At 42.0% G+C, this 72,089-nt stretch overlaps 2 protein-coding genes across 2 annotated transcripts; one reads left to right on the top strand and one right to left on the bottom strand.

The window, feature by feature from the left end:
- Positions 1-33,806: 33,806 nt before the first annotated feature.
- Positions 33,807-43,471, bottom strand: ATP5PB (ATP synthase peripheral stalk-membrane subunit b). Its single transcript, XM_075264049.1, has 7 exons — positions 43,322-43,471; positions 42,683-42,719; positions 40,706-40,851; positions 40,389-40,552; positions 38,817-38,942; positions 36,271-36,450; positions 33,807-33,940 (listed from the first exon to the last, which is right to left on the bottom strand). The coding sequence occupies exons 1-7, from the start codon at positions 43,347-43,349 to the stop codon at positions 33,869-33,871; spliced, it is 753 nt and encodes a 250-aa protein (XP_075120150.1). The 5' UTR covers positions 43,350-43,471; the 3' UTR covers positions 33,807-33,868.
- Positions 43,472-43,778: 307 nt separating this feature from the next.
- On the top strand, positions 43,779-61,827 carry WDR77 (WD repeat domain 77). Its single transcript, XM_075264057.1, has 10 exons — positions 43,779-43,906; positions 46,091-46,276; positions 46,466-46,607; positions 46,681-46,730; positions 52,068-52,138; positions 52,831-52,885; positions 54,808-54,879; positions 54,990-55,098; positions 55,436-55,504; positions 60,911-61,827. The coding sequence occupies exons 1-10, from the start codon at positions 43,822-43,824 to the stop codon at positions 61,059-61,061; spliced, it is 990 nt and encodes a 329-aa protein (XP_075120158.1). The 5' UTR covers positions 43,779-43,821; the 3' UTR covers positions 61,062-61,827.
- Positions 61,828-72,089: the final 10,262 nt, after the last annotated feature.

Below are 72,089 nucleotides of genomic sequence, written 5' to 3'. Positions count from 1 at the left end.
ATTTGCCCAAACTGGGCTGTTTAGAGGCTCCCTCCACCATGAATTGGTCCAAACTGGGGTTTTTAGGGGCTCCCTCCACCATGAATTGGTCCAAACTTGGCTGTTTAGAGGCTCCCTTCACCATTAATTGGTCCAAACTGGGCTGGTTAGAGGCTCCCTCCACCATGAATTGGTCCAAACTGGGTTTTTTAGAGGCTCCCTCCACCATGAATTTGCCCAAACTGGGCTGGTTAGAGGCTCCCTCCACCATGAATTGGTCCAAACTGGGCTGGTTAGAGGCTCCCTCCACCATGAATTTCCCAAAACTTGGCTGTTTAGAGGCTCCCTCCACCATTAATTGGTCCAAACTGGGCTGGTTAGAGGCTCCCTCCACCATGAATTTGCCCAAACTGGGCTGTTTAGAGGCTCCCTCCACCATGAATTGGTCCAAACTGGGGTTTTTAGGGGCTCCCTCCACCATGAATTTCCCAAAACTTGGCTGTTTAGAGGCTCCCTCCACCATGAATTGGTCCAAACTGGGCTGGTTAGAGGCTCCCTCCACCATGAATTTCCCAAAACTTGGCTGTTTAGAGGCTCCCTCCACCATTAATTGGTCCAAACTGGGCTGGTTAGAGGCTCCCTCCACCATGAATTTGCCCAAACTGGGCTGTTTAGAGGCTCCCTCCACCATGAATTGGTCCAAACTGGGTTTTTTAGAGGCTCCCTCCACCATGAATTGGTCCAAACTGGGCTGTTTAGAGGCTCCCTCCACCATTAATTGGTCCAAACTGGGCTGGTTAGAGGCTCCCTCCACCATGAATTGGTCCAAACTGGGTTTTTTAGAGGCTCCCTCCACCATGAATTTGCCCAAACTGGGCTGGTTAGAGGCTCCCTCCACCATGAATTGGTCCAAACTGGGCTGGTTAGAGGCTCCCTCCACCATGAATTGGTCCAAACTGGGTTTTTTAGAGGCTCCCTCCACCATGAATTTGCCCAAACTGGGCTGGTTAGAGGCTCCCTCCACCATGAATTGGTCCAAACTGGGGTTTTTAGAGGCTCCCTCCACCATGAATTTGCCCAAACTGGGGTGTTTAGAGGCTCCCTCCACCATGAATTTGCCCAAACTCTGCTGGTTAGAGGCTCAATCCACCCTGATTTTCAAAACAAATGTTGGTGCCAACCTCAACTTACTACAAGGGCCAAATTCACTGCTGGTGACAAGCTCTCCTCACTGCAAGTGCCAAATACACATGTTTCAAGGTGTTTTCCTACTGTCAGAGAGGTGGTATTGAGTGTGTAAAGTGTGTAGTTGTTAGGCTGTGATGTTGGGGTAATAGAGGGTCTTTGGTGTGTTAGATGCCCCCAGACATGCTTCCCCTGCTGTCCCAGTGTCATTCCAGAGGTGTTGGCATCATTTCCTGGGGTGTCATAGTGGACTTGGTGACCCTCCAGACACAGATTTGGGTTTCCCCTTTAACGAGTATCTGTTCCCCATAGACTATAATGGGGTTCGAAACCCGTTCGAACACACGAACATTGAGCGGCTGTTCGAATCGAATTTCGAACCTCGAACATTTTAGTGTTCGCTCATCTCTATTAGTTACATCTTTCAATTTCAGCTAGCCATTATCATAACTGTAAAACTGCTATTTTGTTTCTCTTATTGAGAGCAATACGACATGTTTCAACTGGTGTGTTTTACTGTACAGTACAGTGTGTGATTTCACAAGTATCCTTGCACCATGTCAATCTTCTCAAAACTAGATCCTTGTAAGTAGCTTACACAGTTCAAGTCTTTGTAATATCGAAAGAAGATAATGTGGTTTGAAACTAAGGATAGTTGCATAAAAGTTACACAAAACTGTAACTACAAGATAAAAACAAGTTACATTCTCACCAATTCTCAAACTTTCAAGAAGCTTCTCAGTGGAAATATTAGCAACATTCTCCACTATCGGCATTACACAATTTAGTCCTGAATGTCTCAGATTTGACCACATCTTGGCCATGTGAAGATCATGACCTGACAATGGAGTCATACTGTGATCCCTTTTTCCATAGAAATAGGTTTATTCAGCATGACATAGGCATGGTGGGATATATCATACATAGCACATTTGGTCATACAAAGGTATGTACAATACATGCAAAAACTAAATCCAGCCAGTGTGGTCTGCATCATTCACATCCAGCCGCTTGTCTCAAATAGCATACCACTAATTCTATACACTGTAATACAGGGGGATTGCTCTCTATGCACAAATGGCACTTTGATGCCATTGGAATATTGGGGCAAACACTTGAAGTGCTAATATTTATGGGGTATACATTTATATTAAATAATGTTACACTTTCAATAGTTTGTTTCGATGTTCAATATCTTTATTAGGCCGAAGTCTAAAGTTGTGGTCAGTCCACAGTCTAGTGTAAATGCTGCAGTTGGTCAACCCACAGGCTAGTGTAAAGATAGAGTTGCGTGTTATATTCAAAGACTTTATTAGAATTACTTCATTAGAATTTTTCAAATTAAAAAATAAAAAAAATAAAATACTAGCCAGGTACTACTTTAACCCTAACCTGCAGCAACCAATTTTTGTATTTTCATTTTACTCCCCACCTTCCAAATGCCATAACTTTAATTTTTTTGTGGGACAATTTGTACTTTATCATGGTACCATTTAATATTCCATACAATGTACTGGGAGGCTGGAAAAAAAATTCAGAATGGGGGAGCACTTGGTCCTGCAGCAGACCCCCCCCCCTCCCCCATACACACAGTATTACACTGTCTATCAATAAGTATTTGGACACCCAATAAAGTTCGGCAGAGGCGGAGTTATGGTTTGGGGGGTATTTCTCCTGGTATGGACTGGGATCCTTGGTCCCAGTGCATGGTAAACTCAACGCTGACATCTATTGCACTATTTTAGATAACGGTGTGCTTCCTACATTATGGCGGTTCTCTGGGTTGGACCAATGTTACTTCCAGGATGACAACGCCAGCTGTCATGTAGCAAGGTCTACCATGGCTTGGTACAGTGACAATCCGGTTAACCAACTGGATTGGCCTGCCCAGAGCCCAGATTTGAACCCTATCGAGCACCTCTGGGACAAGTTGGACTACTGAACTAAGGGGTGCAGCAGCCGACCAAAATCAGTGAAAAAACTTGCCTGTCTTCTCCAAGCCGAATGGAATAAAATACCACTAGCCATCATACAAGGACTTGTGGAAAGTATGCCTCGTAGGGTTGAGGCTGTAATTGCTGCTCAGACCACAGGTGTCCAAATACTTATTGGTAGAGAGTGTGCAAGGTGCAGTATATAGAGAGCTTCAATGTAGCAGGGCACAAACCAAAGAGGGGCAAACCATAACAAGTGAACAACCCCCTGTAACAGCAGGACAGCAGTGGAAAACTAGGATTGTCCCACCAAATCCACAGACGCTTGGGAGTTATAATAAGGGGGACCATATTAAAAGGTACATTATGCTGTGTGGGGTCCAAAAAGGGACATAATACTCTGTCAGGAGGTGGGCTTGCAACATTTAACCGTACTTGTTCCTTTTTCACCTCTTTGAAAGTTGGGTGGTGTGCCAATACCACTGATAAAACTGTTCAACAAAATATTTTTACAAACGACACAAGTTGTAAAAGAAGGTTAACCTCAAATATACCCCACATTATAATGTCAGGCGGTGAATGGAATTAGGCCTAAGGAGTAGATATTACATGATACCAATATCTATATGTGCTGTGTTCTTCACTGACATTATGTTGACCCAGTCAATCCACAAGATAAAAAACAAGCATGCAGTTTTTTTTAATCCTTTTTCAGACCAAACATGCCGATTGAAGATGGTATATGAAAATCATGGACAGAACATGGATGCCATGCTTTTTCACCGACTGTTTTTAGGAGAATGAAAATGACATCTGTGCAGCTTTGTGACAATATTTAGTGGGTGCCCCAAAATAATCAATTTTTGCTTTAAGCACATGAAAAACATATGAGACATGGTGGGAAAATTGAACTGACAGCAAATTAATGAAAAAAAGATAATATCAGGGATTATAAGAACTGGTTTTTTTCATGGTCAAGAAACCGACACAGAACTGTAGATGAAGATTCTGGTCGGGCAGCACTCGACTCAAATTGTGGAGGAGTGCACGTTCAGAGTGGGGCTGACCACCTCCCTGCTAGATCAAGTCCACCCCAAGTGTGAGAAGGTGAGCTGTCTGAGATCCTTCCTCCCAACTGCGGTTGGGCTGTATAATGAACATCAAGCTAAGTGAAGATCACGCAGCACAGAGAACTAAATGATCCTGAAGTCGTCTTTTCTTTTTAGTTGCTATGACTCAAAAATTTAAAAATGTTCGAGGATTTAAGTACACTTAAAATTTAACTTTTAATAATGCTTTTAAAAGTAATAGTGTTAACAAAAAGAATTAGTAATAAAAAGTTCTTATGTAGGTGGTGTGTGTGAATAGTTAATTCCTTTTTGGTATGTGGACAATAGTATCTTTAACACCCAGGACTGTCTGAGCCAATGCTTCAGACATTATATAAATGAACACAGATGGGGAACGATTTGGTTCAAGACTGGGAAAAGGCTATAGATTTATTATCTTCCATCCCCTTGTTTGTCCATTCGAACCTATTCCCTCAAATACATATACACTGTATCCATTAATGTCAATAGCCCACTTGCATATTGGTTTAACACTAGCCTGAAATCAGCTGGCTATGGTGACTTGCTGTCTAAAAGAAAGACTTAGAGTATTTCCACCTGGCACACATCCATTGACAGATTCACAGGCTGAGCTAGGGCAGGCTAAACTCCATTATTTTTACTGACTAGGGTGGGATACTATAACTTAGTCCACATACACACACTCCACACTACATGGCACATTGGTTGCCATTCACATCATTTTGCCTGACGCGTTTCTACTGATAGGACACCACCTACATAAGAACTTTTTATTACTAATTCTTTTTGTTAACACTATTACTTTTAAAAGCATTATTAAAAGTTAAATTTTAAGTGTACTTAAATCCTCGAACATTTTCTAATTTTTGGTTAATTATTTTCAGTACACGTACCTCTAAATTATTCATTGTTTTTTCTAGTTGCTATGACTCCTAGTATCTTTTCTATCTATTATTTTGAGCTTGTATGTGTTCTTTCTTGTACCACAGTATATATCAGTATTATCAGTGCTGCTTAACACACTGAATTTCCCCTTTGTGGGATTATTTTATCCTATCTTAGTGCTGGTGTTTCACCACAAGTACACTATGAACTGCAATTTTCACTGTAATCTTTATCGGTCTTAACTATATTTAAATATACTCTCCTGATGGACTGCATAGAGAGTCTATGTATTTCAGAATCAGGGAAACCCCTGACTTAATCTCCTAGCAATCTCGATGTAGTTTGCTTAGTTCTCTACTTGTATTACTTTAGGGCTAAGAGGTATTTGTAGTCTGGCACTATAGAGTATATAGGTCCGAATACGGGGCAAGAAAATAGATGACTACATCAAGTGCCTGTTAAAGATAAATATTTATTGACCGTGGAAAGTCTCCCTTTACCAGTTTGGCCATTTCCACAGAGGTTAGGGTTCTAAAAACTATCGATCCCAAATCATACGGACCGTTGGTAGTTTTTCGTCTGTTTTCACCATTATGCACATTTTTGTACTAAGTTATACGACGCCGATATGTTTTTAATGAGTTGATCAAGGAAAGCTATGTTATTTTTGGGGGGTTTTTTCTCACCCATACCTATGGAACTTTATGAATAATCTATAATAAAAGTATAAAAAGAGAGAGAGAGTCAGAGAAAAAAAAAGGGGGCGGGGGAAAAGGGGGGGGGATTACTGGCAGAGGGGCAAAAAAAGTAACAATCTAGCTATTTGTTAACATGTGGTGAATAATCCCCTTCCCACTACCCACAGAATTCTTAGGGTGAACAGATGAGTCCTGTGGAGAATAAATGGGCAGTTAGCGCAGTTAGCATCTGTTAAAGCACACCCTGTAGGGTAATATTGGGGTGTATTCACGATTTAAAGGGGTTTTCCAGGCAAAAAAAAAATTTTTTTCAATATGGGTCTTTTAGTGCTATTAATAGGTTAATAAGAGCAACCAAATACCCTTAGCAGTGTTTTGAGTGATTTTCTGGGTTTCTCTGTGAGCTCCTGGCATCTTCTGCATTTGTTTACATGGGTGGCTTCCTGTTCTGTTTTCCTACAACAACTATGATGCCTTGCGTTTCACTCACAGATGACTCCAACCCCCTCCCTCTTTTTCCATCCCCTCCTTTTCTGACTCACTCCTCCTACCTGTTTTCTTAGCTAGCCCACCCACTACTAGCCCTTTCTAACTAACTCATTCCCCCTTCCCCACACCACCCCATCATATTTAACTGTGTTCAAGGCAAGATCTTCTCGGAACAGGAGTTCGCTTATTCTGGGCATGCTTAGTAGTTGGCACTCCAAAAAGGTGACCTCCCATGTCCAGAAGATCCAGACAGGAAGGCAGGTAAGTATGATGGAATGGGGGGAGGTTAGTATTGGTGACGTACCATTTCCAGAAATGGAACGTCATTGGAAAATGTGCCTGAGGCAGTCACATGATGGCCCTGGCAATCTAGGTAATTATAGATTTTTGGTAAACTAATTAATTTAGAAAATAGTTTAGTAGGATTTGAGAGATTATTTTATCCTGGATAACCCATTTAACCCGTGTGCATGTAGTGTATTTCGTTTGAAGAACCATTTCATATCTTTCTGTTTGAGTACATGAATTCTGTTGCCACCGTGTCTCTGGGGTGGGACTCAATCAAAGATCTGGAACTTCAATTTATAGACTCTGTGTTTTTTCTCTTTGAAATATGCTGGAATTGGGAGATCAAGATCTTGTTAGATTTGTGCTTAGAGATATGATCTTTGGCGCGCATAGTTGTATCTCCAACATAGCCTTCATTGTCACACATGAAGTGGCCACGTATATTATACCATTTACCTGATCTAGGGTGGGTGAATGAACTACCTTTTTGTACGTTTCCACATTGCACACATTATACTGCCCATTATAGTGGATTGCACAGATTTTTTTTAACTGGCCCAATATCTGCTCTTATTAAATTGTCGCAGATAGTTTTCCCCTACTACTGTATATGACATAATATGCGGATCTGTAAGGGGGTGAAAGTGACTCTTTTGAAGCATGTGCCAATGTTTATGAATGATGTTCCTTATCGTTTGGCTGTGAGAAGTGGTGTATGTGGATACACATATCAATTCTGTTCTGCTTAGATCTGGGTCGTAGTAAGTCTTTTTTTTTTTTTTTTTGGTATGTATCTCACCTTATTATCCAGTTGAAGGTCAAGTATTTTTGTAGGATATCCTCTCTCCATAAACTCTCTCCATCATCTGCTCATCCTAAGAATTCTGCAGGTGGTGGGAAGGGATTGTACTCCATATGGTAACATATAGCCAGATTGTTACCTTTTCACCCCACGGTCCCCACCTACACTAGGTGAGCCTACATGGCTCCCAGTGTTCTGGTCTCTGTGCTCGCTCCCCACACCTTTTTCCCCTTTATCCCATTTTCAATACCTCCTCTTTAATTTTTATTACTGGTCTATCAGCCCTCACAATACAGTACCAATCCCATATTCTCCCTTGTAGCCATTGCTATTAGATACATTCAGTTCTCCCCCCCCCCTCTCTCCCGCTGCCCCTTTTCTGGTCTTTATGGTCCATCATTCACCCCGCCCTTCTGTTCTGGCTTCTCTGTCACTTTCCTCTAGTTCTACCCTACTTCCTCATAGATACCTGCAGTTCCAAACCTTCCTGTTTTTGGATATTTTTTTTATACCTTTATATATATTGTAAGCTGATGGCTGGTCAGGTAATGGAGGGGGTGTACATCTCACCCAGACTACTAAGGTGGGTGAGATGAGAAAACTCCAGAAAGAATGTTTCTAAGCAGATAACTATTGTCTGCTGAGGGTTATTTCAGAGTTCCAGTTACTGGGCTAGATTTTTAGGAATGACAGGTAGGTTGGTAGTGAGACCCGTCACTCTCACATTCTGTTGAGAGTCTCCTCATCAACGAGGCTTAAGAAGCCAGGTCTAGCAGCAGACTTTGGCAGAGCTTGGCTGGAGAGTGAAAGAGAGAGGTCATATTTTTGGAGCTGTGTCCTGAATGAATCTACTGGCTTCTGGATTTCTGTTATTCTAGGTGAGGTAACCTATTCTACGTTCAGTCAGAGCCTAGCCGAGCATTTATTTATTTTTGTATTGTTTCCATTTGTTGCTTCACTATATTTTTGAGTGCAAAATAAACTCTACCTTTGTCTTGGACTAAAGAAACTGGACTTGTGTGTATATATATATATATATATATATATATATATATATATATATATATGTATATTTTACAGGCAATCCTCACCTGCTCTCATTTAGCCCAAATTTGATACGCATTTACTATTATTCATTACTTACAGAAACACCAGGTATCTTACCACTCCCAAAGGAATATCATTTGGGCACCATGCAGGAGTCACACTCAAGCTGACCACCTCCAGCAAGATTTTTTTTCAAGTATCTACGGGTATGCCTCTTGAGACATTCTGCATTCCATATTATTATTATCACCATACTCAATAATTGACATGCAAGTGTTTTTTAAAGAGGACATTTGATGGTTTGGGGCGCAGGCAGTTCTATATACTGCTGGAAAGCCAACAGTGTGCTGAAGTCAGCGCACTGTCGGCTTTCCCGATCTGTGCCCCGGGTGAAGAGCTGGCAGTCCCGGTACCGTAGCTCTTCACAGTCAGAAGGGCGTTTCTGACACTCTGCCTAGACGAGTTTATCAGGAGGGGAGGGGGCGTTCCTCCCCAGTCTCAGAGCACAGCGCTATTGGCACTGCTTGTACAGAAGGACGGTCCTGACAGAGTGTCAGAAACGCCCTTCTGACTGTGAAGCGCTACAGTATCAGGACTGCTAGCTCTTCACCCGAGGCACAGATCGGGAAAGCTGACAGTGCGCTGAATTCAGCGCACTGTTGGCTTTCCAGTGGTATATAGAGCTGCCTGTGCCCCAAACCATGAAAGGTCCTCTTTAAATCACAGCATGTTTGCTGCATACTGTTTTCTGCAATGTGTGGCTGGGATTAGCCAGAATCTCATCTATTCTGCAGGTACCGTAAAAAGAGCATTTTTTGCGCAGCATTCCACTATGGCCAAAATGCTAAGTTTTCTCAATGTGAGGCCCTAGCCTTAATGAGAATACATAATAATACCAGACAGTTTGTATGATGCACAGCTAGACTACTTACCTGGAGTTTTAGAACGTCCTGACCCCATTGTTGTACCTTGGTTTCTGGGAAAACATAAATTTGTATCAATATCAAGTACAGAATCATTTATATATGTACTTATTAAAAAAAAAAAATTTCCACAACATGGGCCCTTAGTCTAAAGGTCTACTAAATATATCTTAAAAATGTTATAGACAGTAAAATATGTCAAACTTTTTAATTTGCTTAATTCATTGCTACAATATATCACAGAAACATTGGGGCTGATATATGATTGTTGTCGCATCAGGATTCTGACCTATTTTGTGCCAGTATTAATACATTTTCCCTATGGTGTATGTAGACTTTGCAATGATTCCCTTTAGCCCGGGACACCCCATTGGGCGTAAATGCTGCGAATTGCAGTGTTTTACAGTCAGAGCAAAGTCAATAAGATTCTAGTAAATCTCATGCCCGCTTTGTGGTAAAAAACTGTGCTGCAGACACACAGCGATTTCCAAAATCGTTGCGGTTTTGGAAATCGCAGCATGTCAATTATATTTATGGAAATACCGGCAGTTTCCCCATAGGTATAATTGAAATATAAAGTCTGTAAGGGAAACCTCTGTGAGCTTTCTGTCTAAAACGCTGCAGAAGAACAGTGATGCGTTGCCGACGTGGTTTTTCCCTCAGCGTTTTTTCACTGTAAGACTTAGACTGTAAGGTATTGTATATAAGCTTGTGACTCTAAATGAGATATGGAAGTATCCCATATTGTAGAAAAAATATTGAGATGAATAGATTTCTGATGCAATCTGCCATGTGTAAACATACCCTAGAGGTATCCATATATATTAAACTCTTATCAGCCAAATCCACTGGCCAGCTAATGTTTATTGGGGTATCCTGACTATTCCTTGACAGTGTCCAAAAAGAAAGGATCAGGCATATTAAAATGACCTCTTGCTTAAATTAAGCATCTTGACATAATTGCATAAACAGGATACTTTGTCTGCAGGTATTTCAGGCGTGAACCTATTGTCCCCCTCTTTTCAACTGCACTATGTCTGAGGTGGAATATTTGAGTTATCTCCTCACTCCCAGTCTCCTGGATCCATGCACAACACAATGTCCCTATAGATACATAGAATCTATACACATTTTCTATTACACAATTTATTGTTTCCACTAGGATGTGTTTCCGCACTCATATAGTTAAAAAAAAAAACACTGAAATTCAGTTTGTCTAATGTGTCTTATACATGTAAACCTGCTAATGTAAATTTCATAACCTGAAAAAAATATGTTTCAAAATCAATAGTTATATACAGTATATGGCAGGAAAGAGTAAGCAAGAACAAGTATATCATACCTATTAGTACCTTTTCTTCTGAAACCACTTTCTGGAGATGAATCTTGATAGCTTAGAGCTCAATAAGAGATAGATATTTTCAGGAATAGAATATTACAGTGCATTAGAAGTTTCTGAAACCACCGTGTATATGAGAGCCTGTACACACACGTACTTGTTTTACTTCCCAGTTTCCCACTTCTGCTTTTCTGTTGTCATTTAGTAATAATTTGCATTCAGTTTCTTTCATAATCACCTAAACTTATAGTAACAATTTTACATATCATATGACATATCGTACTATATTACAAAGTATTTCTACAAATGCTAAATTCCCGTATCCCAACTTCTTGGTGTATATACCCTGTATCTAAAATTTGTTAATTTTATTGATTTTTTATTTTTTTTTTTAACTCAAAACAATTTAGCAAATTTACTAAAATTGTCTCACCAGTCTGGATCAACCAGAAACCATTACACACATAATCTTGCTTTGTATTTCAGTTTGTCACTTTTTTGTAATGAAAAAGGTAAAAGAGTATCTCACTTACCAATGTATATTGAATAATACATTGGGTAATACAATGATGTAGAAAATCAATTAGAGAGTAGAGACTTGGGGTTTTTTTTGTTTGTTTTGTAAGGCACTTATTTTTTCATGTTTTGCATGCAGTGATGGTAGCAAATGGTATCTCTGTTTGCAAAGGATCAGATGCCAAATTATTGCAGATGCCAGACCAGATGCTAAAACAGCAGTGTACCTATAGGAGTGGAGCAGGCAGCAATCACTACTGAGCCCTGGAGCCTGAAGGGACCAAGAGGCCTCACTACTGCTGTATATATGAAGACCCCGATATTATAGATGGCACACGAAAATCCATTTGAAACACAATTAATTTTGCATATTTTGTTCTGCAATCTTTAAATGCAGCTTTAGTGTTGCACACTTCATTTAATGTAAAGATTGAGAGTTCTCATTAGTTGATACCTTTTTTAACGGCTAACAAAAAATGATAGATTACAAGCTTTCTAGACCACTCGGTCTCATTAGGCGTGGTATAGCACAATATCTGAAGGCAAGCACATTTAGGCTAAGGCCCCACTGGGCGGAAACACAGCAGAAAACGCTGCGTTTTCTGTCGCGGAAAAAAACACGTATGTACATGTGCTTTTCATTGCGTTCTGTGCTGGGGAAATTCATATGAGGTTTCTGTTGAGATTTCATTGTGTTTTTGCTCGAGTTTCTCATATGCAATAAAGGTAATTGAAAGGCTATGTTGAAAATCCTAAGGAATTATGATCCTTTGCTATTTAGGCCGGAAACACAGCAGGAAAAATCACTGTGTTTTACAGTACTTGCAAAGTGGATGGGATTCATGTGAATCCCATACCCACTTTGCTGAGGAAATCATAGAGCGGACACGTGATTTCAAAAAATGTCGCGTTTTTGAAAATCGCAGCATGTCAATTATATCTACGGAAACAGTGGCCTTCCCATAGATATAATAGTAACAGAAAGTCTGCGGAGGAAAACTCTGTGAACTTTCTGTTCAAAGCGCTGTGGGAAGAACCGTGATGCGTTCACACCGCGGTTGTTTCCACAGCGCTTTAGCGCGGCAGTTACGGCCTGTGGGGCCTTAGCCTCAACCAAGCAAAACAGTGAGTTTTTGTCTGCAGATTTTGATACTTTTCTGTGGCGTTTCTGTGGAGTTTCCACAACACATTTATCATGCTGCATTTTTGCTGCGGTTTTCACACTTTCCATAGAAATCTATGGCGGGAAAAACTCAGCGTTTCCGCCACTATAATTGACATGCTGCATTTTTCAAAAATGCAAAGTTTTTGAAAAACGCAGCTTTTCCGCATCGTTTTTTTCCGCAGTGTGGGGCTAGGATTAGACAAAATTGCATTCACTATGCTGGTTCTGTAAAAAGCATCATTTTTTTTTCCGCTGCGTTTCCACAATGTCCAAAAACGCTGCGTTTCCGCCCAGTGGGGCCTGAGGCTTATACAGGAATAGAGTGTTTGATGCACAATTGATGGAAAGCAGTACAAGCAAATAAACACATTTGCTTTATTTGTTTGTACTGCTTTCCATCAATTGTGCATCAAACACTCTATTCCTGTATAAATGGGCTTCCCTTCAGATATTGTTATTTTTAGCCTGATGAAGGAACCTTATAGCAGTTCCGAAAGCTTGCAATGTGTCATCATTTATTGTTAGCCATTAAAAAAGGTATCAGCTACTGAGAACTCTAAATTTTTACTTTTCATATCCACTGGCTAATACAGTACAAAGATACATTTTTCTTACAATTAATTTACTACTTGATGTTATTTGGAGCATAGTTAACATTAGAGATGAGCGAACACTAAAATGTTCGAGGTTCGAAATTCGATTCGAACAGCCACTCACTGTTCGAGTGTTCAAATGGGTTTCGAACCCCATTATAGTCTATGGGGAACATATACTCGTTAAGGGGGAAACCCAAATTTGTGTCTGGAGGGTCACCAAGTCCACTATGACACCCCAGGAAATGATACCAACACCCTGGAATGACACTGGGACAGCAGGGGAAGCATGTCTGGGGGCATAAAAGTCACTTTATTTCATGGAAATCCCTGTCAGTTTGCGATTTTCACAAGCTAACTTTTCCCCATAGAAATGCATTGGCCAGTACTGATTGGCCAGAGTACGGAACTCGACCAATCAGCGCTGGCTCTGCTGGAGGAGGCGGAGTCTAAGATCGCTCCACACCAGTCTCCATTCAGGTCCGACCTTAGACTCCGCCTCCTCCGGCAGAGCCAGCGCTGATTGGCCGAAGGCTGGCCAATGCATTCCTATGCGAATGCAGAGACTTAGCAGTGCTGAGCCATTTCTGCTCAACTACACATCTGATGCACACTCGGCACTGCTACATCAGATGTAGCAATCTGATGTAGCAGAGCCGAGGGTGCACTAGAACCCCTGTGCAAACTCAGTTCACGCTAATAGAATGCATTGGCCAGCGCTGATTGGCCAGAGTACAGAACTCGACCAATCAGCGCTGGCTCTGCTGGAGGAGGCGGAGTCTAAGATCGCTCCACACCAGTCTCCATTCAGGTCCGACCTTAGACTCCTCCTCCTCCAGCAGAGCCAGCGCTGATTGGCCGAATTCCGTACTCTGGCCAATGCATTCTATTGGCGTGATGAAGCAGTGCTGAATGTGTGTGTTTAGCTCAACTACACCGGTGGAGTAGTTGAGCTAAGCACACAGATTCAGCTCTGCTTCAATCAGCACTGGCCAATGCATTCTATTAGCTTGATGAAGCAGAGTGTGCACAAGGGTTCAAGCGCACCCTCGGCTCTGATGTAGCAGAGCCGAGGCTGCACAAGGGTTCAAGCGCACCCTCGGCTCTGATGTAGCAGAGCCGAGGCTGCACAAGGGTTCAAGCGCACCCTCGGCTCTGATGTAGCAGAGCCGAGGCTGCACAAGGGTTCAAGCGCACCCTCGGCTCTGATGTAGTAGAGCCGAGGGTGCGCTTGAACCCTTGTGCACCCTTGGCTCTGCTACATCAGAGCCGAGGGTGCGCTTGAACCCTTGTGCAGCCTTGGCTCTGCTACATCAGAGCCGAGGGTGCGCTTGAACCCTTGTGCACACTCTGCTTCATCAAGCTAATAGAATGCATTGGCCAGCGCTGATTGAAGCAGAGCTGAATCTGTGTGCTTAGCTCAACTACTCCACCGGTGTAGTTGAGCTAAACACACACATTCAGCACTGCTTCATCACGCCAATAGAATGCATTGGCCAGCACTGATTGGCCAGAGTATGGAATTCGGCCAATCAGCGCTGGCCAATGCATCCCTATTAGAGATGAGCGAACAGTGTTCTATCGAACACATGTTCGATCGGATATCAGGGTGTTCGCCATGTTCGAATCGAATCGAACACCACGTGGTAAAGTGCGCCAAAATTCGATTCCCCTCCCACCTTCCCTGGCGCCTTTTTTGCACCAATAACAGCGCAGGGGAGGTGGGACAGGAACTACGACACTGGGGGCATTGAAAAAAATTGGAAAAAGTCATTGGCTGCCGAAATCAGGTGACCTCCATTTTAGACGAATAGTGGATTTCAAATCCGGGTCATATGAGAATGTGAACTTTGTGACTATGAGACAGGGATAGCTGTACAGGCAGGGATAGCTAGGGATAACCTTTATTTAGGGGGGAATGTTATTAAAAATAACTTTTTGGGGCTCTATCGGGTGTGTAATTGTGATTTTTGTGAGATAAACTTTTTCCCATAGGGATGCATTGGCCAGCGCTGATTGGCCGAATTCCGTACTCTGGCCAATCAGTGCTGGCCAATGCATTCTATTAGCTTGATGAAGCAGAGTGTGCACAAGGGTTCAAGCGCACCCTCGGCTCTGATGTAGCAGAGCCGAGGCTGCACAAGGGTTCAAGCGCACCCTCGGCTCTGATGTAGGAGAGCCGAGGGTGCACTTGAACCCTTGTGCACCCTCAGCTCTGCTACATCAGAGCCGAGGGTGCGCTTGAACCCTTGTGCACACTCTGCTTCATCAAGCTAATAGAATGCATTGGCCAGCGCTGATTGGCCAATGTATTCTATTAGCCTGATGAAGTAGAGCTGAATGTGTGTGCTAAGCACACACATTCAGCTCTACTTCATCGGGCTAATAGAATGCATTGGCCAGCGCTGATTGGCCAGAGTACGGAACTCGACCAATCAGCGCTGGCTCTGCTGGAGGAGGCGGAGTCTAAGATCGCTCCACACCAGTCTCCATTCAGGTCCGACCTTAGACTCCGCCTCCTCCGGCAGAGCCAGCGCTGATTGGCCGAAGGCTGGCCAATGCATTCCTATGCGAATGCAGAGACTTAGCAGTGCTGAGTCAGTTTTGCTCAACTACACATCTGATGCACACTCGGCACTGCTACATCAGATGTAGCAATCTGATGTAGCAGAGCCGAGGGTGCACTAGAACCCCTGTGCAAACTCAGTTCACGCTAATAGAATGCATTGGCCAGCGCTGATTGGCCAATGCATTCTATTAGCCCGATGAAGTAGAGCTGAATGTGTGTGCTAAGCACACACATTCAGCACTGCTTCATCACGCCAATACAATGCATTAGCCAGTGCTGATTGGCCAGAGTACGGAATTCGGCCAATCAGCGCTGGCTCTGCTGGAGGAGGCGGAGTCTAAGGTCGGACCTGAATGGAGACTGGTGTGGAGCGATCTTAGACTCCGCCTCCTCCAGCAGAGCCAGCGCTGATTGGTCGAGTTCCGTACTCTGGCCAATCAGCGCTGGCCAATGCATTCTATTAGCCCGATGAAGTAGAGCTGAATGTGTGTGCTTAGCACACACATTCAGCTCTACTTCATCAGGCTAATAGAATACATTGGCCAATCAGCGCTGGCCAATGCATTCTATTAGCTTGATGAAGCAGAGTGTGCACAAGGGTTCAAGCGCACCCTCGGCTCTGATGTAGCAGAGCCGAGGCTGCACAAGGGTTCAAGTGCACCCTCGGCTCTCCTACATCAGAGCCGAGGGTGCGCTTGAACCCTTGTGCAGCCTCGGCTCTGCTACATCAGAGCCGAGGGTGCGCTTGAACCCTTGTGCACACTCTGCTTCATCAAGCTAATAGAATGCATTGGCCAGCACTGATTGGCCAGAGTACGGAATTCGGCCAATCAGCGCTGGCCAATGCATTCTATTAGCCCGATGAAGTAGAGCTGAATGTGTGTGCTAAGCACACACATTCAGCACTGCTTCATCACGCCAATACAATGCATTAGCCAGTGCTGATTGGCCAGAGTACGGAATTCGGCCAATCAGCGCTGGCTCTGCTGGAGGAGGCGGAGTCTAAGATCGCTCCACACCAGTCTCCATTCAGGTCCGACCTTAGACTCCGCCTCCTCCAGCAGAGCCAGCGCTGATTGGCCGAATTCCGTACTCTGGCCAATCAGCACTGGCTAATGCATTGTATTGGCTTGATGAAGCAGTGCTGAATGTGTGTGCTTAGCACACACATTCAGCTCTACTTCATCGGGCTAATAGAATGCATTGGCCAGCGCTGGCCAATCAGCGCTGGCCAATGCATTCTATTAGCGTGAACTGAGTTTGCACAGGGGTTCTAGTGCACCCTCGGCTCTGCTACATCAGATTGCTACATCTGATGTAGCAGTGCCGAGTGTGCATCAGATGTGTAGTTGAGCAAAACTGACTCAGCACTGCTAAGTCTGCATTCGCATAGGAATGCATTGGCCAGCCTTCGGCCAATCAGCGCTGGCTCTGCCGGAGGAGGCGGAGTCTAAGGTCGGACCTGAATGGAGACTGGTGTGGAGCGATCTTAGACTCCGCCTCCTCCAGCAGAGCCAGCGCTGATTGGCCGAATTCCGTACTCTGGCCAATCAGCACTGGCTAATGCATTGTATTGGCTTGATGAAGCAGTGCTGAATGTGTGTGCTTAGCACACACATTCAGCTCTACTTCATCGGGCTAATAGAATGCATTGGCCAATCAGCGCTGGCCAATGCATTCTATTAGCGTGAACTGAGTTTGCACAGGGGTTCTAGTGCACCCTCGGCTCTGCTACATCAGATTGCTACATCTGATGTAGCAGTGCCGAGTGTGCATCAGATGTGTAGTTGAGCAAAACTGACTCAGCACTGCTAAGTCTGCATTCGCATAGGAATGCATTGGCCAGCCTTCGGCCAATCAGCGCTGGCTCTGCCGGAGGAGGCGGAGTCTAAGGTCGGACCTGAATGGAGACTGGTGTGGAGCTATCTTAGACTCCGCCTCCTCCAGCAGAGCCAGCGCTGATTGGTCGAGTTCCGTACTCTGGCCAATCAGCACTGGCCAATGCATTTCTATGGGGAAAAGTTAGCTTGCGAAAATCGCAAACTGACAGGGATTTCCATGAAATAAAGTGACTTTTATGCCCCCAGACATGCTTCCCCTGCTGTCCCAGTGTCATTCCAGGGTGTTGGTATCATTTCCTGGGGTGTCATAGTGGACTTGGTGACCCTCCAGACACGAATTTGGGTTTCCCCCTTAACGAGTTTATGTTCCCCATAGACTATAATGGGGTTCGAAACCCATTCGAACACTCGAACAGTGAGCGGCTGTTCGAATCGAATTTCGAACCTCGAACATTTTAGTGTTCGCTCATCTCTAATCCCTATGGGAAAAAGTTTATCTCACAAAAATCACAATTACACACCCGATAGAGCCCCAAAAAGTTATTTTTAATAACATTCCCCCCTAAATAAAGGTTATCCCTAGCTATCCCTGCCTGTACAGCTATCCCTGTCTCATAGTCACAAAGTTCACATTCTCATATGACCCGGATTTGAAATCCACTATTCGTCTAAAATGGAGGTCACCTGATTTCGGCAGCCAATAACTTTTTCCAATTTTTTTCAATGCCCCCGGTGTCGTAGTTCCTGTCCCACCTCCCCTGCGCTGTTATTGGTGCAAAAAAGGCGCCAGGGAAGGTGGGAGGGGAATCGAATTTTGGCGCACTTTACCACGCGGTGTTCGATTCGATTCGAACATGGCGAACACCCTGATATCCGATCGAACATGTGTTCGATAGAACACTGTTCGCTCATCTCTAGTTAACATGTATGGTCCAAAACTAGAAAAATAGCTACAGCCCTCATCCAAAGTGACATACAATTCAAAAATAGGTAAAAAACCTTGTGCACTCACTCTGTCCGTTTGCTGGTTGCTGTGAATCGTGGAACCTCTTCAAATTTGCTTCTATAGTTAACATGTATGCCTACCTCCATTCACTGTGATGTGCTTGATAATGTTGGTAAATGTTTTTTTGGTTTTTTTTCAAAGTAATATGTGTAATTTAAAGGAAGTCTATCACCAAATCATCACATAAGTAATTATAGTGTTGTGTAATAGGTTTGTATAATAGGTTTGATGTCCCTAGACGAGCTGGCATTGTGCCGAAAAGCCCTTCTTATCCACACGCCGATCAGCTTCTTGGTGCTCCCGGGACCTGATCTGTCTGTACATCTGTTTTGTGCTTTTGACACCACCAAGAATTGCCCCTATAAGATAGTTTGACTTTCCAAGGTTGGGGACATAACCACGGCTCCCTTCTCAAATCTTGCACTTGTGCTGATCATACATATGTAGACAGAATGATGGGGAAAACAGTACTGATCCATGCAAATAGAGCCTGATAACAGTGCCAAATAGATAAACATGCTTAAAGTCACCATACACTACCATTATAATAGCACTAGTCAGTGGTAAATGCATAAGCCATAGTGATTAAATTAGCAACTATAGTACCCACAAAATATAGCCATCCCATAGTGCACATAAGTATAAAAGCTATCATTTCTATACAATGGTACCTACTGAGCCAATATTAAACACCAGCATTGTGCTGTAAGGTGTATACAATGATAGGAATGGTGTGTATACTAAAGATAATGTGGACATAACTACCAATAGTCCTTCCTGTAAAACTGGACAATAGTATCTGTACAATAAAGATAAGTAAAAACAGGGAACTGTTTGTTCCCACCACAAGGCAATATTCACACAATTGTCATAGTGCCAACATTACTTTTATGGAGGGAAAACATATACGTTGTTTAATAAGCCATTTTTTCTTCAGAGCTATAGAAATAAATGAGGATGAAAATGCAATAAAAATCAACCCTTTAACGATATTGCCATAGTCACTGGCATCTACAAAGTAGAGGATAATAGATCTTATAGAAGACCTGCCACCGAGTCTGAATAGCCCAATGACATACGTCATTTTATAGGCGCTGTCACCATTACAATTTTAGCCTTGTTTATATCTTTGGAATGATTGAATGGATTTTGGATAAACAAAACCCCAAAATACTCCTGGTGACATCACCTATCAAATGATGGATGTCATTGGGCTTTTCAGACCTGGAAACAGGTCCTCTATAAAAGGAACCATTTTGGTTGGGTATTGAGAAGATGTGGTACATACACTGGTAAAGCTCTGAGCATATATATCAAACATTTCACTTGACATTCGTTTTGGTACTCACCAGATTGGTTTATGGACATATATATGTTCTATGCAGTAGCATACTGTAAAAAATCTGGGAAGTGTGTATGTTTGTAGAGTGGTATACATTGGAGGCTTCTCTTATAAGAACACTTTGGGAAGGTACAAAATTATTATCTCATATAAAGCCCGATTTTGTGATTGAAATATTGTATAGAATCAGACCCCAAATCCTGGCCCAACTGCAATTCTATCAACTGAGCCTTGGAACATTATCATAGGGCTCTAAGGAAGGTCTGTGTGAAACTGACTCACTTCTAATAGGATATCTACTGTACTTAGGGTGTGAAACATCCTGCCAAAAATCTTTATTGTTGCCTGGATTTACTCTAGAATTCACTTTTGTAACTCCCTACTAATCGTTTTTCCTTTACTAAACTCTTCTACAATCTATTCTGAATACGGCAGATAGAAATATCTATCAGTCTAAATGCTATATCAATGCCTCCAGTCTGTGACAGTCACTGCACTGGCTGACTATTCCCTATAGAATGCAATACAAACATATCACCCTCCTCAACAAAACTCTCCACAGTGCTAGGCAGCATGGTGGCTCAGTGCTTAGCCCTGGAGTCCTGGGTTCAAATCCTGCCAAGGACAACATCTGCAAGGAGTTTGTATGTTCTCCCCATGTTTGCATGGGTATCCAAAGACAAAAAAACTCTCCATAGTGCTGCACCTACCTACATTTCCTCACTCATTTCTGTCCATCACCTAACCTCCATTCACCCAATGACCTAAAATGATCAGAACCTCTCACTCCCAACTTCAAGATTTCTCTGTAGTGGGGGTGCAGGGTGTGTATGAGCTAGAGGGGGGAATGGGTGTGAGCAAGATGGGGGGGTGCAGGCTGTGTGTGAGCAAGATGGTGATATGGGGCTGCAAGGTATGTGTGAGCAAGAGAACACTGAAAATGACTTGGGGGTGCAGGCTGTGTGTGAGCTAGAGGGGGAATGGGGGATTTTGGCTCTGGGGGTGGGCACTATTAGCACATAATACTGTGTGGGGTCCACTGCGGAGCATGTAATCTGTTCCAGTATTATTTACTGGGGTGCTGCGCTGCTCACTCACCCTATTCTTGATAACTGCAGTTGTGGGTACTAAAGCTGTATCCCTTTCAAGTATCTGAGATATTGCTTCAGCGCCCATAAGTGTTACGATCAAGAATTTGCTCTAGGAAGGGGGGCCCACAAGACTTTAGTTACCCCTCTGTTTATACCTTTTATGGAACAGATTTGTAGACCCCCCCCCCCCCCCCTAAATAATGTCAATGTTAACTTGGTGATTGGGGATCAAAAAAAAAAAACAGCTAGATAGTAGTTGATGCAGTGTGTGCAGTTAATTAATATAATTGAATATAGATAATTAAAAATAGATGCCCCCCCCCCCTATTATTTTATAGAGTTGTGCCAATAAAGTATAAGGAGCTCTCAGTTCCCCTCAAACAGCATGATGCCTCATTAGTGGCCCCATTCAGTATAATGCCCACTTAGTAGCCCAACACAATAGTATGGCCTCCTCCAGTTGCCCTCAAATAGTATGATTTCCTACTTACTGGCGCGACACAGTATAATGCCCTCTTAATGGCCCCAAACAATTTTAATTGGAAGCTGGATTGTCTATAAACCCATTGGTGTTTTAATGATGCTTCACTTTTGTAGCTACAGTCAGTGGTGTAACCACTGGGGTAGTGGCTGCCACAAGGCCGAGACATTGGCCCCTAATATGTTTTTCTTTTTTTAACAAGTCATTACCTACTGAGGTAACCCCAGCAAGTAACAGGCCTTATTTACTTACCTATCCCTACTCCTGCTCATGGCCGCCTGCGCTTTCCCTTCTGCGGATGCGACTGTGAGCAGGAGCGGGGATCAGTAAGTGAGGCCAAGGGTCTGCGAACCCCACAAACACTGCAATCATTATACTCTGGTGTCTTTTCAGACCTCAGAGAATTATGCTTGGAGGCCCAGGGAAGGTGAGGGAACACACACTCTAATAGCCTTTAGGCGTGTGTGGTGACGTCCTAGACGTCATGTGGACCTGCGTCATTATGCATCGCGAGATAGTACTGTACATAAATGTACTGACCAAGAAGCCCCATCCAGGGATGTAACTTGAGGGGGTGCAGAGGGTGCCCGGAAGTCTTATGCTGTATTCACACATCAGTATGCCATCCGTCCATTTGAATTCAGTTTGACACTTCCAAACGGACTGATGCACATACTGATTGAGTCAGACACCTTTTTATGCTGATAGCAAACGCTGTGCGTCCCCTAGAGGACAGATAAGGGGATTAAAAGTAGCAATTGTAAACAAAGTAAAGATAAGGAGACATAATAAATGTCCTTATGTCCTCCTTATCTCTACTCTGTTTACAATTGCTACTTTTAATCCCCTTATTTGTCCTCTAGGGGATGGACAGCATTTGCTATCAGTATAAAAAGGTGTCAGTACTCAATCAGTATGTGCATCAGTCCGTTTTGAAGTGTCAAACTGAATTCAAACGGATTAATGGCATATTGATGTGTGAACATACCCTAAGTTTCATTAAAGGGGTATTCCCTCCTCACATACTCAACAGTCTTTACTGCTGTAAAATCTTCTTTCTTCCATAATGAACACAATTGAATTTAGCTAGCCTGATAACTGGGAGAACAGAAGAAAGGAAAGCAGCTCCTCTCCTCTATCTGAGTGCAGGGAGCTAGGTCACGTGCTGTAGACACAGGAATAGCTAGATACACAGGCTCGCTCCCTGCACTTAGCCCCTTCTCCCTCCCCCCTGAGAGCAGCAGATACATCACTTGACTCATGAGCAGCTAAGTCAGGGCTGTGGCCACAAAGAATTGAATAAAGTAAGATAGTGGACAAACAAAGCAGCTTTGCTGAAGCAGTGTATTTAGGAAAAGTCTTACATCCACATTAACAAGCAGTATAGATAGGATCCTTGTGATGGGACAACCCCTTTAACTCCTTAGCTCTGGTAACCATCACTATCAAGAATTTGCTGTAGGAATGAAGCAGTGGGCCCTGGACAATAGATTGCACCAGGGCCACAAAACTTTAGTTACACCACTGGCCCCATCCCACTATAATGCTTTCAGGGCCTCAGAATCACATGTCTCTATATCACAGTCCTGTGGGAGCATTCACAATAAATGTTTATATCATCATATTTTGTGATTGGCTGTATCGATCAGTGTCATTGCTCTGTCATTACTTCAGTGATGTAAACCAATTGGTGAGGGACCATGGAGAACTGTGGTATGTAAAATGTAGATTTTTTTTCTCCATAAGCTGCTGATAAATTTTTATACCCCATAGTAGAGCTAAATGGACACACACACACACACACACCAAACCCATTCACATCGTAATAAGTCCCCTCCCTACAAATCATGTCAGTTTTTTAAAGACATATTTCTACAATTGACTCATACTTAAAATGGCTGGTAGAAATTAAAGATTGACAATGGCCTCCAAACTGTAATATTTTTGGACTGGAGATTAACCTCTGTAGTGGCAACTTTACATGGACCCCAACCAATGTAATATATGATATCTACCCTGTGGATTGTTGATAAATAATTCTTGATGGAATATTCCTGCAGGTCAAGCTAAGATATAAATTAATGGAGGGGAAAGTAAAAGACCAGGTAGATTTGATGAGGACTGATGCATCTAGAATAGATTTAGATAAACAGTTCAGAGACTAGACCCAAATCTGACAAGTCAGTTTATACTTCTTGTAAGGGACTACAAATGATAAAATGTTAACAGTTTCATGTATCCCTGACTACAACTACAAATGTGAGGTTCTTAGCGCACAGTTTTGTGAATTGTGCGAGCCCATCTGCCACGTCACGGCGACCTCATTCAGATGGGTCCCTACACTAAGACTTTATAAGAAATGTTATACTCCCCCCCTATAGATGAGACCCCAGAGATCAAGATCGTACAGACTGCATTGTAACAGTGAATATATTAGAATGTGATATCTTGCCCTATGTATAAAGTGTTAGTGTAGGGACCCATCGTAATAAGACCAGTAAGTACATGATGGGCTCAAAAATGGCATGTAAAAATTGTGCCATAACTTTTTTTTATAACTATTACTAAAACATCTCTCTATCTATATATACAGTGCCTACAAGTAGTATTCAACCCCTTGCAGATTTAGCAGGTTTACACATTCTGAAGTAACTTGGCATTGTGACATTTGGACTGTAGATCAGCCTGGAAGTGTGAAATGCTCTGCAGCAAAAAAGAATGTTATTTCTTTGTTTCATTTTTTTTTAAATTGTGAAAAGTTTATTCAGAGGGTCATTTATTATTCAACCCCTCAAACCACCAATTCTGTTTGGTTCCCCTACAGTAGTAAGAAGTAGTTCAGGCACAAAGAACAATGAGCTTCACATGTTTGGATTAATTCTCTCTTTTTACAGCCTTTTCTGACTATTTCAGACCCTCCCCAAACTTGTGAACAGCACTCATACATGGTCAACATGGGAAAGACAAAGGAGCATTCCAAGGCCATCAGAGACAAGATCGTGGAGGGTCACAAGGCTGGCAAGGGGTACAAAACCCTTTCCAAGGAGTTGGGCCTACCTGTCTCCACTGTTGGGAGCATCATCCGGAAGTGGAAGGCTTATGGAACTACTGTTAGCCTTCCACGGCCTGGACAGCCTTTGAAAGTTTCCTCCCGTGCTGAGGCCAGGCTTGTCCGAAGAGTCAAGGCTAACCCAAGGACAACAAGGAAGGAGCTCCGGGAAGATCTCATGGCAGGGGGGACATTGGTTTCAGTCAATACCATAAGTAACGTACTCCACCGCAATGGTCTCCGTTCCAGACAAGTCCATAAGGTACCTTTACTTTCAAAGCGTCATGTCAAGGCTCGTCTACAGTTTGCTCATGATCACTTGGAGGACTCTGAGACAGACTGGTTCAAGGTTCTCTGGTCTGATGAGACCAAGATCGAGATCTTTGGTGCCAACCACACATGTGACGTTTGGAGACTGGATGGCACTGCATACGACCCCAAGAATACCATCCCTACAGTCAAGCATGGTGGTGGCAGCATCATGCTGTGGGGCTGCTTCTCAGCCAAGGGGCCTGGCCATCTGGTCCGCATCCATGGGAAGATGGATAGCACGGCCTACCTGGAGATTTTGGCCAAGAACCTCCGCTCCTCCATCAAGGATCTTAAGATGGGTCGTCATTTCATCTTCCAACAAGACAACGACCCAAAGCACACAGCCAAGAAAACCAAGGCCTGGTTCAAGAGGGAAAAAATCAAGGTGTTGCAGTGGCCTAGTCAGTCTCCTGACCTTAACCCAATTGAAAACTTGTGGAAGGAGCTCAAGATTAAAGTCCACATGAGACACCCAAAGAACCTAGATAACTTGGAGAAGATCTGCATGGAGGAGTGGGCCAAGATAACTCCAGAGACCTGTGCCGGCCTGATCAGGTCTTATAAAAGACGATTATTAGCTGGAATTGCAAACAAGGGTTATTCCACAAAATATTAAACCTAGGGGTTGAATAATAATTGACCCACACTTTTATGTTTAACATTTATTAAAATTTAACTGAGCAACATAACTTTTTGGTTTGTAAGATTTATGCATCTGTTACTAAATTCTGCTCTTGTTTGAAGTTTGAAGGCTCTAACTTATTTGCATCTTATCAAACCTGCTAAATCTGCAGGGGGTTGAATACTACTTGTAGGCACTGTATATACATATATACAAAGATAAATACACACACATCATACATAGAAATTATAAAGTTGAACTGTCAACAGTATTAATATGATTATAAATGTATATTTTCATATATAAATTTACCCTACGGGCAGCATACATTCATATATTTATATATACTTACTATATCTGCAGCACACACTCATGTATACAATTATATTAGATATATACAATTATGAACTGCACACATCCATATTTACATTTCATTTATATGCTGCAAAATTTCATGCATACGCTTTAATATATCCATTTACTCCAAGTTCGATGCACATTCATATATACTCTTACCCTACATGCTGAACACCTAAAAGCACTAAACTTATGTGTTGGACATACTCACATACCTAATGATAAATACACTTACACTAAGTGCAGCAGATACACATATACACTTATCCTATGTGCTGCACACACTAATATATACATTTACACAATGTGCTGCACATTTCGCCGCCCGAGGCGAAGTACAGAAAGCAGCCCCCCGTCGGGAGGAGGGGGGGAGCGGGGGTGTGGCTTAGCGGAGGGGGCGTGATGACTCTAAGGGGGCGGGGCTTAGCACCGTTCGCCGGCAGAGAGCAGGCCCGGAGACTGCGTGAGGGGAGGCTGCTGGAGCAGTGCTGCTCCAGTGGCCTTCCCAAACCACCGCTCCGTGCTAAGCCAGTCCAGGACAGCTTGTCCTGGACTGGCTTAGGTTAGCAAAAATGCCGCCCTCCCTGAGGCCCTGGCATAGCGCCGCCGGAAGCGCTCGCTTCAGGTCGCCTCATGGGAGGTGCGGCACTGGGCCGCCTGCACACGCTTATATATACACTTAGCGTTTGTGTTGCACAGTCATACATATGATTTCCCTGCACAGACACAAACACTTAATTTGTGTTGCACTTACTAAAAGATTCTCTTACAGAATATGAAGCAAATAATGATACATACACTTAGTCTATGTGCAGCACAAATTCATAAATACACTTACCCTATGTGCTGAACACATGAAAAACCACTTATGTGCTGCACACACTCATAGATACGCTTACACCATGTGACACACACAATGATTTATACACTTATTCTAGCTACAGCAGATACTCATATATACACTTACTCTATGTGTATTACACACTCACATATACATTTATGCTATGTGCTCCACAAACTTGTATATACAATTGTTCAATGTGCAACACACACTCACACATACAGGTAACATATGTGTAACACAAACACTTCTGTGTTTCACAAATTCATAGATGTACTTACACACAATGATACATACATTTACTCTATGTGTAGCACACACTCAGATATATATTTACCCTATGTGCAGCTCACACTTATACTTACCCTTTGTGATAAATACACTCATATATATACACACAGTATATGTGACACATACCCATATATACACTTAAACTATGAGCTACAAACACTCATATATACACTTACCATACATGAAGCACACCCACATATATAAACTTACCATATATCGTGCAAATAGTCATACATAATCTTGACTTATGAGGTGCACACATTCTTATACACATTTTCCTATGTGCAGAACACCCTCATATATTAAACTACTCTATGAACTGCACAATATTATATATACACTTTACAATACATTCCTCACAAACTCATGTATACACTTACCATGCGAGACAAGTATTCAGGTGTACACTTACCACATGTACCGCACATATAAACATATGTGCAGCAAATATATACACTTACCATATATCCTGCAAATACCTATACTTACAATTATCCTATGAGGTGCACACACATATATACATTTATACTATCTGTAGTACACAATTATGTGTTCAGTTACAATATATGCTGCATGTACATGGATACATTATTTATAGAAGCTGCACATCCTCAAATATACATTTACCCTATCTTCAGCACAGAGTTACTCAATGTGCAGCACACACTCATACATACGCTAAAAACTATATGAAACACACAATGATTTATACCCGACAGACTGTCAGAAACTTCCTTCTGACACTGGAGAGCTACGGAAACGGCACCAATAGCTCTTCACCGTAGGGCACAGAATGCATGAGTATACACTCATGTATACTCTTATCCTACGTGCTGAACACTTAAAAACACTTAACTTATATGTTGCACATGCTCACATACGTAATGATAAATACACTTACTCTATGTGCAGCAGATACTCCCATAAACACTTACTATATGGGCAGCACACACTAATATACACATTTATTTTATGTGCCATACACAATCGTAAACTCATATATAGTTACCCCATGTGCAGCACACACTTACAGCACACTCCTATGTATACACTTAACCAATGTACTGCACATACACATAAATACAATTACCCTATGAGCTGCACAAACCCATATATACACTTACCTAATGTACTGTACACACTTATACATAAACATAACCTATGTGCTGAAAACAAACAAGCACTTAACTTACATGTTGTACACATTAATGTACAAGCTTACACATTGGACAGCTGACAAGGATATATTCTTACTCTAAATGCAGCAGATACACATATACACTTACCCTATGTGCTGCACACACTCATATATAAACTTAACCTATGTGCTGAAAACAAACAAGCACTTAACGTACATGGTGTACAGAATAATACACCAGCTTACATTTTGGACAGTCGGCAAGGATACATATCCTTACTCTATGTGCAGCAAATACACATATATACTTACCCTACGTGTTGCACACATTCATATAAAAAAAAATATACAAATATATATATATATATATATATATATCTGCTGCACACTCATGTATAAAAATATACTATATATATGTATATGTATATATATATATATATATACTGTATATATATATATATATATATATATATATATATATATACACTGTGTATATATATATATATATATATATATATATATATATATATATATATATATATATATAATAATTTGCATGCTGCAAAATTTCATACATAGGCTTTAGTCTCTGAGCAGCATATACTCATATATCCATTTATTCTATGTTCTGTGTACACTTATATATACACTTGCCCTACGTGCTGAACACTTAAAAACACTTAACTCATGTGTTGCACATACTCGCATACGTATGTGCCAAATATCCGTTTGGACGTGCCAATAAAGCCTTAAACACTTATTATATGGGCAGCACACTCTAATATATACATTTATTGTATGTGTCGTACACAGTCGTAATGTACAAGCTTACACATTAGACAGCTGACAAGGATACAGTATATTCTTAATCTAAATGCAGCAGATACGCATATAAACTTAACCTATGTGCTGAAAACAAACAAGCACTTAAAGTAGATGATGTACACATTAATATACAAGCTTACACTTTGGACAGCCGAGAAGGATACATATCCGTACTCTATGTTGAGTAGATACACATATACACTTATCCTATGTGCTGCACACACTCATATAAATATATATATTTACCATATCTACTGCACACTCATATTATACAAATATACTATATATTTATATACAATCATGAACTGCACACAGCGATATATACATTTAATTTGCATGCTGCAAAATCTCGTATATAGTCTTTAATCTCTGAGCTGCATATACTCATGTGTCCATTTACTCTATGTTCTGTATACACTCATATATACTCTTACCCTACGTGTTGAACACCTAAAAACACTTCACTTATATGTTGCACATACTCACATAACTAATGATAAATACACTTACTCTATGTGCAGCAGATACATCCATAAACACTCACTATATGGGCAGCACACACTAATATATACATTTATTTTATGTGCCGTACAGTCGTATCTATAGTTAACTTATTTGCATCAAAAACTCATACATAGTTACTCTATGTGCAGCACACACTCTTATATACACTTACATTACATGCAGCATACACTCATGTATACAGTTACCTATGTACAGCACACACCTATACAGTATATACACTTAACCAATGTGCAGCACATACAAATTAATACAATTACCCTATGAGCTGCACAAACCTATATATACACTTACCTAATGTACTATACACACTTATACATAAACATGACCTATGTGCTGAAAACAAACAAGCACTTAACTTACATGTTGTACACATTAATGTACAAGCTTACACATTGGACAGCTGACAAGGATATATTCTTACTCTAAATGCAGCAGATACACATATACACTTACCCTATGTGCTGCACACACTCATATATACTGTACATTTATTTTAAATACACTTACTCTAAGTTCAGCAGATACTCCCATAAATACTTACGATATGGGCAGCACACTCTAATATATACATTTATTTTATGTGCTGTACACAATCGTATATAGAGTTAATTTATTTGCAGCACAAACATATATAGTTACCCTATGTGCAGCACACACTCTTATACAGTATATAATTTCTCTATGTGCTGCACACACTTCTGTATACACTTACATCACATGCAGCACACAGTTACCTATATGCAGCACACACCTATATATACATTTAAAGGGATCCTATCTTTTAAACACAATTTTTTATCCCTAACATATCGAAATAGTCTTAAGAAAGGCTATTCATCTCCTCCTTTCCTTTTCTTCTCCGCGCCACCGTTCGCCTGCAATCCCGGTTTTTCTAGGTATGCAAATGACCTCTCTTGCAGCACTGGGGGCGTCCCCAATTCTGCTAGAGAGCTCTCCAGCTCCGCCTCCATCTTCTTCTGCGACGAGGTCTTCACAGCATCTTCTTACGGCGGCGTCTTCATACTTTTAGGCCTCGGGCAAGCCCACTGCGCATGCCCGCCAGCCACGAGAAAATGGCCGCTTACAATACTGTGGAAGCGGCCATTTTTCTTGTGAATTCAAATGAATTGCTTGGTAGTGCAGCACAACATCACAAGCTGATCACACATTCAGTAAATTTTTAAATTCTTTAGAAGTAGTCACTAATAACAGATGTAATATATATATATATATATATATACACACACACACACACACACACACACACACAGTGCATTACACACATATATATCACACATTACATGTATGCATTACACACATATATACTCACAAATATAAAGACATTACACAAGGACACTTCATACATGGCACCTCAATGCTTCTGATGCTTTCATTCCATGTTATTCTGTATAGATATAAAATTAAAACTATGTAACTTAGATAATAACAAGGTGTATGATAGAAGTCATAGTAGATAGGTATTGACAATAATTTCCTCAGTTTTTGTGCCATGTAGAATATAGTCTGCACTGGCGCTATAACCATACCTCCCAACTGTCCTGGATTCTGCAGGACAGTCCTGGATTGATATATAAATGTTTCTTATAATGATCACATCTACATATAGGGCCGGACATGTAGCTATAGTGCCCGTCTCTCTATTGAGATGAAGGGAGAGAAGCAGAGCCACAAGGTAGGCAACATTACCGGTGGTTAGCCTCTATTCACATTACATTACTTACATGTCTGGTAGATGTTCCCATTGCATGAAACTATATTCCTCACAAGTGCATATATTTAGGCTTCTATTGCCACAACACATTGCAGACAGTATACAATCTGACTGCAGGATTTACTAAGAGTCACTCCCCCATCCAGTATCTGTAAAATGTCTAATGATCAGTCACGTCTTAAGATCTTCAGGATTTCGATCAGATCCCGGTCACTTACTGAGGGTATCACTGCTGCAGACCCGCGCACATCCATCTACTCTCAGCATCACTGACAAGTAACTGTCAGCAGCCAACTGTCATTTCAAACTCAGATCCAGGAATCCTATTGGTTGCTGGTGGATGCAGTTACCATGGTGACATTGCTGTGTGAAGGTGGTTTATTGCAGGATGAGGCCCATATTACTTACTGATGAACTTTTATTAACTCTTTCAGGGGAGTGGGATGTGAAGCAGCCATTCTGCCATCTATGTCATATAAATGTTGCCCTGTTTGCCTGCTTTATAACATATTCATTTCATTACAAGGGTCAGTAGTTATCTGGTTTCTGATATTGATGACTAATACCTGGATAGGTACAGTGTAAGAGATCAGTGGGGGCCCTGCTGATCAACTATGAAAGGACTATGGTGCTTTCGTGATCCCTTCACTATATACATTACACAGGAACTGGTTTATAGTGACCATGTCATGTATTTACAGGCTGTAACAATAGTTTATGGATGCTATAAATCAAATGGCATGTGATGTGAATAGTGAAGGGGCCCCACACAGTGTAATATGTTCCCCAGAGCTCCCACACAGTATAATATACTCCACAATGGCCCTGACACATTGTAATAGTCCATAATAGCCCACACACAGTAGAATATGTTCCATAATGGCCCCAAACAGTAGAATATGCTCTGTAATGGTCCAATACAGTTTTCTATGCTCCATAATACCGTAGCCCCACACAGTTTGATATGCTCCACGGATTACAAGATAATCCTTTATTAGTTCCACAATGGGGAAATTCAGTTGCAGCAGCCCTGATAGTACAATAATATATTACAAGAAAAGCACATGTACACGCTCAGAATAGCAGATAGAAAAAGATACTAGGAGTCATAGCAACTAAATGAAAAAGAAAGACTTCAGGATCATTTATTTTTCTGTGTAGTGATCTTTGCTTAGCCTGATGTTGATTATACAGCCTGACCGCGGTTGGGAGGAAGGATCTCTGATAGCGCTCCTTCTCACACTTGAGGTGAAGCAGTCGGTCATTGACAGTACTGCCAAATGCTGTCACGTTCTCATACATGGGATGGGAGTTGTTCTCCAGCATAGAGCTCGCCACAGACAGTATCCTTTTGTCAACCACCACCTATACTGGGTCCAGGACAGAGCTGGCCCCTCTAATCAGCCTGTGAAGTCTATTTCTGTCCCTGGCTGGTATGCTACTCCTCTAGAAGGCCACTCTGAAGAAGATGGCTGATGCTACTACAGAGTTGAAAAAGGCCCTAAGAAGTGTCCCCTGGACTCCAAAGGCCCTCATCCTCTTGAGAAGGTAGAGCCTTCTGTGAGCCTTTCTGTGCAGCACATCCAGGTGATCAGCACAATCCAGCTTATTTTGCGGAGCACACCCAGGTACTTATAGGTCTTGGCTTTCTCAATGCCTGTCCCCTGGATGGCCATTGGATTCGAGGCACTAGTCTATGGACATGTACTGTCAGGAGGAGGGGGGCATTCCTCACCGCTCAGTGCCATCGTTAGGCAATAAGGACCGCCCCCTTCTGACAGTACAGCGCTATACACAGTGCTGTCAGGAGGGGCGTTCCCAGCTAGACTGTCAGGAATACCCTTCTGATAGTGAAGAGCTATCGGTAAATGCACCGATAGCTCTTCTCCCAGGACATATAACTGGAAAGCCTAAGACACCCCAGGAAATGATGCCAACACCCTGGAAAGCAACTGGGATAGCAGGGGAAGCATGTCTGGGGGCATCAAGTACCTTTATTATGTCGGGATCCCCTGTCAGCTTGCGATATGCCGGAGCGGACTTTTTCCCATAGGAATGTATTGACCAGCATTGATTGGCCAGTCTACGACATTCGGCCAGTCAACGCTGGTTCTGCCTGAGGAGGCGGAGTCTAAGAGCCGTCCACAGCAGTTTCCATTCTGGTCCGATTTTAGACTCCGCCTCCTCCGGCAGAACCAGCGTTGATTGGCCGAATGCTGTAAGACTGGCCAATCAACGCTGGTCAATGCATACCTATGGAGAAATGAAGCAGAGCCAGCCGTGAGCTCAGCTTGGCTATTCCTCCTGTCACACACATCTCTGGCGTAACATAGCTCAGCACACACTCAGCTCTGCTACATCTCTACACTCTCTTTGCTCTTGGTCCACTTCGATCCATGGTCCCGGTTTCAGAGCACCCTGCCCCCTCTCCCCGACTATTATTATAGAGAAGGCTGGGCTTAGGAGAGTGTGGGCTCTGTCACAGTGGCAATTAAATCTTATTCACTTTGGTGGTACTGCAAAACAGCATTTCTGCAACATGGGGCCTTAGCCTGAATCACAAAGGGCGGCCAGGGCCAAAGGCTGAAGAATTTCTTGCAGGATGTTTTTTGCTGTTGTTCACCTGACGGTTTCCATGCAGATCTCCATAGCTTTCTGCCTTTATAAAGTACTGCATAGGTTTACTTTCCTTAGTGAAACCTACAGCAATAATTGACATGATACCCCAACCTAAATATTGCTGTGCAAGGCACGCAGGGCATCTTTTTATGTTGCAAGTTAAACCATAACCTGGTGCATTTCGCTGGGTAAATCTTCATTTTGTATACAGAAAGAGACAGCAGACATAGATGTGTGTAGAAATATGTATTTAAGCGTTATCCACGTTACAGTTGATGAACAGAAAAAAAGATTCAAGAGGTTGCTTGTGCAGTCTTGGATAGAAGCTTCAGATCTGAGATGCATTTGGCGATGCTCTCTTTTTGCTGTAAAGAAATAAGATACTTCTCAGTTTCTAGAATAAAACAATGTAGAGTCTTATAAAAGGACAAAAAAATTGAGCTCCTTTTTCACCTCACCAGAAGTGAAAATAAGCAGCTGGACATCTAATCTCTCCCATCTCATCATGTCACTTGTGGATTGTGACCCTGATGCTTATGGCACTTACGTTATGGATACCTTGGCTCTACTCAGCTCTGATAAATATGCATATATCAGCGTCAACAAATCTTCACATACATGGCATGTATGAACTCTAGAAGCTTCTCTTCAGTTTAGAGAATATGACAAATGTATAATGTTTTAGTGGGTGTTGAATACAATCCCTCGCCAACTAGGTTGAAAAGCAGCCCTCATTTACTTTTAGGACACATATGCCCAGATTTACCATTGTGATTAAAGGGGCTCTATCAGCAAAATGATGCTAATAGAGCCCCACATATGCGTGAATAGCCTTTAAAAAGGCTATTCAGGCACCGTAAATCTTATATTAAACCCCGGTCCCATTTTTAAATAAAAACATTAAAACATATATGCTAATCGTACCTGAACGTGCACCATGGGCGGGGATGCACGGTGCGACATCAGCTTTGGGCATGCCTGCCTCTTCTGTCTTCATGTAGTGACGCCCTCTGGTTCTGTGTCTTCTTGTCTTCAAATCCCACCCCTGCATAGTAGCGCTTCTCTCCGGAGCACTACTGCGCAGGCTCACTTGCCAGTCCCCGTAGAACTACACGAGCGTACTGCAGACTCGCGAACTGCCATTAAGTAAAATGGCGAGCGAGTCTGCACAGTAGTGCTCCAGAGGGAAGCGCTACTATGCAAGCGCGGGATTTGAAGACCTCAAGCCGGAAGAAGACCAATAGGAAGCCGGCAGAAGAGACGGGATCAGAGGGCGTCGCTCCAAGAAGAAAGAAGAGGTAAGCGTGCCCGAATATGGCACGGCATCGTGCATCACCGCCCCCCGGTGCACGTTCGGTAAGATTTGCATATATGTTTTTATTTTAAAACAGGACGGGGGTTTACAATTACATTTACGGTGCCTGAATAGCACCGTGTGAATAGAATTGTAAAGGCTATTCACACATACATGGGGCTCTATTAGCATAATTTTGCTGATAGAGCTCCTTTAAAACTAGTAACTAACGTGCCGCCCAACTCAGTCTGGTCCCCACCGCATGTGCCAATCAGCGGGAAGAACCCAGAACATCTCAGCCAGCGAGGGCTTCCGCCGTAAGAAGAGAGCAGAGCAGCAGAACCAGATCACACTGGGAGGACATCAGAGCACCAGGGAAAGAAGAGCAGGTTTTGTTTTTACATTTTATTTTAGCCTGAACGACCGCATTGACTAAAACTAAAATTCACCAAAATTTTGTTGAATAATTTCAGCTGAAAGTAATTTAGATAAATCTTATAATAGAGAGTCTAATGCAGCAATTCCCAACCGGGGTCACCAATCTGGTGGAGAAATGGCCGCAGCAGGAAGGCTTTGGCTCAGAGATCTAGCAGTCAGGCATCAGCTAGTGATGTCTGTTAAAAACCTGCTACATCGATCTACAGAAAAGAAGAAGGAAAACCTCAGAGCTGCAGGGAACGAGGATAGAAAGTGTGCTTTTTGCTTTTATTTGCATAGCACAACTACAGTGTGGGGTCACTTGGGGACATTACTTGCCTGGAGGGAATTACTTCTTGCTTGGGGGTTATTGAGGGACATTATTACCTGCGTGGGAGCTACTGAAGAGCATATACTGAATGTTGGGCCACTAAGGGAGCTTGTTGATTGATAAACGGTGAATTTTGTGTATGTGTTGGGTGGAAAGTAGCTTTGAGGGTGCACTCACGTGATACAGTGAAAACTGCATCAAGATTGCAAGTATGTAGTGGAACAGATTTATGTTCCAGCTGTAAATTCAAAAACTGCACTTTAACAAAAAACATAAAAGACAAACAAAAAAAACCCCCATCAAAACGGATGTTTTTAAGTTTTGTGGTAAATTATTTGGTAGGGGTGCCCTAAGTCTGAAACGGTTAGGAATCCGTAGTCTAATGATATGCCAGGTACATTATTCAGTATCTGCCGCTGTGATAAACCTGGCATATTTTCATACTGACTGTGTAAATTTACGTTTACTATTAGTAAATCTGGGCCACTTTGTATAAAAGTTTTGGAGTTTAGGATCTAATTCAGTATATGCTATAGGATCACCTGGCATGTTCTATTTAGTCCATAATACAGATATTCCAACCTAAACAAGCTCATCATGTTAGCTATTAACCCTTTGGAATACTCAGTTGGATTCGAGAAGAATTACTGTACCTGCTGTGGAGTTATGCTTTGCACCACATTCTTTTCTACCCAGGTGATCATATGGTCTTGTTCCTTGCGGCGCAGGAGGTTCTGCAGAGCTAGTTGGTAGTCTAGGCGCTTTTTCACCTCATTGTAGACTTGAAGCAGTCTTTCCCTGTAGTTGATCTCAAGAAGCATGGTCACATTGTTCTGTGGACAAACAAATAAGAACAATTTCACTTTCCATTTCAAGCTACATAAAAATAAATAAATTAGAAATGTTGCTAATTATTCATTCTTCCTGATCACTGGCATGGTTTACAATAATATACTTTATGAGGGACATTACTCATGCTGTTTATCCTCACATTAACATGCTATTTTTTTTTTCTATACCAATGAAAATTGTTAACACTGACTAAAAATGTAATACACATATGGATTCAAATGCACATATGTAACAGCACCTTATGGAAATATTCATACACAGCCCTACACAGTTATTTAATGCCATAGTCATGGGTGTATAAAATCCCCACAGCTGCCAATGATCAAACAACTATACAATCATTGAGGCCCACATGCAGGACGGGTTTCGATCGCTCATGGTTACTGGGTTTCGATCGCTAGGTTTGAGCGTCACCACACAAACATTTGCGAAAGAATAGCTAGTTTTAAACAGGGCTGTGGAGTTGGAGTCAGCTTTAGGTGGAGTCTAGTTTGGAAAAAGTACAAGTTTCAAAATAAAATGATTTAACTACACTCACCGGCCACTTTATTAGGTACACCTGTCCAACTGCTCGTTAACACTTAATTTCTAATCAGCCAATCACATGGCGGCAACTCAGTGCATTTAGGCATGTAGACATGGTCAAGACAATCTCCTGCAGTTCAAACCGAGCATCAGTATGGGGAAGAAAGGTGATTTGAGTGCCTTTGAACGTGGCATGGTTGTTGGTGCCAGAAGGGCTGGTCTGAGTATTTCAGAAACTGCTGATCTACTGGGATTTTCACGCACAACCATCTCTAGGGTTTACAGAGAATGGTCCGAAAAAGAAAAAACATCCAGTGAGCGGCAGTTCTGTGGGCGGAAATGCGTTGTTGATGCCAGAGGTCAGAGGAGAATGGTCAGACTGGTTCGAGCTGATAGAAAGGCAACAGTGACTCAAATAGCCACCCGTTACAACCAAGGTAGCCAGAAGAGCATCTCTGAACGCACAGTACGTCGAACTTTGAGGCAGATGGGCTACAGCAGCAGAAGACCACACCGGGTGCCACTCCTTTCAGCTAAGAACAGGAAACTGAGGCTACAATTTGCACAAGCTCATCGAAATTGGACAATTGAAGATTGGAAAAACGTTGCCTGGTCTGATGAGTCTCGATTTCTGCTGCGACATTCGGATGGTAGGGTCAGAATATGGCGTCAACAACATGAAAGCATGGATCCATCCTGCCTTGTATCAACGGTTCAGGCTGGTGGTGGTGGTGTCATGGTGTGGGGAATATTTTCTTGGCACTCTTTGGGCCCCTTGGTACCAATTGAGCATCGTTGCAACGCCAAAGCCTACCTGAGTATTGTTGCTGACCATGTCCATCCCTTTATGACCACAATGTACCCAACATCTGATGGCTACTTTCAGCAGGATAATGCGCCATGTCATAAAGCTGGAATCATCTCAGACTGGTTTCTTGAACATGACAATGAGTTCACTGTACTCCAATGGCCTCCACAGTCACCAGATCTCAATCCAATAGAGCATCTTTGGGATGTGGTGGAACGGGAGATTCGCATCATGGATGTGCAGCCGACAAATCTGCGGCAACTGTGTGATGCCATCATGTCAATATGGACCAAAATCTCTGAGGAATGCTTCCAGCACCTTGTTGAATCTATGCCACGAAGAATTGAGGCAGTTCTGAAGGCAAAAGGGGGTCCAACCCGTTACTAGCATGGTGTACCTAATAAAGTGGCCGGTGAGTGTATATTATACAATTAGTACGAGTGGAGTCTAAGTTGCAATTGGTGGTTTGGTCTACCAATGCCATAGACCTGGTAACTTTAGCTTCGTCTTGCAATAGGAGGTCACCATTGCCACTACTCAGTTCATAAAAAAAAGTCTTCCCTCCTAGATATTGCACCATCTACTGTGATTGGAAACATTGAGCAGTGGAAGCCTTTAGGTTCCAACTAGAGATGAGCAAACACTGTTCGGATCAGCTGATCCGAACAGCACGCTACCATAGAAATGAATGGAAGCACCTGGCACACAGACATTGCCAGCGGCCGGCCGCTTAACCCCCCCCCCCCCGTTCCAGCCGCTTCCATTCATTTCTATAGGAGCGTGCTGTTCGGAACGGCTGTTCCGAACAGTGTTCGCTCATCTCTAGGTCGAACACATTTCAGCCAAGAAGTTTTGTGGTCGCTAAGTTCTGAGATGCACAGTTCATGAAACTCACCAACTCAACAACAGCACAAGACCTGTGTAACATCAATAACAACTGGAAAAAAAAAAAAAAAAAAAAGAAAAAGAAAAGCATAGTTTCCCATAATTTCACATAAGACTTTAGTTTCTGACCCGTTTAGCATCAAAGAGATATTGTCTTCCTTCAACTCTCCATTGTTCTTGCTTTTCTGCTTCAATAGCACTTTCCAGATCCTTGATTGCAGTTTCTTTCACGGCTGCAGCTTTGCTAATTTTCTCCTAAAGAAAAAGAAGGTGTAAGGGTGCATGCACACTGAGTAACGCCGGGTGTGTATGAGAGCCGTACACGCCGGCGTTACAGCAGGGCTGCCGAACACTTCCCATTCACTTCAATGGGAGCGCTCGTAAACGCCGCTGTTACGAGCGCTCCCATTGAAGTGAATGGGAAGTGTTCGGCAGTCTGCCGTAATGCCGGCGTGTACGGCTCTCATACACGCCCGGCGTTACATAGTGTGCATGCACCCTAATACAGATAATCAGGTCACACTACGTTTTTGTTTTTTTTTTTTAAATGGAAGAGTAAAAATACTCCTCCTAGCATTTTTCACAATATAGCATATTTAGGCAAATAAATAATACCAAGGCATAATTAAACTTTTCACACAACTTGTGCTCAATTCATAGATTACCCCGCCGTGAATACAATTTCAAATCACTTTCATAAAGAAAAAAAAAAAAAAAAAAACACGAAAAAAAAAGAAAAACCCCAAGGCAAAACCCATCCACACTGTTTTATTTGCACATTGCAAGTAAACAAAAATTAAGTCATTTCAATTAATAGTTTTGAATTTTTCTTACACTGATTATTTCTAATTATATTACAGCTATGCTATCCTGGCTCATACTGAAATTGGCTAACAGATATCATGAAGGGTAAGTTCAATGGGTTTTTATGATCTGGAACCTGAGGTGGAGGCCGCCTCAGGTTCCGGACCAAAAACCGGGTAGCCATGACAAAGCCAATGCACTGCACCGGCATCCAGCCGCACACTCCACTCCAGATTAGGACCAATGAATGGGCCTAGTCCGGAGTAGGGAGTGTCTTCAGGCCAAATCGTGAGGTGACTCGGCCTGAAGAATGAACATCTTGCTTCTTTTTTCCAGGAGCCGGAATAAACGGCTCCCAGAGAAAACACCTGAGCGGCTCCTATTGATTTCAATGGGATCCGTCTTTTTGGACAGGATTTTGAGGCAGATCAGGCCTCAAAATCCTGACCAAAAATCTCCGTGTGAACTTACCCTAACTTGTACACTATCCAATCGGTATTATGGACATGTCTATAAACAAAACCAAAATTCAGTGGAATGGAATATAAATGGGGGTGTGGTATGTAAAATGGGAGTGTCCTAAAATAATCATTCATTAATTTCAGTTAAGGTGAAGTGTTCAACCAATTGTGATTTTGCTTTAAATCAATCACTGAGCCCCATTATAAACCATCAGCTCTCCTCGAAAGAAAAGTCGTGGGAGACATTAAAAAGCAAGATACTTTTTTCAAAGCGTAAATTTGACAGTACAGGTAATACTGCAAGCTGTAGAGAATATACATTACATACTGTATTTCCTGTTCTCAGGTGTGTTTGCTGCCCTAACAGTTTAGTTTTAAACACAAAAAAAAAAAAAAAATATATATATATAAACATACACCCAAAATCACCACTTACATCATTAAGCTTGTCCGCAAACTCCGCCACTTTATGACCAAACTTTTTGATTGCATAAATGCTGACAATTCCCATAGAAAACATTGCAATGGTTTCATGATTTATGACGTATATTTCTTTAGACAGGAGGTAGACTAGAAGACCAGTCCCAAACATATAAGGGCCTACAAACAAGAATAAATAAATTCATTACATTTTACACATAGATATAATATAGAGATCTCTTAGAACAAAGCAGCTACAGCTTTGAAAAACAAAAGCTTCTAGGATTACCATACAATAACACAAAGTAGATAACCTTTTTTTTTTCACCTCACCTGTGACTCCTGTTTTGGGGTACAGAAACTGGAAGAATTCTTCAGGAATCAGCCCATGGCGAACTTTTCCTGGTTTCTCTGGAAGGGGAGGTACAGGTGCCAAAGCAGGTTGGCCAGTTTGGAAAGACCGGCACGTGTTCAAGACACTGATGGCAAAAGAAAAACAGAAATTAAGGAGACAAACTGGAGTAGGTAACAAAATACATGCAAGGTCTCTTTTCCAAGTCTTCGTCATAGAGCGTTGGCGTGGAGTCAAAAAGATGAATTCTCCAAAACTTTTACAAATCAGATACTACAACGGTTAAGCGTTCCTCACCACTCAGCGTCATCCCTGGGCAGTAAGCAACGTCCCCTGACTGACTGTCAGAAACGCCCTTCTGACAGTGAAGAACTACAGTACTGGCACCAATAGCTCTTCACCGGGGGCACAGAATGGGAAAGCCGGAAGTGCACTCAGTTCAGCGCGCTGTTGACTTTTTAGCAGTGTATTACACCGCATGTGCCCCAGATGGTGAAATGTCCTCTTTAACCTTCTACATCTCAAAATGAAAAGCTCTGCAGCCAAGACTAGAATTCCACTGTCCTTATACATCGAGGTTTCTGCACTTTACAAACATGCTAGACTGCAGTGCATCATCGCAATAACCATTGAAGGACACAAGTCAGGTTGTTTTTTTGCATATGCGATTTTTGGTTGGAAAAGAAAGAGAGTGCAACTACTTTGGCTATCTTGGGACATAGAATTAGTTTTTTTTATCACAGAACCTTATTCAAAAGGTTAAAGGGGTCGTCCAGACTAAAAAATTTTTTTTATTTTTTTTTTTTTATTAGGCTGGGGAAGGCATCCCTAGTACTTTGGTGTCACCCAGTGTTGTCCAGTCCATTGTTTTCTGTCAGCGGCCTCAGCAGAAGGGACCCAGGACATGACAGCAGGCAACGACTTCCGCAAAAGAAAACAGCCAAGCAGCAGGACTGGACCACGCTGGAGGACGCTGGAGGACACTGGAGCACAGGGGAGAGGAGAGTGGAGGTTTTTTTTACCTCCCAAAGCCTAATTAAAAAATTAAATTTTAGCCTTTACAAACCCTTTAATATTAGGGACAATTACAGAATGTGACCTCACAGTGACAACATGATCTAATAAAAGGATCCCATAAGAAGAAACGCCCTCAAATCAAAAAAAAAAAAAGAAAAAAAGAAAAGAAAATTTATTACAATGCTCTAAAAGCAAAACTGTCTTAGTAAGCCCATAGCAACCAAACATCATGCAGATTTGTCTATATTTCTGTGACTGCCCCATTAATCCTAATACAGATACAACTTCATTCACATATATGGGGCTGATCTTTACTCACTCAGTCTGCCATATATAAATATACCCTAACAAGGCATTTGAAAATTGCATCTAAGCTCTGTTCATATTACTGTGCATGGATGAGAAGGCCTCGATGGATACTATTATAAGTCAATGGAGTTCACAGACCCTTCTGAATTTGTTATACAATGGATTTAGCACGGCTTTAGAACAAGCTACAACGCCATTCCCTTCTGTGAGAGTTACAGAGGTTGGATCCACAGCTATCAGACACTTGTGGCATCTCCAGTGGATATACCAGAAATTATCTATAGAGGTACATCAGTCAACAGTTTGACCTCGTGGACTAACACCATTACGTAGGTGATGAAAACTGAGAATATCTGTGGTGCAGATTATGTTCACAGGTAGCTTTAGCTGCACAATGGAGGCTGGCTTTAGCTTTACCATAGTCTGCCAGCCTCCATAGCTCAGGTAAAACTACATGTGAACATAGAAGAGGAGACAGACTGACTCAGGGGTCAGATGCTGGTTCCGATCACATGATCCGAGGTCACAGCCATTGTACAACCACTGAATGTGGCACCTAAAAACCCTAGAAGTAGTAAGTGAGAATTCGTTTAATAAGCATGCAATATAGAGACGTTACGATTCATACTCACCCAACTGCAGCAGGAGCCGACTTTTTCAAGCTGGCAACTACAAAAAGAAAAAAAAAAAAAAAAAGTTAATACAGTAAAAGGTTTTGCTCACTGATCATTGGGCCTGAAACTTGACCTTCCAATAGTGACCCCAATGCCAGGACTACAGCGTGCAGCAGGTAGGTCACCAGATTGCCATAGTCTTACTATAATATTACACTGATCTCTAGACAGGTAATAACATGTATATGGTGCAGCAGAAGCGGTGACCTGCACGGATCTGACAGATCAACTTTCCCAAGGTCAAAGTAGATTCAGGTACAAGGAGAATCCACATTAACTCAAGCGCAACAGTCAATGTAACTGCAACAGAAGTGCCTGCAAAGATGCCATGCTCCATACTGTGCAGACTATTAGGGGGTGGGGGGCGGCTGAGCCCCTGCACATACATGAGCACTGCCCCCCTAGATCTTCTGCAGGTAACACCCAGGCCATCTGACCCTCCAGACACAGCCCGGCATAATACACAGCTATATACATGACCTGTATACACTTCTCCGGTCACCGGCCTCCCCATGAGGACATGAAGGGCCGACAAGGCCTCCGAGGGCACAGAGACCCCCGGGGATACATCCTGCCAGGACCTGCAGCAGGACTCACCTGTGACTAGGGAGGCTCTGGACAGCATGGTGGGGGGCGCTGTACACGTAGGTGCTGAGGAGAAGAAGAGAGAGCAGCGGCCGCCGGTCACACTGGTGCCCTCAGTGTCCCTGACAAGAGCCTCAGGATCAAGATGGCGCAGGACACGCCCCGCTCTGACGACACATCGCGTCAGGAGGCGACAGATCCACGTTTGGTTTCAGATCCGCCATCTTATGTCAGGGAACAGCCCATTACTAGGGATGGCTCAAACGTTACATTTTGCCGACTAAGACCTTACACGGCTTATAGCTAGTCACACTTTAGCTACTGTAGGGTTTGCTCTATCCATACTCAAAAGGTTTTCTATTACCAGAACAAAAATGTCTCCTCGGGAACTTCCTTCTAACTATGTCAAGGGCATACACTAGTGGGCGTGGTGTTAATGACGGATGGGCGGAGCTTGTTGGCGCGGTGCTTGGCGGGACAGCGTGTGGTGTGAGAGCTGCACGTGCGGGAGAATGAGCAAAGCGAGTCCGTGGGGGAGCCCCATGAGGGCCCCGGCGTGTATGGAGACCCAGCTAGGAGTGGTGCGGTACCGAAGAGGTCAGCAGGCATTGGTTATCTAGGGGGAGGACAGTGCTGACATGAATGGCTTCTGACCCCATGCACTACCTATGGGAGATATAGATGGTGGACATACACTGAGCATCTGCAGCATGCTAGGGAAGTCTGATGGAGGACTGTGCCCTCAGTGTCTGCTAACTGGAGACATGGATGAGGATGTCCTGTCCTGAGGGATAGCCATTGCCTGAAGTGTGCTGCAGAGCCCCTTCTCTTTCCTGTATGGGTGCATACCTATAAATTGGGGAATACCCCGGCAGCCTGGGTCCAGAATACTGATATTGCCAGAGGTGGCAGATGATGGCAGCTTCTCGCATTGAGCTAGCACTCATCAAACCATGATGGATACACTAGAGGTGTCTTCAAATGTTTCCTGATGAGTTGTGACTATCTCTCGTACCATCAGATATTAGTAACACTGTACCAGATAGGCTCACAATCTAAGCCTGGGTTCATGTCTTCGCTGGAGACTTTGGCCAACTTTTCCATCCTGTTGCTTTACTATAAAAGAACAGACACCTGACTGATCTCATTCTATATAGTCAGTGGGGTCCGTTGGGGCGACTGTTGTCTGCTATTTTAGTGTGAGTCGGTTGTTGTGGGCCTCTTACAGAACAATGGAGACAGGCTCAAATGTGAACATGACATAAGTTAAGTGTATTTTCCCATATCCCTATCCTTTATGGCTTTTGACGAATAGACAACTCCATGCAGGTTTTGTCCATTCGTCAAATTTGAGCCTAGGACTCCAGCACTGCGAAGCTAACCACTGCGCCCCCGAGCTGCCCACTTACCTCCCAACTTTCAAAGATCTAAAAGAGGGACAAAATCTGCAGTACACACCATGGCAAATTTAGGCATTGTGGGAAACCTACTGGAAGAGCTGAGAGTGTGCCAGATTCAATGCTTTCTAGCACTATATAAAACCGCACGTATATGAGGACAAACATCTTCCATAGGTGGCCATAGCTGAGCAGGCTGCAGTGTTTTCTTATATATTGAAGAACAATAGCATGTAAACATATTCTCGCAAATGACATGTTTGCCATATGGATGTTTATTGGGGTGCAGGCCTCATGCTTGACTCCTCCTATATGCAGTCCCGTATTATGGAGGATCAGCCCTCTGTGTCCCCAAATTCCATTATGTGTAGGTTCATATTGTATGAGCTTGTTTTTTTCAGTAAAGAGAGGAAATAGACTGATGCACCAGACACAAAACAAAAGTATCGGCCCTATAGTAATCCAGCAAGTCAGATCCTTGTTGTCCCTGGCAGTATGCATTTTATTCTGCAGGATTCAGTCAAAAACATATCTGTTAAACGGAGGCAGTAATATCCTATGGGTAACAGATACCACTGTATGATATGTCTCCAGTAAATGAATACCTCCGGGTGCACTACATTTGGGAAGTTATCACTGGAGATGTTCGAGACAGACCACAGAGTATATTTTTCAATAAAATGGCTGCCAGCAGGGTGACCCAGATCCATCCTCCTGTAAGCTCCTGGTGTCTTCCCAGCTGACCTGTGAGAGAATGGATGTGAAGCAGGAGTCAGCTTGCTTGCCGCTAGATTTTTGCTCCCACTTTAAGTCTATACAGTAGGATACATTGCAGCCTTCTGTGAGACGTGTATGTCAGAAGGCTAAAATAAGATGTGAACACGGCCTTACCTTGTCACTCCCAAGCTCCCCTATTAAGAAGCAATTGTTATCTGCAACAGCAAAGCAGTCAGGCGGGAATGCTCTGTGCGTCTGCTTCTGTGGGAGTTCCATATAGGTAGACATGAAGAGACCACCGGAATAACACTCAGCAATTGCCTGCACTTAACTATTTGGCTCTGAAAACACCACTTTAAATAACTAACCTTAAGATCAGATCTACCCCCAGTCTACTAACGGCGACCTTTTCTGGAATTTCATGGCTCCTTTATTCTTAGTCTTATCCATGACAGGAATATCTGATAGTCTTATGATTAGACAAATCATGTTCATGTTACGACTTGGCAAACCTGCTAAGAAATATAGCAGACCTCTGGATCACACAGGTTGGTTTTTTTGTTGTGTTTCTCACCCACTAGTAACATTTCTCTATTGTTGGATAATGCCATACTTATCCTTGTGACTTGTTCCAGCTATCTACTTACATTCTGTTATTACTTTACAGATGGTGCCATACTTCTATCTGCCTCCAGCCTGAATTCTCGGACATGGGGAGGTTCCATTTGGGTTTTTAAAGATCCTACAGGGGCCCCTAATGAGAGCATGTGTACAGCGGGAGTACAGACAGAGACTGGCATAGCAGATGCAGCCTGGGTACTGGAGAACAGAATCCTTGTCGCTTCAGATTCTGGTAGTATTATTTTATATGTTAGCTTCAGATTAAACACAGACTGTAAGCATGGATTCAGTATTTTAATGAAAGACATTGTCCTATCTATAGGATTATATAGGAAAACTATACATCCTCTTATAGATATGCCATGAATGCTGCTTTGTTTTCCATGCACTTACATATTACATGTTACATATTGGTTTCCAGGCGCTGTGGAGCTGTGGGAGCTGTTGGACAATGAATCTCTCCTTGTTAATAAATTCAGCAAATATGAACACGACGATATTGTTACGACAGTCAGTGTATGTACAGGAGGGACACTAGCTGTTAGCGGAAGCAAGGATTTCAGGTGTGATTTGGCATTTTATAGAACGCAATTTCAGTCGTTTATTGCAAATGTCTTAACGTGTATTGTATTTCAGTGTGCAGGTCTGGGATCTCGCGCAGATGACCCCACTGAAGTCCTACAAAGGTAAGTACAGGCCTGTGCTGATAGTTTTAGCATATTCATAAAAAGATGGCTATCTCTGCTTTTTTATCATTTTTTTTGTACAAAAGGTATAAAATGGTATAAAGAAATCCCCCGTTAGTTCAGAAGTTGTCTGTATTCATCACCATTGTCTGCTTTGTGGTGAGGAGGGAATCACTGGCAGAGATTAGAGGGGACCTGAGGAGAATTTCTTGCAAGGGGCTAGGAGCTAATAAATGGTTAATTGGCGGCCTACTTTGTCGACTACTGTTAGTAGAGTAGTAGGATTGGACATCCGTGATGGATGCACAGATAATCTGTTGCAGGAGCCTCTGTGCTCCGGAACCAGCTCCGCTCCTAGTCAAGTAATAAGAGTGGCGCAGCAGCCCTGTACACTGCATATTGGATCTTCCAGCGAATTGTAGCGCCACTCCTATTACTTGGAATGGAACGGTGCTGCACATGTTCCCCGTCCACTAGCAGCTTTTGGCACCCGGAGGCCACAAAGAAGCTAAACTGTGTGGTTCATCAGTTTAAAAAAAAAAAAACATTTGGGACTGGAAATCCCCTTAGTGCCTTCACACGGAGTAACGTCGGGCTCAATGTGTGCTTATTTTTACTGCCGTAGAAATGCGAGGGCAGCGGTTACGTCGCGTTTACGCAGCAGTTTTTTTTACTAAGAGCGTATACGCGGCGTATTTTTACTATGCGCCGCGTATACGCTCTTAGTAAAAAAAAACTGCTGCGTAAACGCGACGTAAACGCTGCCCTCGCATTTCTACGGCAGTAAAAATAAGCATACATTGAGCCCGGCGTTACTCCGTGTGAAGGCTCCCTAACTCTTTTCTTAGCATCATCATTTTGAATACAAGTTTTGCGCTTTGCAGGGTAAATAACATTAAGGTAATTTGATTATAGCAATATCAATTGTATGTATTTTTTGTTCTAATACATTTGCACAATAAAATTATTTTAGTGTTGGGAAGCATGGGATTTAAAAAAAAACAAAAAACAGTCAGGCCTTGATTGAAAAGAATCCAAAGGAGTTTATTTCAGGAAGTCCAGTTTTAACAAAAAAAATAATTCTTCAGAAAATATCCATATTATGTAGAACAAATAGCCTTGCACTTCAGGCTGCTGTAGTCCCACAAACCATTCACCATGTGAACTCCACCAACACACAGCTTTCTGGGAAATGGAAACTTTTTATACCTATAGACCAGTGATGGCGAACCTTTTTGAGACCGAGTGCCCAAACTGTAACCCAAAACCCAATAAATTATCACGGAGTGCCAACACGGCAATTTAACCTTAAAACTATTTGGATCCACAATTGCGGACTCACAAATTACAGTCGTGTGAATTGGGCTTTACAGAGCTTGTACTGAAAGGTCTGTACACAGTACAATCTGTCCCGCAGTGGCCCCAACACACAGTACAATCTGCCCTGCAGTGGCCCACACACACACAGTACAATCTGCCTCGCAGTGGCCCCCACACACAGTACAATCTGTCCCGCAGAGGCCCCCACAGACAGTACAATCTGCCAGGGGGCCACACGGTGGCTCAGTGGTTAGCACTGCAGCTTTGCAGCGCTGGAATCCTGGTGTTCGAATCCCACCAAGGGCATAAAACCAACTGCAAGGAGTTTGTATGTTCTCCCCGTGTTTGCATGGATTTCCATCCCATATTCCAAAGTCATACTGATAGGGAAAAATGTACATTGTGAGCTCTATGTGGGTCTCACAATCTACATAAAAAAACAAAACAAAATCAGTACAATCTGCCCTGCAGTGGCCCCCACAGACACAGGACAATCTGCCCCGCAGTGGCCCCCACACACACTACAATCTGCCCTGCAGTGACCCCCACAGTCAGTACAATTTGCCCCGCGGTGGCCCCCCCCCCAAGGGATTATACCTGTATACTCCACAGTAGCCCCCTTCCCACACAGCATGAAGTGGTCCACAGTAGCCCCCTCCCCACACAGCATGAAATATTCCACAGTAGCCCCCTCCCCACACAGCATGAGACGGTCCTCAGTAGCCCCCTGCCCAGACAGCATGAAATATTCCACAGTAGCCCCCTCCCCACACAGCATGAGCTGGTCCTCAGTAGCCCCCTGCCCACACAGCATGAAATGGTCCACAGTAGTTCCCCCTCCCCAAACAGCACGAAATGGTCCACAGTAGCCCCTTCCCCACACAACATGAAATATTCCACAGTAGCCCCCTCCCCACACAGCATGAAATATTCCACAGTAGTTCCCTCTACCCAACAGCACAAAATGGTCCAGAGCAGCCCCCTCCCCAGACAATACACATATATACTTACCTGAAGGGCCGCCAGGCGTCCTCTCTCTCACCTATTCACTACGGGCGCTGATGACTTACGTCATCATGTCCGCACCAGTGCAGAGGTCACACTCTGTATAGTCAATGTAGGCCGTGCGTACCGCGCGGCCTACACTGACAGCTTTCAGCTGGATGTGCATTTGCACATCCAGCTGAAAGCAGCGATTGCTCACTAACGGGGAATCCTGTACCGGATTCCCCGTTACTGAGCGATCCGGGAGACCGCAACCGTGCCAGCACAGAGGGCTCTGCGTGCCCTCTCTGGCACGCGTGCCATAGGTTCGCCATCACTGCTATAGACATTCGCCATAATCCTCTGCAGTTTTCTCTATAAAACACTGGAGTTGCTGCAGACTTGCCTCTTATAAGGTGAGGGCAGATACACCCTAGTGCAGTGGTTCTTAACCAGGGTTCGATCGAATCCTAGGCCCTATGCACGGTTCATTTTGTGTGCCAGTAAACAAACATATACCCATGTCTTGAATTTGGAAATAAATCATATTTGATTTATCACTAAAGAAGGGTTCGGTGAATGTGCACAAGAAACTGGTGGGTTCGGTACCTCAAATAAGGTTAAGAACTAGTGCAACTCCACTACTGCAGGTAAGCATACAAAAAACACTTTATAAATCCATGTTAATTTGAACAGTTCCCTAGTTTTTGGTACATTTTTCCCAGGTGACAAGACAAGGAATAGTAGGAAAATAGAGCATTAGGTGGCCGGCCTAGTGAGGAAAGAAAGAAATAAGAAGCAGGAATAGAACATTTACACAGATTTTATTAGACCTGGGAACTTATGTACCATCACTAAGGTTACAAAGAAGAAATCACATGAAAAAAAACAGTTTACCTCTTCACAAGTGTCTCCATTTTCTGAGAGATGTGGAACTTTTTTTTTCTCCGTTTATGCTGTGTATGGGCTTGTTTTTTGCAGGATGATCTGTTATTTCTGTTGGTACCAATTTGCTATATGTCCCATCACTTTTTTTAGAATGTTTTTTTGCATGTGATGTCTCCAAAACACAGCAATTCTGTCTCTCTTCTGGCATTCATATTGCAGAATGAATTAAAAATACATTTTAAAAGTAATGGGAGAATAGTTATTTTTAGTTTTATTTATTTTTAAATATTTTCGCTTTTTTTTTTTTTTTTTTTTTAAATATAATTAAGCCCTTATGTGACTTGACTTGAACACTGGTGCTCAATTCTAGAACATTACACTGCAATACTTTCAAATTGTAATGCATTATACTAAGCGCTCTTACAGTTAAGCGTTCGAGCCTATTCTTACTGATGGTCAGTGGCAGTCCAATACCTTTATGAAGGCGCCATGACTTCTAAGAGACAAGGCTGTAATTGCATTGCATGGCTCCTATGAAAATGTGTTATATATAAAGAGAAAAGGGGTGGGGGGAAAGGGTTCCGGGTGTCTAACCCTTTTTTTTTTTTTTTTTTTTTTTTTTTTTTTTTTTTTGATGACCTATCCTGGGGATAGGTAATCTGTAAAAAAAAAACAAAAAAAAAAAAAAAACTGTACATCCCCTTGAACCTATGATGGTGACATGGGGTCCTTCAATAGGCCTCCTTTTACTCATTGGCAACTTACAATTACATTGCTGGACTGAAGAGGGGAAGGCCCCAAACACTTACAAATCCCTTAAATATTGCAGTCACTTTAGACTGTGGCATGAAAGGTTTTAAATGGCCCAAAAAATTGCTTTTACTGATTCTCGCTGTTAGACCATGAACTTTAACTGCTCTCTGCCCCTTATTTAATGGTGCTTTAAGGGATTCCCAGATAGGAGCTGAGCTGCAGTAAACTTGCTTGGCCACTTGCTTCTAGCTCTGAAAATTCTGTTTTTGCAATTTCTATGTTTTGGGGGTTTTTTTCCGCTTCAGTGAATGGAAGAGATTTGTTCCCATTTTTTATCCACTTTGTTGCTAGTATAAAAGTTGCAGATTTTTCACCCACAATTCCCATCGGGACATAAATTTAAAGTGAACCTTACCTGTTGAACACCCCACTGTGTGAAGACATCCATGTACATGTGTGACAGATGCACAGCACAGGCAATGATAGCAGGTTTCTGTGTGTAAAACAGCAGAGCTGGTAGCTATAATGCTTACTGGGCAGGCGCCATCATTAAAGCTCTGAGACTACGCCAATCAATACTTAGAAATACCTACCTACTACAGACTGCCAAACTATAATATTACAGTATATAGTATAAGGTTTTTATACGTAAAAATAAACATGCTAAGTATTACTGCATCCGGGTTTTATATAGAGGAACACTGAAGTTCTTCTTATTCAGAGGCTGCTTGCACAGGGCTTGGTTCATAAGCATGAACCCTAAATAAAATTTCTTAAAGTGGACCTTTCACCGATTTGGGCACAGGCAGTTCTATATACTGCTGGAAAACCGACAGTGCGCTGAATTCAGCGCACTGTCAGCTTTCCTGATCTGTGCCCCGGTTAAAGCGCTTTTGGTCCCAGTACCGTAGCTCATTACAGTCAGAAGGGCGTTTCTTACAGTCAGGTACATCCTTCTTTACAGCAGCGCCTATAGTGTTGTACAGTGTGAATGGGGAGGAACGCATTCCTCCCCGCTCACACTGTACAGAACTATAGGCGCTGCTGTAGAGAAGGATGTACCTGACTGTAAGAAACGCCCTTCTGACTGTAAAGAGCTACGGTCCCGGGACCGATAGCTCTTAACCTGGGGCACAGATCGGGAAAGCCGAGAGTGCGCTGAATTAAACGCACTGTCAGCTTTCCAGCAGTATATAGAACTGCCTGTGCCCAAATCGGTGAAAGGTCCTCTTTAAGTCCTTTAAGATTGTGACTTGAGGCAGATGAGTAAAATAATATGACGGTACATTATATTAAATATACCATGTTTTATCACCATAAAATACTTCACTGTCAGTATTGGATTTTGTTTAACCTTTACATGGCCATTTAACTATATGTTTTATGCCTTAGCACATTCCGGCCAAGTGAATTGCGTTTCTACATGCCCAAGCAAAGAAGCAGTTTTTCTCTCTTGTGGCAAGGTAAGGATATATAGTTATGCCAAATATTCATTGTAATTATTTTACATTATTATTATTATATTAGGCAGCAATCTGCAAACAACATACATGGCAACATTTCTTACACTAGGTTCACACTAGCAATGGAGAGGCAGACGTCTAAAGCAGCGGTTACACACAGAGACTGGCAAACCCCATTCATTATAACGGAGTCCGTCATTTCCTTTGACGATTTTTGGCGGACTCTGCGACAAAGTCTGATGCATATGTGAACCTAGCCTTACTGTGGCAATGATTAAAGCCATGACAAGGGAATAAAATAAATCATTTCTGTTCAGAGTATAGAATTTGACTTGCTTGTATACATAGAAGAAAATTCAGACAGCACCTCCCAATGTGAACAGGTGCAAGCTACCGTGGCAAAAATACATAAAAACAGAAAAATATAGCAGCACTCTGACACAGCACATAGGCTATATGGAACTAAGAAAAACTATAAAAATACTATAAACTAAATATATAAATAAATTTAAGGTTCTTCATTGTACATATTTGAGACTTACTTGTATAGTTACATATCATGGTCTTATTGGAGTTTTTTTTTTTTTTTTCTATTGCTGAGTTTTTGAGACAAAAAAAATGGCAAAAATTCCAATTTCTGACACACTAATTATAATTTGCAAACCAGTGATTTTAGTTTTCTTTTATTAAAGGATAATAGAGTATTACTGTGGGACACAAGGAATCCTAAGCCTGCCAAGAGCATTAGTAAGTGATATCTATAAGATACAATATATGTTAATCATATACAAGAATCAGGTTATTATCTATACAGGATAGTTCTATCCTAGAAGGCCTTATATTCTATGGAAGTGGATATTTCTCCAGACAGGGGGGGTAAAAATTTCCAGCACCTGTCCCCCATTGTACAATTCTTTAGTGTTGTTAGAAGCAAATACCACAACCTGACTTGTGAAGTAAATGATCCATGCCAATGATCATCTTGAGGATGCAATGAATAAATACAGAAATATATATCAATATTATGGATCAAAATAGCGATGACTAGGACACCTTATGGTATCGTGGCTCTGTAAATTGTCAGAGATGTTTCAATAACTTAGTCATCTTAGGGTAAAATGAATTTGCAGAGAAGTAATGGTTAACCATTTTCCTGCCAAGGACGTACTTCATATGGTGTTGTTCCCACCACCCCTTCCCCCCAGGGTGGCATTTCAATAGTCAAGGATGTGAGATACATCCTTACTACCAACTGCTCTTTTTTTTGTTCTGTATGCCATTTAGAAGGTTATTTCAACCAGAGATGTAACCTGGAGATATAGTCAGGAGTTGGATCTGCATATACATTCTATGTGATATACAACCTTGAGATATGGCTATTTGAAATCTTCATCCTTTCCAGTTTTCAGGGAAGCTGACAGGCTATAGTGATAGGAGGAGGGTCTGTGCTATCGCAGACACTAGGGAGAGGGGTAGCATGGATTTTTTTTTTGTGTGTTTAACTGCCCCTTCCCCATCAATCCGAGAGTATACATTCTCTAGAATGTGGGCAAGAATGGTGCGGTTTGTAGAAAACAGAATTTCTAGTCAAGCTGTGTGGCCATAGCCTGTATGATTTCACAGTGAAATCCTGCATCTCCGTACCTCACCTCAGGTCCGTGGTTATAGCAACACAGTGTAAACAATAGGAGGAATAAACTCACATACCAGGCAAACAAAGCAGAATTTCTAAAGCAATATATTTAGGAAAAGTCTTCAATTTACATAGCTACCAGTATAGATAGGATCCTTGAGATGGGACAACCCCTTTAAAGGAAGATGACCACACCAAAACTGCTTTTAGGCTAAGGCCCCACAGGACTTCCCGTATTAATAAAGAGCTGTGGGGAAAAACCATGTCAGCAACACTTCACGGTTCTTCCTGCAGCGTTTTAGACAGAAAGTTTGCAAAGTTTTCCTCTGTGGACTTTGTTGTTACAATTATACCTATGGGGAAACCGCCGTAGTTTCCGTAGATATAATTGAAATGCTGTGATTTCCAAAACCGCGGCGTGTCCGCACTGCAGTTTTTACCACAAAGTGGGCATGGGATTCTCTAGAATCCCATCCACTTTGCCGTTACTGTAAAATGCCGCAAATTGTGGCATTTCCATCCCGTGAGTGCCCAGCTTCAAACCACTTACATGCTGTTGTAGGGGCAGTACAGTGAAATAGTGAATATTCCTTGTGTGACAGAGCACCGTTGCCCCTGAGAAAAATAACTTTTATTCCATATGGAAACGAGTCTAAATGCACTCAGGGTGGGGCCTAACCTCCTGAAGCACTCGTTTTATTTTGTGGTTACTGCAGATCAATGTCCATGCAAGCATGTTAGTCTTTCTGTTTTGGGGGAGACACTGGGTGGCAACCACAACAATAAATTGATGTTCTAGCAGTTGTGGCTCTGCCCCGACCTCACTGAACCGCTCACTTTCATATGAAATAAAAGTTCAATTTGTCAGCCACAAGGTTATATTTTGACACAGGCAATATATGTGCCACTAATCCTCCCCCACAACAGCATATAAAGGGATTAAATGTTGGTGCTGGTAAACTCCCTTTAAATACATTTGTATACCAACAAATAACATATAGTCTGATGTTTTGACTAATGTTTTTCTCTGCTGCAGGTGTCTGTGCCCCAAATGTTTCCCCTACTTATGTGACCTGGCATCCAGACAAAGATGATACTTTTGCTTGTGGTATGTGGTAGCAGCTTTTACTTCCTTGCATTTGTCTGTAATTGATCAATTTTGTTGACCTCTTCAGATAATGGATATATCCAGTAAGACATAACGGTTCTTGTTCACAGGTGATGAAACAGGGAATGTTTATATTGTCAATCTGAACAATCCAGAATCGGCCCAGGCAGTAGAAGCACATTCCAGATCTATAACAGGACTCGCATACTCAGGCCACAGGTATGAAAACACTTACTTTTCTCCTATATATGTATTGTACTTACTGTAAAGAATTGAATGGATTTTCTTTATTGCAAACACATCCCATTTTCCGACTCAAGCCTCCATGGTTCCTCTTTTTACCTACAAAAAAAATGGAAATACAACAAATGCGGCCTTCTGTCTTTATTTTAACATTGAACATTATTTTAACATCTATGATGGCACTTTCAGTGTTTTACTCTGATCAGAACATTGCAAACGTATGAAACTTGCCTTATAATTTCTGCATGTCCTCTTTAAGCGAATCTCTGAAACAGATATCACATTTTTACAGTTAATCTGATGTGTTTTACAGTTCTCCATTTTTGGCATCCATCAGTGAGGATTGCACTGTTGTAGTGTTGGACTCAGACTCTTCAGAAATGTAAGAATATTTTTTTTTTTTTGCAGATTTGTATTGTCTGTGAATTGGGGAGAGCCTATTCTAGAAGTCCTCTGCTTATGTTGTCTCTAAAGTTACTGACCACAATTGCATTATACAGTCATGGCCAAAAGTTTTGAGAATGACACAAATCTTATATTTTCACATGATCTGCTGCCCTCTGGTTTTTATGTGTGTTTGTCAGATGTTTTTATCACATACAGAAATATAATTGCAATCATATTATGAGTAATAAAATCTTATATTGACAGTTAGAATGAGTTAATGCAGCAAAAGGAAAATGTTTGTTTTGGTACCGTGTTAGCCAGTGGTTATAAAATATAAAAAAAACAAAAAAAAAAACTTTGCAAGTCTTCAGTAGGTGATACCTTTTTTAATGGCTAACTCATAATGATGACAGAATATGACGTTTCGAAGCTTTCCTCTGAGCTTCTTCTTCAGATATAACTAAAAAACACTTTCTAGAGGCTGCATATTTATGTACAATAGGACACATAGGGGTAGGATTACAGGAGGGAGGGGGGGAAGAGGCTTATTACTATATACTTATAACAACAAACAATCAATTGCCAGATCCCCCAGTTCTTATCTTAATGGCTGTCTTAATGATGTGTATAAAAAGACATAAACCCACGTGAGATGTTCATCCCATTGTCCAACGTCTGGAATAGGGTCATGGCCTTGTACTCATAAATCAGTCGCTGTTTCCTTGATTTAAAGTTCCCTTTTAAGATCAAGATTTTCATGTCATTGGTGATATTATGATCTTCCTGGCAAAAATGATTTGGCACGGGAAGATCAGTTCTCTGTTGTTTGATTGTATGGCGATGTGAATTAATTCTCATTCTGAGTTTCTGACCAGTCTCTCCAACATACAGATTTTCAGTGGAACATTTGGTGCAAATGATCAAATACACCACATTAGGTGTGTTACAGGTGAACATACCTGGGATTTTATATTCCCTGTTAGAGTTTGGTATCTCTATCCTGTCAGTGGTCAGTTTGCAAAACCTGCCCGCACATACTGACCACTGACAGGATAGAGATACCAAACTCTAACAGGGAATATAAAATCCCAGGTACGTTCACCTGTAACACACCTAATGTGGTGTATTTGATCATTTGCACCAAATGTTCCACTGAAAATCTGTATGTTGGAGAGACTGGTCAGAAACTCAGAATGAGAATTAATTCACATCGCCATACAATCAAACAACAGAGAACTGATCTTCCCGTGCCAAATCATTTTTGCCAGGAAGATCATAATATCACCAATGACATGAAAATCTTGATCTTAAAAGGGAACTTTAAATCAAGGAAACAGCGACTGATTTACGAGTACAAGGCCATGACCCTATTCCAGACGTTGGACAATGGGATGAACATCTCACGTGGGTTTATGTCTTTTTATACACATCATTAAGACAGCCATTAAGATAAGAACTGGGGGATCTGGCAATTGATTGTTTGTTGTTATAAGTACAGTCCTATGAAAAAGTTTTGGCACCCCTATTAATCTTAATCATTTTTAGTTCTAAATATTTTGGTATTTGCAACAGCCATTTCAGTTTGATATATCTAATAACTGATGGACACAGTAATATTTCAGGATTGAAATGAGGTTTATTGTACTAACAGAAAATGCGCAATATGCATTAAACCAAAATTTGACCGGTGCAAAAGTATGGGCACCTCAACAGAAAAGTGACATTAATATTTAGTAGATCCTCCTTTTGCAAAGATAACAGCCTCTAGTCGCTTCCTGTAGCTTTTAATCAGTTCCTGGATCCTGGATAAAGGTATTTTGGACAAACAATTCAAGTTCAGTTAAGTTAGATGGTCGCCGAGCATGGACAGCCCGCTTCAAATCATCCCACAGATGTTCAATGATATTCAGGTCTGGGGACTGGGATGGCCATTCCAGAACATTGTAATTGTTCCTCTGCATGAATGCCTGAGGATTTGGAGCGGTGTTTTGGATCATTGTCTTGCTGAAATATCCATCCCCGGCGTAACTTCAACTTCGTCACTGATTCTTGAACATTATTCTCAAGAATCTGCTGATACTGAGTGGAATCCATGCGACCCTCAACTTTAACAAGATTCCCGATGCCGGCATTGGCCACACAGCCCCAAAGCATGATGGAACCTCCACCAAATTTTACAGTGGGTAGCATGTGTTTTTCTTGGAATGCTGTTTCTTTTTGGACGCCATGCATAACGCCTTTTTTTATAACCAAACAACTCAATTTTTGTTTCCAAAATGAAGCTGCCTTGTCCAAATGTGCTTTTTCATACCTCAGGTAACTCTATTTGTGGCGTACGTGCAGAAACGGCTTCTTTCTCATCACTCTCCCATACAGCTTCTATTTGTGCAAAGTGCGCTGTATAGTTGACCGATGCACAGTGACACCATCTGCAGCAAGATGATGCTGCAGCTCTTTGGAGGTGGTCTGTGGATTGTCCTTGACTGTTCTCACCATTCTTCTCTGCCTTTCTGATATTTTTCTTGGCCTGCCACTTCTGGGCTTAACAAGAACTGTCCCTGTGGTCTTCCATTTCCTTACTATGTTCCTCACAGTGGAAAATGACAGGTTAAATCTCTGAGACAACTTTTTGTATCCTTCCCCTGAACAACTATGTTGAACAATCTTTGTTTTCAGATCATTTGAGAGTTGTTTTGAGTAGCCCATGATGCCACTCTTCAGAGGAGATTCAAATAGGAGATCAACTTGCAATTGGCCACCTTAAATACCTTTTCTTATGATTGGATACATATGGCTATGAAGTTCAAAGCTCACTGAGGTTCCAAAACCAATTTTGTGCTTCAGTAAGTCAGTAAAAAGTAGTTAGGGGAATTCAAATCAATAAAATGATAAGGGTGCCCATACTTTTGCACCGGTCAAATTTTGGTTTAATGCATATTGCACATTTTCTGTTAGTACAATAAACCTCATTTCAATCCTGAAATATTACTGTGTCCATCAGTTATTAGATATATCAAACTGAAATGGCTGCTGTAAACACCAAAATATTTAGAACAAAAAATGATTAAGATTAATAGGGGTGCCCAAACTTTTTCATAGGACTGTATATAGTAATAAGCCTCTTCCCCCCTCCCTCCTGTAATCCTACCCCTATGTGTCCTGTTGTACATAAATATGCAGCCTCTAGAAAGTGTTTTTTAGTTATATCTGAAGAAGAAGCTCAGAGGAAAGCTTCGAAACGTCATATTCTGTCATCATTATGAGTTAGCCATTAAAAAAGGTATCACCTACTGAAGACTTGCAAAGTTTTTTTTGTTTTTTATATTTTAATGCAGCAAGTCAATATTTGCAGTGTTGACCCTTCTTCTTCAGGACCTCTGCAATTCTCCCTGGCATGCTCTCAATCAACTTCTGGACCAAATCCTGACTGATAGCAGTCCATTCTTGCACAATCAATGCTTGCATTTTGTCAGAATTTGTAGGTTTTTGTTTGTCCACCCGTCTCTTGATGATTGACCACAAGTTCTCAATGGGATTAAGATCTGGGGAGTTTCCAGGCCATGAACCCAAAATCTCTGTTTTGTTCCCTGAGCCATTTAGTTATCACCTTTGCTTTATGGCAATGTGCTCCATCATGCTGGAAAAGGCATTGTTGATCGCCAAACTGCTCTTGGACGGTTGGGAGAAGTTGATCTTGGAGGACATTCTGGTACCATTCTTTATTCATGGCTGTGTTTTTAGGCAAGACTGTGAGAGCCGATTCCCTTGGCTGAGAAGCAACCCCACACATGAATGGTTTCAGGAGGCTTTACAGTTGGCATGAGACAAGACTGGTGGTAGCGCTCACCTCGTCTTCTCCGAATAAGCTGTTTTCCAGATGTCCCAAACAATCGAAAAGGGGATTCATCAGAGAAAATGACTTTACCCCAGTCCTCAGAGACCAGGCCTTGCTCCAAGAGTCTCCGCCTCACAGTGCGTGCAGATGCACTCACACCTGCCTGCTGCCATTCCTGAGCAAGTTCTGCACTGCTGGTAGCCCGATCCCACAGCTGAAACACTTTTAAGAGATGGTCCTGGCGCTTGTTGGTCTTTCTTGGGTGCCCTGGAGCCTTTTTGCCAACAATGGAACCTCTCTCCTTGAAGTTCCTGATGAGGCGATAGATTGTTGACTGAGGTGCAATCTTTCTAGCTGCGATACTCTTCCCTGTTAGGCCATTTTTGTGCAGTGCAATGATGACTGCACGTGTTTCTTTAGAGATAACCATGGTGATCAGAAGAGAAACAATGATGCCAAGCACCAGCCTCCTTTTAAAGTGTCCAGTGGTGTCATTCTTACTTAATCATGACAGATTGATCTCCAGCCCTGTCCTCATCAACACCCACACCTGTGTTAATGGAGCAATCACTGAAACGATGATAGCTGGTCCTTTTAAAGCAGGGATGCAATGATGTTTAAATGTGTTTTGGGGGATAAAGTTCATTTTCTAGGCAAATATTGACTTTGCAAGTAATTTCTGTTAAGCTGATCACTCTTTATAACATTCTGGAGTATATGCAAATTGCCATTAGAAAAACTGAAGCAGTAGACTTTGTAAAAATTAATATTTGTATCATTCTCAACTTTTGACCATGACTGTATACATTCTGTATATAAAAGGTGTAACACTCAGTATATACCATACTGTCAGGTTATATCCCATCATATCCATATATTCCCATATTTCTTAAAACTAGAGTCCTTTCAGCTTCATGAGCCAGGAATATGTACACACACAGCAGATTAGATGCTAATTTGGGGCTCCCCCAGCAGTGTTGAGAAAGATAGGGCTTGGAGGGAAGATACTGGTCAGCATGTACACATGTTGACAAAATTGTTGGTACCCCTCGTTTAATGAAAGAAAAACCCACAGTGGTCACAGAAATAACTTGAAGGTGACAAAAGTAATAATAAAAATTCTATGAAAATGAACAAATGAAAGTCAGACATTGCTTTTCAACCATGTTTCAATAGCATTAAAAAAAATAAAATAAATTTAATTCATGAAACAGGCCTGGACAGAAATGATGGTTCCCTTAACTCAGTATTTTGTTGCACACGTTAAGAAGTTAAGACTTTGGATGAATGGGATACTGGTCAGCCTGCATCTGTGTCTAGGTGGCATCTACCTGTACACTGTATGTGTATAATAGTAAAGTAGGTTGTTTGTTAAATAGTTTACCCAGTTTATTATATGGACACACAGGCTGGTGGTATACATGTACAGGGAGTGCTGTGTACCATTCGTGCAGGCGTGGGGTACTATGGGACCACCCTTGGTATTTGCCTGTTCACCACTCTGAGCCTGGACATCTGCACCCATTTCCAGGGAATAACCTATTGTAAATACATTTTGTTTTTCAGTTTTAAGGATCAGTCCCATCAAGATTTTGTTACAGGAGTGGCCTGGTCTCCTATCGATCTATCCAGCTTTACTACTGTTGGATGGGACCACAAAGTTCTTCATCACAACCTACCTAAGGAAGACAAAGCAGATCCACCTTCTGAGACATAAGAATGAAGGACAACAACTAGGAGTTATATATTAAACGTTTTTTCAATGCACATGAAAAAAAATGTGAAAACTATGTTCTAATATGTTACTAGTTCATCAGTGCTGCTGTTACTACTACTAGGTCCTCATGACAATTTTCTCTTTTTGTTATTTTATCTGGTTCACTATTGTAATAGGATCATAGTAGTGGTCTTTATTGCCTTGTACATCAATGTTCTTATCCTATCTGACTAGTATCAATGGTGAGTCTGTCTGTATGCACAATAATGTAAGTGGAGATGTGGATTTACCTAGTGCCCCTATAACAATAAAGGACAACCACAAGTCTACAAGTGTTATCATGGGGTCCTAAGAATAGACCACCTGCAGACTTCTGATGCAATTTCAGGTACTGAGGAGCATACACTAAGGCTTATGTTCCCATACCCTGAAATCCTAAAAGAACGACCAAAAAAAAGCCCCATTATGTTCAGTAGAAGTTAGGGACAGGCACTTTTGTCAGTGTCCTGCCCTGTCTTGGTGACTTTCTGTGCCAGTTTGCCACATACTGACTAGCCTACAGAAGGACAAGCAGCACAAAAAAGCAGTTTTTTGATGTGGTTTCCATGCCTGTTGTTTTCTTTTTCACCAGAAGTTCTGTGTGGACATACCCTGAAAAGGCATTTCACAGTTCTGCTGTTGACTTCATACAATTTGCATTAGCAGGTATAGATCCACTGGCATTCTTTCATGTCCTAAAAAGAACTTTTGTATTTCTTGTATTAGATATTCTGTATTAGTTATTTCTCTTTTAGTTGCTGCGTTTTGCTGACATTTGTTTTATATTACTGTAATGCTGTATTTAGCAGTCATTAAAAAGAAACTCGTGTTAACAGTTTGTGTATTGTTAGTAAAATATTACAACTGTGAGAAGGAGGGATTGTTACTACGTGATTTTTCTACTTGGAGTAGTTTCACACTACCGTTTTTAGATTTCTTGCTGTGACCATCAGAGGACCTAAACATGGTAGTGTGAAAGTAGTAACTGAGATCTACAGGGACTGCAAGAATTTAGGGATGGAAAGATTCCATAGTGCATCCACTGCCATTAAGTCGTTTTATATATTACTGCTATATATATATACACCGTATATACTCTAGTATAAGATGAGATTTTCAGCACAGTTTTTGTGCTGAAAAAGCTCACCTCGGCTTATACTCGAGTCAAGTGCTGTGGGTGGCCGCTGGAGCCACGTCTCTGCCGACTGTCTTGCATGGTGTGAAGCATGTAATAGGAGAACAATGTACCCGATGATCCGTCCCCCCGCCCCATGACTTTGCCCTTCCTTCCATGTCTCTGCCGACTGTGTTGCATGGTGTGAAGCATGTAATAGGAGAACAATGTACCCGGCGATCCATCACCCCGCCCCCTGACTCTGCCCTTCCTTCCAGCTTCCTACACTTCGAGCGCTCAGGACACCCGCACCTGGGTTCTGGATGCCCAGCAGCGGTGCACTATAAGCAGCCCCGGGGGATAGTGGACAGCAACATGGAGGGAGGGACCAGAGCCTTCCTGGTGCTCCCACTCTCCAGGCAGCCAGCGATCCACCCCCTGACTCTGCCCTTCTGATCGAGTCTCCCACACTTTCCTCTGCGATCAGTGGCAAGAATCTGCAGGCTCTAGAGAGGTCAGTGTGGAGGCCGTGCACATGGGAGGCAACCGGGTGGCCAGAGGTGGATGACTGTATATGTGGTGTCAAACCAAAATATTTGGAAGGGAGGGGTGCAATATGGGGTTCAATATGGTGTCAGATCAGACTGGTGTAGTGAATATAGTTGAGTAGTATTGGGGTGTTAGATCCATGTGTAATGATTGTCGGGGGGTTGGTATTGGAGGGTTTTCATGCTTACCTGTAATGACTGTGCATAGTATTGGGGGTGCCAAATCCAGTTTCTAGTTTTGCAGTTTTAGGGTGTTAGGGGGCGTTCACACTACTGTCTGTGTCCGCTCCTAGTGTCCGTTCAAAATCTGGCACGGACATTAGGAGCGGACACGAGCTGTGTCCGTGACACCTGTCATTTATTTAAATGGCGATCGGGTGCGTTCTTTTGCACTCTGTGCCCTTCCTTCACTGTCCGCATGTAAAGATGTCCGACTTTTCAAGCGGACATAAAAACCCGACATGGGGGGTGTGTACATGACTGGTTTTTTTTCCCCCTACTTGGAATTTAGCCTGACTATAGACAGGCTGAATATAGGGTATCTGCAGTGCTCCTATTCCGTCGGGAAGAGGTTAATAGGAGCACTGCAGATACCCTATATTCACCCAGGCTAAATTCCAAGTGGGGGGAAAAAACCCAGTCCTCAAGCTCAGGGAAGGGGCAGACAGACAACCAAACTCCCCCTCCCCTTCTCCAGCACCAGGTGTTACTGGTCCCTGATGACCCGATGTTCGCGCTTAGATCACCACTAGAGATGAGCGAGTACTGTTTGGATCAGCCGATCTGAACAGCACGCACCATAGAAATGAATAGATGCACCTGGGACTTCCGCTTTGACGGCGGCCGGCCGCTTAACCCCCCCACGTGCCGGCTACGTCCATTCATTTCTATGCGAGCGTGCTGTTCGGATCGGCTGATACCGGCTGTTATGTGACTGTTAAGACCAATGGGACACAATCCTTTTGTGTATAGGACATTGATGAGGCCAGAGGTGACCTGAGCACAAACAGAATTTCATGCATCCCCCCCCCTCTTGGCTTATACAATAAGTTTTCCCAGTTTTTTGTGGTAAAATTAGGGGAGGTCGGCTTATACTTGAGTATATATGGTGTGTGTATATATATATATATATATATATATATATATATATGTATATATATATGTGTAACTAAATACTAAAATGTGGATCACTGTGAAAGTAATTTACAAGCTAAGAAAAAAAAAAGAATATTCACCATATAGCTGAATCCACAAAGCCAATTAAGATTTATTGAAAAATATATTCTATACATATATATGGCCCCTAGCTCTTATAAAATATGTAACATAAAATCCCCCTTCACATCACATTCAGCATTTTTATATTTATTAAAAGGAACACTGGATCCCTTCACAACCAAACAAGGAAATCTTTCCTAAGCAGTCTTTGCTCTGTGGGGATCTTATCCTGATCTTGGCAGTAAATTTACTGCTTGAATAAGGAGTTCTATCACAGCCTTGTGAGTGTAGCCTACCTCGCAGAGCTCTCACAACCTCACTTTAAACATGTCTTGTTCACAGTCGGGTTATTGTATAGCAGTATAAAACAACCGCCACCTTGGACACTCACTGCGTTGGTTTTAATGGCCAGATTAACATGTAGTACAATCCACAACTACTTGGGTTTGGTTACTGATGTTGGTTATATGCTATTTTCTCCTGGCCTCAGATTTTTTGGGGTGCATGCATACATTGTTAGGTCCAGTAGACAGCTATAGAGATTTTACCTTTGCATTAAGTATCTTCCTGGCACAGAACTTTCTAGAAAGGTTTAGGTCTAACTAGTAAGAGGAGATTAGTTGTGTGATCGCTTTGAGCATGGGTGTCGAGGCCCCAGTTCAGAAATAAGCCCTTCCATCCTCTGGTGTACTCACTCGCAGAAGTCTTGGTCCTAGCAAATTCTGAATGAAAAATCATTTTTAAAACACTGAGCTATTCATACTGCAGTATAGGGCAATATCCAGAAGAGGGAGCTCACTGCATGTAACTTGTCTTTTATAGGGTTTACCCAAATTCATCTACAGCTACAATTCTTACTAGTGCTCTGAATGCATCCAAATATTTAAGCTGATGTGTTCTGTACGTTAATAACATCATCCTAATGATATCAGCATTATCCTTAAAACTATTACGTTTACAAAAATTATTCTTACTTTACATATGCAAGAAAGCATACTGTATTCTGTTTTAGGCTCCACAAAAGTGCACAAAAAAAAACAAAAACAAAAACTGAGCCACCCAGAAAGCATAAATAATCACAATATCAATATAGTAAAATACTGAAAAATCTTTATTGCAACATATCATAAAATGATAAATAAATAGCAGCAGAATTGGATGGTACTAAACACAATACTAGGACAACCCTAGTGTGAATGCTAAACCAGGTAGGCACAGTGTATAAATACTGAATCTCAAGGTGGAATGTACAGATACCTATATTATAATGAATTCAAGCCCAAAAAGAATGCTGGAAAAAGAGAATATGAGTACTGCAGGCTGACCGGTAAAAATATATGTGTGTAATACACCACAACATGTCATCAAGCAGTAAACCCAGCAGGGGAAATGCTAACACAATATGCAGAACCTCCAATAAGGAGTATGGCACCTGGACAAAATAACCACTCATAGAGTTAAATGCCTGTAATACCTGTAGCCATGATGATACCTCTGGTCAAGCACCACACATAGGACACACAGCGGACTCCCTCTACGCGTTTCACCTACAAAAGTAGGCTTCCTCAGGAGGTAAGTGTGCTCCACAAAAGTGACCATATTTTCAGACAGTGTTTGCTCAGTTTCTTCGTTGAATAGCACACTGACCAATTCTTTTCTATGTGTAGGGATGTGATCCTAGGCCACAAAACAAGACAGGTCCTATTCATTTTGCAGCCCAGGCTCATTCACTGAAGTACAGTATATGGATCTGTAGAAAATGCTGTCATCCGTGTGCTGTCTGTTCTATATTTCACAGACCTGTACAGGGCACACAGTGTACATGTATACAGTGAAGTTGCTCCAAAAGGTCACCTTTGACGCATTTTTAGTTTTCCATGTTAACAATCTTCTTTCAGAAAACCTCATTTTAATAAAAAAATGTGCTAATCTCAAATAGGTTTTACTGTATTTGTCTATGAGAAATGCTTATGATTAGATTTCATATTTTAAATGTACATGGCTATTTTCTTGTCTTTTGTTATATGATCATACATGTTCTTACTTTGTGTGTATGGCTGCTAATAGCGATATTGGTGAATCCTTTAGTATTCCCTGAGACACAGGCTTCATACAGTTGCAAATGTATATGGTGAAAACATTTATAGCTCCATTCTCTATTTGTTAAACTAACTAGACCTCCCTTGGGGAATGGTAAAAAACAAAAACTAATAGAATATTGCTAATGAATACTGAGGTTGGATACTTTTAGCAGTTGACTGTGGGCAACCCCTCTGATGGAAGTCAATCTTCCCTTGCTTTGGTCTTCAGTCTGCCCACCAGTCCAGGGTGTTTTGTAGATCATGCAAACTATTACTAATCTTCCCCAGCATAACTCGCCATCTGAGCGTTGGGATCGTGGGATTGTTTATGCTGATAGTGCACGGAAATGTCATTTCTAAGTTATTTGTTCCATTGGCCAAAAATTTATTAGACATTTTTCTTTACTGATTTAGACACTTTGTGATACATCTAAATTATGAATTTTGCAAGAAGACATGTAACTTTGATGTCCGTGGCTTCAAATGTCCATTGATATCAGGATGGAACGCTTAGTCCATGACCAGGAAAGTATGAACGGGTACATATACATTTACGGTAGTTTCCAAAGTATTTATTGAAATATTGCAACAACCAAAATGGTCCAAGCAATAAGATAATTGTAATACAAGTGCGAAATAACAAATGCAAAACCTGTAGATTATAGTACATATACATTTAAAGGGATTGTATCATTAGAAAATGAAGTTTTTAAGTAATTGCACATTGGAATAACCTTTAAAAAGGCTATTCTACACCTACCTCTTATTCTCTAGTGCTCCCTGCCGTTTATGTAAAAAAGTGTTTCTTCTGATAAGCAAATTATGCTCAGGGAGAGTTCCCCCTGTGCTCCAAGCACACCAGCGTCATAACTGCTGGCCGCCCCTTGGTGCCTCCTGTTCAATCCTCCCTGTATCTTCTCGTACAAGTGCATTGGGGTAGGCCTAATTTGCCTACAGATAGTTGCTAGTGCACTTGCCTTGAATTGGTGCCCAATGTCTCCCTTTAGTAACGGTTGCCATTTTCAGCTGCTGTTTACATAACTGTTGTCTGTAAGTAAATCTGGTCCCATCCCCAATGCACATGCAGGCTCGTGTGTGTCCAGAAAAGGTGATCATCTCTGCATTGCTTTATTGGTGTGAGGTATGTTTCTGCTCCTATTAACCCGTTTATGCCTAGAGTTTCAATATTGGAACGGCTTCCTCATAGCACACAATTCAAAAATTTCAACCTCCGGCATAAATGGGTTAAAGGCCCCCATATAACAAAATTATTGGATTGTTGTTTATTTTAAACCTGTCAAACTCCCTTTCACCATTTCATAGTATATCTATGGGAAGAATAAGCAAATCTGTCTTCCATGATGTAATTAGGAAGTCAGGTGCCTCAGTGTTGCAAACCAATAGAGGGCGCTCACTGGAATATGCAAGCCTGTCTTCCTTGATGTAGTTAGGAAGCCATAATCTCAGTGATGTGGCCCAATAAAGTGCTAAAGGCTTAATAAGTCTCCACACACCTATATGGTGGTCTCTCCCTAAGGAGTGACGATATCCCCTTAACCCTGTCTAAGCCTGTCACCTCTAGCAGGTTAGTCTTCTCTACACCGGGCTGACGAGATGCAATAACATTGAAACGGCCGTCCTCGGTTGAGAGACTATACCTGGTAATAATCCCAGCATCATTGCAAAACAAAGGCCTCTTGGAAGGTTGAGCATGATGTTAAAGGGAGCAGCCTCTATTGGGCCATATCACTGAGATTCTGTCTTCCTAATTACATCAGGGAAGACAGGCTTGCACATTCCAGTGAGCGCTCTGGTTCGCAACACTGAGGCACCTGACTTCCTAATTACATCATGGAAGACAGATTTGCATATTCTTCCCATGGTCCCATGCAAAGTGGAGTGCTAAAGGCTTAATAAGTCTCCACACACCTATATGGTGGTCTCTCCCTAAGGAGTGACGATATCCCCTTAATAGTATATCTAGAAATATACTTTTAGTATCATTAGCGTGTTACACATACTGTACCTCTAAATCTGGCCATACACATTATGTTAATAATAATAATAATATAATAAATTTTATTTATATAGCGCCATCATATTCCGCAGCGCTGTACAATTTGTAGGGTTCGAATACAGACAGAAAGATACATTACAAAGAAAGTCATTTCACACACTGGGACTGAGGGCCCTGCTCGCAAGAGCTTACAATCTATGAGGTAGAGGGGGTGACACAAGAGGTAGCAGGGGCGGCATTGCTTATACAGAGGTCAGACACTTTTGTAATAGAGGTGACTGTCATTACACAAACATAAGACTTTATGAGCCGTCAACAATTGTGTCCTTTAACATGTGGTTGGAGCTTGGACCTATAAAGTTAGCCTGAGATGACATCATATCATGTGGGGAAATGTGGGAGCGGGGACAGAGGAGGGTTAAGGGTTTACGTTAGAAACTGTGACAGGCTTGTCTGAAAAGATGTGTCTTTAGTTTGAGTTTGAAACTGTAGAAATTGGGAGTTAATCTGATTGTCCGGGGTAGAGCATTCCAGAGAAGTGGTGCAGCTCGGGAGAAGTCTTGTATTATGTTCAACCAGAATGCTGTTTGTCATTCATGGGATTGTTGCTGTGAATGATCCCACCAGTAACATGCCAGACTAAACTGGCCATTCGTATTGGATTTGAATAAAATGACAAATGTTTGGCCGAATACTTTTTTCAGCCAATCGCAGACAAAAAAAACCCCAAAACATGACAGATCACATTTTGGCAGATAAGTCCACCGCTGGCCATCGTGAATTGTCATTTGAATAAAATTTCTAAACAATGTTCTTGCAAAGTGCTCGAAATCGGCTTCTTCAGCTTACATTTATGTACTTGTGTTTGGACAGCTTAAAGCATAACCTACTTTCCGACAACTTTTGATTTTCTGGCAGTGTTTGTATCATTAACACATTTTGTAATATACATTATTAACAAATTGTATCTCCTTTCTGTGAAATCCAGCATTTTTTTTTCCTCTTGTTTCTGTACTGAGAGTTGTTTCTTCCTCTCACTGAATGTTACTGTGTATGGGAGTAGTGGGCTGGTTAATATGTAGAGATCAGGGGAGGATCACTAAAAACAGTTATATCTCAGACATTATATAAAGTACAAACTTGCTTTTGGTGTCAGATGAAAGAGGAGATGCTTTAGGATATTTATATGCTGCTATATAATACATATGATATAAATACACAATTACAATCTCGAAAAGAGACTCGCTTCTTTAATATGACACATAAAAGCAAGTTTTTACATTTTATAATGTCTGGGATATAACTGTTTGAAGCGACCCCCTTTCAAAGAGACAGGAACAGCTCTCAATACACAAACAAGGGAAAGAGGGAAAAAATGCAGGATTTCACAGAAAGGATACAAAATTTGGTAATTAAGTATATTATGAAATGTATTAATTGCACAAATACTGCCAGAAAATCAAAAGTTGTCCTAAAGTTTAGTTACGCTTTAACTGGGTTCCTCCATACTGTACAGTTTCTGATGTGAAGCTGATAAATTGTAAGGAGAACTCTGTGTATACAAGAGTATGCTAGAAGCCTGTAGACTGAGATATAATGTAATTTATTTATGAGTATAGCACTAACATATAGTGAATTCATGGGGCTCGGAGTGGGAGTCACAGTGGTGAGCATATCTTTTACAGATTCTTTAGGTAATGTTTGGCTATACATTGGCCTTATTGCCTGTGTAATTTATGATGTGGTGACTATTGTGGATAACTTGGCTGACCGCCTTACCTTTATTAGACATTATATGGAGTATACTTATCTGTTTTTCCTATTCAAAATTATCACGTCATATTTATTCACTGCTTTATGCTTTTGTATAGCTTGACACAATTACATATATGTTTCTCTATGGTGGAATTATTTTTTCCCCTAATATTGTATTGATTTGTTTTCTATGTACCAATTTATGGGCTCGTTCACACGTGAACAAAGGGGCAGATTTTGACAACGGATTTCGCTTCAAAATCCGCCCCTTTACAATGGTGGTCTATGCAGACCGCCGGGCTTCTTTTTTCCACTAGCGGCGGGCTGCTGCTAGCGGAGAAAAGAAGCGACATGTCCTATCTTCTTTCGCCGCGTCTCTCTCTGTGTCAAAACCTGCACGGGCGCCCCACGTCTGAACTAGCCCTATGTGTGACTAATAGGTTACACAATGTGCTCATTCCACTGTGACTCCCAGTCTTGTATCTTTGATGTTTTAATTGTTTTTAGAAATTCTTTTTCTGCTCAAAAGAAATTCAATAAAGGTATATTTTTGTATATTCTATACATTTGTGGACAGTATTGATTACACATATTGGGCCTTGATACTTGATAGGTATATAGTGAATTCAGTTCAGCCGAGCTATGGACAGTCTGGGAAATGCAGCCATCACACACAGCAGTATTCCTGGCCTTGACTAGATGCGATATTCCCATTTTAAAGAGGAGACTACAGTGTACATAAGACCTGGGCAAAGCACAGCCCCCAGGCCATATCCGGCCCTTTGACTGATTCAGACCGGTCCACTATTTCATACTCTTGAAAACTTAAAGGGGTACTTACAGGGAATCTCCTGTAATTTGAAGTCAAATCTTGAAGGCGGTTAATTTCCCTGCAGCGCCACCACAGGTAAAATTAAACATTACACACTGTTCTTTCAAATCAGACTGATGCTCTTGTTATTGCTTTCTACTTTTACCAAGATATAAAGGTTTAGATTAGAGGATTTTTCCTTCAAAAGTGGTGTGCGGCCATGATAAACGTGTTCTATGTGTATTTATTATGTTTCATTACCTGTTAAATGACTGCTATCCTTTATACTTTTACAATACCAAGATGAAGTTCTGTGATCTGTATCTGCTTTCCATCTTCAGTAGCGCAGCTCTTGATTGAGAAGCATTATGTTTGTGCTGGGGAAGGACACAGTACAATCCTGAATCTGTGCCAAGTCCCATACTGTTGAATGAAGACACAGGATTATTATTAGTGCCTTGAGTATTAATGCAGGTGGGTTGCTATGAAACTTGGAGCCACGTGACTTTTTTTCCATCAGCAAATTTCAATGTTTGCAGTTGATTCTCACTAGTGGTTTCCGTAGGGATGGAGGAAATTCTCTAGAGAGGCCGCGTAAGAAAGAAATCAAAGCTGACAAGATAATGCTGCAATGCTTTATGGAGTAGTTTGTCTAGCAGAGCTGTCTATAAGTGCCATTAGAAATACTTATATGGACTATATCTGTGACTGGAATTGTTTTATAACTGCTCTAAAGTGGATATATTTGCAGGCAGCTTATGGTCCATTCACACGGAGGAAAATACCCTCACAAACACGGGAAGAACATACAAATTCCATACAGATATTGTCCTTGGGTAAGATTTTAACCCAGGACTCCAGCGCTGCAAAGTAACAGTGCTAACCTCTTTGCTGCATATAAACTCCATCTACTTTGGTTTATGGTAAAATAACTCTGTAATGCAACGTTCACACTTGCGCCCACGTCTGCCTGTGTCCTGCATGTCCGACTTTGTGTACCACTCCTGTAGTTCAACGGAGTACAGAGCGTACTGCGCATGCTCGCGTAAGTGGCCACAAAAAAAATGGCCGCTGGCATCTGCAGTCGGCTCCACGTGAAGCCAGTTGGCAGAGCCGACTGTGCAGGCGTGTGACCCCACCGGAAGAAGAAGTGAAGAGGCGGTTGCTGAAGAAGATGGAGGGAACGCTGGAGAGAGTTCTGTCGCTCCCCCAGTGCTGTTTGAGCACTGGGGCCCGCCCCCATTGCTGCGAGAGAACTCATTTGCATACCGACAAAAACTGGGATTTACAGCAAACAGCGGTGCGGAGAAGACAACGAAAGGTAGGAGAAGAATAGCCTTTCTTAACCTTTCTTAGCCTTTCTTGACGTGGTAGTCAGAAAAAAAGTGTTTGAATGATAGGATTCCTTTAAAAACCCATTGAAATGGGTCCAAGCATTTTTTACG

Source organism: Leptodactylus fuscus, chromosome 2, assembly GCF_031893055.1.
Source record: "Leptodactylus fuscus isolate aLepFus1 chromosome 2, aLepFus1.hap2, whole genome shotgun sequence".
In the NCBI taxonomy this organism is placed as follows: domain Eukaryota; kingdom Metazoa; phylum Chordata; class Amphibia; order Anura; family Leptodactylidae; genus Leptodactylus; species Leptodactylus fuscus.
Note: the sequence above shows the minus strand (reverse complement) of the source record. Positions and strands in the feature narration are given on the sequence as shown.

Coding starts and splice junctions, on each gene's coding strand:
- WDR77 (XM_075264057.1), top strand. CDS start 43,822: ATGAGCAAAGCGAGTCCGTGGGGGAGCCCCATGAGGGCCCCGGCGTGT. Junction 43,907..46,090: donor AGTGGTGCGGTACCGAAGAG/GTCAGCAGGCAT, acceptor ATTACTTTACAG/ATGGTGCCATACTTCTATCT. Junction 46,608..46,680: donor AGCGGAAGCAAGGATTTCAG/GTGTGATTTGGC, acceptor ATTGTATTTCAG/TGTGCAGGTCTGGGATCTCG.
- ATP5PB (XM_075264049.1), bottom strand. CDS start 43,349: ATGCTGTCCAGAGCCTCCCTAGTCACAG. Junction 40,852..42,682: donor TCGGCTCCTGCTGCAGTTGG/GTGAGTATGAAT, acceptor TTTTGCCATCAG/TGTCTTGAACACGTGCCGGT. Junction 40,553..40,705: donor CCCCAAAACAGGAGTCACAG/GTGAGGTGAAAA, acceptor TCTTGTTTGTAG/GCCCTTATATGTTTGGGACT.